Below are 63,998 nucleotides of genomic sequence, written 5' to 3' on the forward strand. Positions count from 1 at the left end.
AAATAAACACACAAATAAAACAGAAACAAACTTATAGATACAGAGGACATTTTGATAGTTGTCAGATGGGAGGGTGTTGGGGTGGGTGAAAAAATGAAGGGATTAAGAAATACAAATTAGTAGTTACAAAATAGTCATGGGGCATAAGAAATTCAGTCAATAAATTCGTAACAGCTATGTATGATGTCAGATGGGTACTAGACTTACCCGGGTGGTCACTTTGTAAGTTATATAAATGTTTAATCACTATGTTGTACATCTGAAACTCATATATTATTGTACGCCAACTGTAACTGAAAAATTAAAAAATTAAAAAGAAAAGAATCACACTTGCACTTATTTTTCATATCTCTTGATCTGGGATGCTTCTTTAACCTTTATTTGTCTTTTATGACACTGATATGTTTGGAGAGTACAATTATTGACTTTATGCCTATTAATTTGGGTTTGTCTGATGTTTTTTCGGTTTATGCATTGTCGTCAGGAATATAATGTAAGTGATGCTGTGTCCTCTAAGTACATCACATCAAGAGAGACAGTGTGTCAATCTGTCTCATTATTGATAATATTACCTTTATTATTTGGTTAAGTCCATATCTACTTTTTCTTTCTCATTCACTTTTTCACTCCTCATACCAACTAGCCTTTTGATGCTGTCAGTTCTGAAAATCTCCCAAATTAAGGTTTTCTCCTTCATTCTCATGGCCTTTGTTTAGATTGTTGCATTAGCTTCCCAATTCATCTCCTGACTCTATCTCTTCCAATTCTTCTCTAATTTGCCAAAGTTGCAGTTCTGAAATACAAATTTGGCCATGAATCTTCCTGACTTTCAACAATTAAGACCTTAATTCCACTCAATTGCTTACAGCAGCATTTCCAAATTACTTTATGTGAAGCACTGGTTTACTTGTTCAGAATAAAGTTCCTACAATCAATAAGTGTGGGAAAATCTACCCTAGTTACTATGTCTTTTCTAGCCATATAGATTAACATATTGAAGATTCCAAGAAGTTCTGTGAAATAAGTCCTGCATTTCTCAAACTTACTTGAACAAAAAACCTTTTGTTTGCCACAGTTCACTATATATAACTCAAGAAACAAGTGGTCTATAAGGTTAATATTTCATACAACACCATTGGGAAGATAGTGCTTTTAGTTCATACTCCTTAGCAAGCCTTACAAGAAAACTCACACCTTGCCTGTCTTCACTAGCTCAAAGTCTATCACTTTCCTCACCAATATTCCCTCTCTTTCGTCAATCAAAACTACTACGACGATCTCATGACACCACATACTAACATGTCTTGTTACTGCACAAACAGTAACTTCTGTCTACAATATCCTTTACTGTTTCATCTCTGATGGAAAAAAATACACCTGTTCTGTGTGTTTCTTTAAGAAGTACAGAAAACATTTCTGTGATCAGATGTGTTTCCTTACTTTCACATCACATTACTTCACTTCTGGCATTTCTGATCACTAAATGTGTGATTAGTTTTTTCCACACCAAACAATTCTGTGACATCAGCTGAGTGTCCTACAAGTTAACACTTTTCCTAAGCTATTTTTTGAAGCTAGCATAGGATCTGACAGGTTAAGGGCTCAGCCCTACAAGACTGCCTTCCCATCACTTCAGAGGCCAATTGCAAGTCCAGGTCGTAACCTGTCCTTCTGACAGACTGGCTATAAATCTGAGGTTCCCACAACTCTTGGGTTCAATTAATTTGCTAAAGCTGCTCATGGAATTCAGGAAAACAGTTTATTTACTTGATTACTGGTTTATTATAAAAGAATATAACTCAGGAACAGCCAGATGAAAGAGATGACTAGGGCAACGTACAGAAAAGGAATGAGGAGCTTTCGTGCCTTCTCCACGCACCCCACTTTCCTAGCATCTCCATGTGTTCGCCACCCCATAAGCTGCCCCTAAACCCTGTCCTTTTGGGTTTTTATGGAGGCTTTATTACCTAGGTGTGATTTATTAAATCATTGGCCATTGGCGATTAATCACAGTCCCCCTCCTCTCTCCAGAGATCAGGGAGTAGTGGTGAATGTTCTAACCCTCTAATGACATGGTTGGTTCCTCTGGCAAACTCAGGTATAGCTGAAAGAGGCTTGTTATGAATAACTTTCTCATCAGTTAGGAAATTACAAGGGTTTTAGCAGCTCTGTGTCATGAACGCTCACTGGAGTGTGTCACTCACACTTCCATTAATGACCCAGTCCAAATGCCACCTTCCTCCCTGAAGTCTGCTCTGCTCTCATCTCTACTCCCTTTGTGTACCCCTCTACTGAGGGCTTAACACACCTTATAATGACTCCTTTGCATGTGTGCCTCTCTCCCAACATGGTGAGCTTCTTGAGCCCATGGCTTCCTTGTACACCTCACGAATATCACAGTTTTTGCTAAACTCTGAGTGATTGATTGTTGATTAAGTAAATTAACACAGCCTTGATGTTTTCTATATGTTGATGGTGAATTTGCTGACATCAGCTATATCTAGCGACCCTATCAGATTATTGATGCTATAGGGACTTTTGTATAAAGCCAAATTTATAAGTATCCAAAATAGATTATTTATTTTTCATTTCCCTTTTCTTATGTCACTTGCCTATATTTGGAAATATATGTTACAAGGTATGTGAGGTAAATAACTTGACTCGTTTCTTTGAATGTTAATCAAAATCAGTAAGTGTCTTAATTTATTTAGTGAAATGTGTCTATTCCTGGTAAGAAAATTCATTTTCTTCAACTTATTGTAAACAAATGAAGAAACATGATGTTCTCACATCTGTTTCTACTTTTATAAAGACACATATAATATTCTTTAGCCACCTTCTTGCCATTAAAAGTGTGATCCGTCAGCTTTTACAGTTGTTCAACAGAATTGATAAAAGTCTTTGTCTACAGCAACTGTGTATTTTCAGCCACACACCTTTCCATTTCAACTTACCAAAGGAAAGACTACTTTTATTATCCAAATGGAAAAGCTGGGTCATCTGCAAGGGTCGTGAAACGGGCTTATTCCTAATCAGGGACCTCGGAACCCAAACGTGTGCACCGTGGCTCCTACCCCTTTGGAGACAATCTCATGGGAGTAACTTTTCCATAGCAGGAGAGACACCATGATTTTTCCATGTCACACTCCAACTTCTTGAGAACGTGCTCGAAGTCAGATGTTGAACAAAACTCTCAATTTCTATTTCAAATGCATGCCATACAGATTAAAGCACAAGTGTAGGGTCTACCACTCAGCCTTCCTACGCAGTATGATTCATAAGGAAACTCCTTTTACTGGCTGACAACAAATCAAGAGCTTGGGATAGCAGTATTTGAGAGCATGTACTCAGAGCGGGTTTGGGGTGGGCAGAAACACAGAGTGCATTCCAGGTTGGCAAAAGTGTACGGTTTACAATTACAAGGCAAGGTGAAGCTGCTGCTGCTGAGAGTCAAGGAGGCTATAAATACGTAGTAAATGAGGCCAAAAAGTAAGTGAAATCATAATTCTCTCCATCTCTGACTCTCTGTCTGTCTTCCTCTCACGTTCCCATTTCTCTAATGTGCTTTCAAAGCTGAGATATTAATTGTAAGTTTTCCAAAGTCTCTATTCATCCTGTAACTGGCAAACAACTGTTATACTTTTGTAGCTATTCTGCAGCTACACACTGATCCATCCCTAAAATCACCACTAAACTTGTAATGCTGAAGTATGTGCAAGTTTGAATCAGCATTACCATACAAGGCAGCTTTGAATTCCTCATGGTAACCTTTTATTACTCTTTTCAAGTTTTCAAACCACTGCCAAACTTCTTGAACTTTGTAGAATGATTATAAACTTTATAAACATAAACCTCTGATTCCACTTGGTAATCTGTTAAAGAATGCCAAAGTTATATTAACAATGCGCATTTCAAAATCAAAGGACTGGAATACCATTTTAATTACTTTGACCCTAGAAAACATTTGTTGGTATCATTGAACAATTGATAAACGGTATTGCAACAGCTGTGCTGGTTTTCAAGAAGAAGATTATACAACCCAGAAACAGAGCTTGGGCTGCAAATGTCCTGTATGTCTGGGTTGTTTACAAATGCCTCAGATATTCAGAAATGTACCCTTTTAAAATCTCTGAAACATTTGTTAGTAACACTTCATAATGTAAGTATGTTTCCTTTGGCACCTCAGTAGGGCAGTTCTTATTTTCAGCTCAAACTCTGAGGGATTAGGTTGAGAAACAGAAAGGGTTCTGTCTTTAGCAGGCTGACCCGGGGCTGCTGCTGGTTGCACAGCCCAGAATCAATGAGATATGGAGCAACTCCTTAACGAGGGAAGGCCTTTCTTTCTTTAAAGGACTGGCGAATGCTGTTGGAAGATGCAAAGGTGCACGGGAGGAATTACTGTGGAAGGGCAAATAAGCAAAAGAAAACTACTTTTATGTGATCCTGACATAATTTATATGAAAGGGAAGAGACTTGTACTCAATATGGCAGTATGGTGAGGTAAATAAGAATTCAGACTTTGGGGTCAGAGTTCGAATTCCAGTTCTTACACTTCTTAGCTTTGCGGTTTTGGTCTTACTTAATCCCACTGTCCTCGGTTTGCTATCTGTAAAATGATAAAATAAAAGTACCTACGTCCAAATGTTGTTGTGAAGATTAAGTGAGTGTATGTGTATAAAGCATTTAGAACAGCGACTTAGCTCTACTGATCAAAAGAATGTTAAGGCAATTAAAAAAATAAACTTAAAAAAATATTTCAGCCAAAATGTGCTCTCACATGATAATGCTTCTCCCAACACAAACTTAAGAAAGGTTATTTTAAAGCTATTAACTCTTCCTTTGGTGAAACCCACATTAAGTACTCTGAAAAGGGCTCTATGATTATCATCTAAAGATCTTTGGTGGGAGATACATAATGGGAATTCCTGTGTTTGTTTTACAGGTGAAGAAGCAAGAGTTACTCTAGGCCCTCGACGAGATACTGAATCATCCCTCTGGGGTGCAGCCCGCTGCGTGTGCATTTGCTCTGCCTCCTGCCACCAGAGCAGTGGGCAGAGGGGAATCCTTAATGAATATTCAATGGTGATGATGATTTCATAATAGTGCCTTACAATTATCTCACAGATTTTGCAATAACTGTACAGGGTATTTCCTGATATTGGAAAATACTGGGCGCAGTACCATTTGGCAGAAAATCAATTCAGAATAAAAGTACCGTTTGTCACTGTGGTCCTAAGTTGTCCCAGCTTCCCTCTTTCCTGCTTCTCTAGCCCCCATTTCAAGACTATTAGTAGAACTGCATTTGGAACAAGAAGAGAGGAAATGTGTGTGGACAAAAAATAAAGTACTACAAGCCTTTGTCAGGTAGGACTGCCAAAACTCACAAGCTCTTTTGCTATTCACTCTTACAAACATTTAATTATTTTGAAGGTATGATACCTAAATTATATAAATTTAAAAGGAGTAATTCATTTTTAAATTTCAGAAAAAATTGTTAGAATTGGGTAAGTCACTGATTATGAATAGTATCGCATGCCATTATTCTTTGGTAAACTGTAAGAATTGACAAACTTCTGGGCTAATCTCCAGATTTTCTATCTTCTGTTTGGTTTATCACAATGGATTGTTAGTTCATTTAAATACCTGTTTCCTTTATGGGATATGAGATTGTGAACTTCTTGAGGGCAAGGCCTATACTATATATAGTTTTATACCCACAGTACTTGAGAATTGTGGGTGATTAATAAATCCCCACTCAATTTTCATTAAATAAAATTTTATTTCATAGAATCTGGAGAATAAACATGGCCCAGTATTCTAAATTCTTTCCCATTGACTCATTAGTAGCACTAAAGGTGTTTCTCACCTTGGCAACTGGAGTGCTGAGGATTCCATTTGTCCAGCAAAGGAATTCAAGAACTGAAGATTCTCCATGGGAATATAAACCTCCTGCTTGCTTCCAGGTCATGACCTCAAACCTTGGAATGTACTGTGTTGAAAATAGTAGGTTTTCTAAGGTTTTCTAAGTCTAGATTATTATAAATGTTCCTGATATTATAAATGTTCCTGATATTTATAAATTCTACAGACAGTTTATGGACTTACATTTATTAAGACTGCACAACTGTATAAATCCTTAATTAAAGGGAGAGGAAAGGTGGATAAAAGAATAAAAGTTAATAACCTAAGTAGTGCATTTATACAAATAACATTTTGTAGTATGCAGAGTAAATTCACATATTTTTCAGGAATTCTCCTTTATTTAACAAATAATTCTGTTCAATAGATGTGACCGATAACATGGCTGCATAACAAATTACCCCAAAATTTGTGGCATAAAACAACCATTCATTTAAGTTCATGGAATCTATGGTTTGGGAATTTAGACAGGATACAGTGAGTTCAGCTTGTCTCTGCTCATGTCAGAGTCTTCAACTCAAAGCCTTGAGGCTGGGGAATAGAATCATTTGAAGAATCATCACCCACCTGTCTGGGATCAATGCTGGTATTGGGCTTGGAGCCTCAGTACCTCTTCATGTTGACCTCTCCGATGGACCCTCCAAGTAGGCTACTTTGGACTTCCTCATAGTGTAATAACTGGGCTTCATCATTCAAGATAGAGAGCCTGGAGGGGTCACGTCACTTGTTGGGACCTAGCATAGGAAGGCATACATGCCACATTCAGTTCATCCCGGTAGTCACAAAGTCCCACTTAGAAGGTGGTGGAGCCAAAAGATAAAGGAGGCCCTCCTTTCCACACTGTAGCATACTGGAACACACTATGAGCAAGAAGTAAGCATTTATTGTTTCAAGCCACTGAGATTAGGGTTGTTTATCATGAACATTAATCTTTCCTAACTAGTACAGAGAAATAAAGCACACCATTTATTCGTTCTACAAACATCTCTTGACTAGGTCATGTGTTGCATTGGGATGCTTGGAAACAGGGGATGAATAAGGTTAGCACTACTGCTCTAAATTCTTCATAGTCTCATGGAGGAGACAGATGAGTAAAGCTGCAAAAAGTTTTATTGTTTCAATTTGGTCCAAGGCATGGGAGAGGGCTCCAGGATGATTAGAAGGCTGCCTATTGGTTTCAGGAAGAAGTGCAGCACAAGGCCAGGGGTATGCAGAAGGGCCTCTCAAAAGCTTCCTGGCTCCAGAGGCTCTTAGTGATGCATGAGGGTGAACCTTTCAAAGAGATACTTGCCCAACCCAGTCTGGGGGCCGGCCAGCCTGTGGAGGTTAGTCAGGTGGTCACCCATCTTCTTGATGAGTTTCACCTCCTCGTCTAGGAAATGGCTCTCCAGGAAGTCACAGAGATGGGGGTCTGCATGGACAGAACCCAGGGCAAAAGGGCCTGGTTCAGGTTCTTCTGTATGACCATGCAGCTTCCTGAGTTTTACCCGACTCATCTTGAGAAGACTTCTGCAGGTCCTGGAAAAGGGTGCGGCTGCCACACTGGTTCTGTATCTTCAAGAGACACTTGGCACCCTCAAGTTTCTCCTCGGCTGACTCTGGGAAGAAGTGGCCAATGCCTTCCAGAGCCACATCAATTCCGTTGAAGTGGAAGTCCTGAGAGGTACGTGTAGGAGGCTTGCAGACACAGGTTGACCGGGCGGTTGATGCCGCCTCCACCTCGGTGGAATAATTCTGACAGATTTGAGAGCTCATGGTTGTTCGGCAATAAAGAATTAAGCTCAAAACACGATGTTGGCTGGTCTCAGAGGCCAAGGATGGCTGAGAAGGTTCCAAAGGTTGTGACTGGAAAAGAGGTTGGAGGGTGGTCAGAGGCTAGAAGAAAGAATGTCTCTGGGTCTGTTCCACCCAAACACTGTTGAAGCAAGAGACAGATCTGGGGGACTGCAGGGGGCACTGCCTGGGAATCTTGACTTTTAATGGTCAAGCCTAGAAGGGGATCACATTATATTCTCTTATGTTGTTGGGTAAAACTCAATCACAAAGCCCTACACAACTTCAGTGGATGCTGGGAAATATAGTCTCACTGGAAATAAGTTTGGTGATCACCTAGCCAATATCTGTCACCTATCCTTCTATCTACTTATTTACAATCATCATAGTCATCTTGTAGATGACCCTCTAAATTGCTCACCCTAAACCTCTTTATTCCCATTCTGTTTCCCCCTCAAACCTCATTTGAGGAGATTTGTAACTTTGGCTTAGGTTGCATGACTATGTCTCCTGGGCATAAACTGGCTTAAACAATATGAAACAATTGAGGTCAATCAGATTTTCTTTTTAGGGAATTTGGAATCAGAGCCTAGAGGCAGCCCATGACTAGATTTGTAACATAAAATCAGAAGTGTTAGGGCATCCATCTTTCACTAACCCTGTGGACTCAGGACCAGAAAGAACGTGTCCACAGAAAAGAAAAATAGAGCAGATATTCTGGGAATAACTTGGATGAGAGCAAGATGGGGAAGACATCTGATGGTTGCCCAACCCAGTTTCTATTCTTTCCTCAGCCTGACAAGTTCCTGCCTATACCCTTATAATGAATAACCCTTTTGGTTATTTGGAAAAGAAAAAAAAAAATGATGCTAACCGAAAAGACACCTTATCTAATTAAACAAAGAATTTGAAGCAGGTCAAATGAACTTACACAATAAAGTTGTCTGGAAAACTAAAAGATATTTAAGTGCTATGATAGTGAGGGTTAGATTTTGCTCAAAGTTTCCTGAAAGTCGAAGTGAAAGGGAGATGTAGTTATTTGTGTTACTCTCAATTTTAGAAATGAGAAAATGTACATCTTCCTTTGGAGAGTAAAGCTCTGTTAGCACTAAGATCTAATAGTAATTTCTTAGGCACTGGGCTATTAATAATTCATGTGGGTGAGTTCACAGACTTCTCTCAATCCATTCACACTGTCAAAGAGGACACCAGTTCTCACATGTAATGATAAAAGTGAATGCTTGGAATCTTAGAACAATTTGAACCTCATTATCGCTACAATGTAAGCCCTTATTAGCTAATATTTGAATGGCTTTGACTTCCTCTTGTTATTTATATATTCTCTGATCTTGAATCTTATTCTCCCCATTTGGCTACATTTCATTATATGTGTTAAAATTACTTCTATTTTCCCTAGAACATAAAGCACTGTGAGAGCAGGGATCTTGTTTGTCTTGTTCACTGCTTTGCTCCCAGTGCCTGCAACCAGTCCAGGCATATAGCAAATGCTCAATAAATATTGAGTGAGTGAATGAATAAATGAGTGAAGCAATGGAGAGAAGTGGAGATGGCAGAGTGCAAAAAAAGAAATTGGGAAAAATTGAGGTTTGGGGGACTTGGGGAGATAGAAGCTGGTGGTGTGAGAAAAGCAGGTAGGAGAGAAGATGAAATTTGGTAAGTATTGCTGAGAGCAATGTACTTTGATCCTTGTATTGGCATTTAAAAAATTCAATTAAACTTTTTTTTTTTAACTTAAAGCTACTGAACTATGTTTCTTCTACTACTTCGTTCTTTAGACCAAACGAATTACATCTCGACTAGTGAAACTTTTATATGGTTTTCATGGCTAACTCAGATGTTACTTAATTCATTTTGTTATTCACCATTTTGGGACTCCTGGGAAAGATTTTTCTCCTTATTAGGAGATTAAAACGCCCTTTTCCCCCTTCTTGGCTTTATACTTTGAGTGCTGTTTTTGAAGGCATAGTGCTTGAATAAAAGGACAGATCTGAAAATGGAAGGAATCACATACAAGATGGCAGAGCAGAGAGATTAAAAAGAGCTTATTCTAAGCCAAATTTGTGCTGGCCTATGTCTTGTATTTAAGCCAGTCTTAGCTGTGCTTTTCATTACTTACAGCCAAAGGCATTCATAACTGATTGTCATTCTTCTCTAGCAAACTATCAAAACTAACCTTGGTATGCCTCTCAGTCTTGCTTATCCCAGGCATCTATCTGTATGTTTTGGTCTCATTTGGAAACTTGATATCCATTCTGCTTTGTAAATCCCTTAACCTGGTCTTCCTATACTCCTTAACTTTACCTCTGTGCCCTCTGAAATGCAACTCCTGTGTACTATCAACTCCCTTCTACTGTCAACCTCTTCATCTCCTTGCTCTGATACCCAGTTATCCCTCAAAGTCTATATTTCTTCTGTAGTACTCTGAATAGAGGCCAGTTATTTTTTCTCCCATATGGGCATTTCACAATGCCTATGGGGTAGATGTCTTACTCATTCTCTATTGTTATTTCCACTAATTCCTGTATGTTTCCTAGCAATGAGCTCTTTGAAGTATAGTGCATGGCCTCAGATTTACTACTCATTTCATCTCTTAGTTCCCACTTCTGTCAAACTCCAGGATACTCCTGCATTTTTTTTTAATAACTTTTTTTTTTAATAACTGATAGCCTCTGGCTCACTGTTCTCTCTACTGTTTTCCCTTATTCTTGATGACTTCAACATTTTTAGAGATGTCCATCCCATACTTGGGCCTATTATTTCCTAGACTCCCCGAATCCAACAATCTGGTTCTCCATCCTACTTAGCTGTAACTCTGAGGAGAGAATCAATGGGACTTGGCTAGAAGGTCTCTAGACTCTTAAAACCAGCACTCCTCCTTTAAACTAGTATGATGCCTTCAGTCAGTATTTCTGGTGACATCAACTCTAATGTCTCTGTGTTTAATAATGGCTGACTCTAGTAAAGATAACTAGGTACAAGTTGTTTTCGTTATTGTCTGAAGATCAAGATATCCTGGGTAGAAGTATCATTGAAGAAAAATCAAGAGCAGCCTTCATAAATGTCAGCATGAAATGCCATTCAAAACAAGTATAAAAGATTAATTATATCTTGTTTTGAGTGTTTCAAAATACATTATCAAATTAAATAGAAGCTACAATGACATGTTTCCCAGGAAGAGACAAAATAATTAGCTAAAGCTATTTAAGCATCTAGTAAATACATTAAAAAAAAAAAAAAGATTCTGTTAAGCAAGAATGTGTTTCAGGTTGTATATTCAAAACAAACCCATGTGCTCCAGCACAATGAGTCCTTTTCACATATGTGAGTATTCAGTATAATCACCAAAGTTGTCATTGAGTACTTAAATCAGGAGACGTCAGGGAGGGGCAGAAAGAATATAGTACAGTTGGTGGTAAAATGCTATTTTATGGAGACATTACTGGAGTCATGAGTTTTCTGAAGAAATAAGTGAACACCCGAAAGACAAGTTCAGATATGCCAGGGCATCTTGAAACAAAGGCTTAATACTGATCTCGGGTGGTAGTGTCTCTCTGGTAACCATGGTGAAGTTGGATGAGCTTAAACACTGCCTGTTGGAAATTCCTTAAGAATGAGTCAATAATGAATCTTTTGCCTTCGGTGAAATAGGGCTGAAATACTTCAAAGTCAGATTTGTAAATCTATGCTTGAAGACTTCAGTCATAGAAGTTTCAGCTTAAGTTGATTAAAGAAAAAACAACTCTGTCTTTCATTTCCAAAAAAGTAAAAATAAAAAAAGATACAGCAAATATGAAGGCCAGTGAGTTCCTGAGTAACTGGCATTTCTAAATGGGATTAGATAACTCAAATCCACTGATTTCTCAAAACTATAACTGTATCCAAGGGTTACGAGCAAAATTCTGCTTAGGGATGAATAGGATATGAGCACATCTGTGAATGAGTTCATGATTAATCATTCTGTTCCAATACGATAATAAACGTGTCACCTCAATATACTTCAGCAACGAATGATGTGTCAAAATCTTTTGAACTTCCTGGGTCTCAGGAAAGAAATATCTCCCCTCTTTTTTTCTCTTCTAACTCCTTCTGTTCTCAGGTACCCACTGCTGTTTAGGGCATAGGAGGATCAGAAGTCATCATTATATCTTGTAATATCCCAGACAGTGGCTTCAGCAGAAGGGAAAACACATCTTTTCTTACTCTCTGTGGTGCCTTTATCGTGTTTCATATTCTGGTATGCTCTCCTTCCGAATCTAGTCCCTTTCAGGGTGAGTCTCTACATCTCACTGCACAGACGTAGTTGTTAAATGCCTACTATATTAAGTACAAAAATGACAAGCTATATCTCTGAAAAACAGAACATAAATGCGTTTGGGATGAAGAGATTTCCATTTATTGACCAATAAGTAGAACAAGAGGTTATTCTTCATTGTCCACTTTTGAAGAAAAAAAAAATACATGAATCAAGATTTAAAACTTTTATTGCTTCCCTATCTTTTCCCTATTGCAGGGGAAGGATTTAATCTAGCAACCACCTTATTTTCTTATTAAGTGTTTATAGGGCAAAGTAGTTGAAATTTTTTTTAATCTGATTAATAATTAAAAATGGCAGGGTACTTTGAAACCTCTCATACAGAGAGCTCATTCTCTTATATTACAAGACCAAACTAAATAAGAATAATGAGTCAAATCTAGTGGTTCTGTACTTCCCAGGCAAAGTAGTTTTTTCTTCTAGAAAATACCTAATATCCATGCAATTAGCACCTCTGGTAGTAAGTTATGGCTTTGGTCAAATTTCTTCAGCCTCTACATCTGATTCTACCTCAGCCCCAGAAGAATGGAGGCTTAACAGGCAGACATATGAGGAGCGGCCATGTCAGCAGGCAGGAGAATTATCTCAATCTATTCTCACTTAGCCATGTCTGGGGGTGAGTAGTAGTGGTAGAATTTAGGGAGAAGCACTATTAGTCAAACAAGCAGGAACTGAAAAAAAAAATCAAATTATTCTGGGTATGTGTCAGAGAAAACTGCTATTTCCACTATAATAGAAATACTTCACACAGAGGGGAAAAAGGGATATCTTATGATTTGCTAATAGGAAGAATGAATCTACTATTCCACATTTGCTTCCTTTTCACAATAGGCCTCCATAAAAAATAAAAAAAATTCTTAGAATACCAAATAGAGTTGTAATTTAAGTATGAGTAATACCTGTTAGATTTATTTCAAGAGAATATAAACTTTTCCCAAACTTCAATTAAAATGCCACTTTCTTCTTCTGAAAGGAAAAAAAAAGAAAACTCCCACATGACTTTAAAACTAACAACTTAAATGCTTTGATTTATTTTGAAGTTTCATAAAACTTATCTTTTCATCATAACGAAAAAGCCTAGTTATTGTTCTGTCTTGTCAGAGAAGCCTTTGTTTTAGGTTCAGTAATTTTTAACCCTTGGACACAGCGCCCCCTGCTGTAACAGCGCTTAATTGTAGAAGGATTGTTTTCTGCTCTCAAACAAAAAGGATATGAAGAACAAAGGTTCAGTTCTTAAAGTGAACGAGATTTTATTTTGAATAATAGTATACATATCATTCATTACACTTAATTTTCATAGTGCATAGTTTATGGAAGTATATAGTGGAAGTAAACATTAGGAATACCTAAGGATGAAAGTTATATAGGTGAAGAAGATATTCCATATACCTATGAACAGGCTTAGAAGCATCACAGGACAATATCCATTAGAAAAGAATAAAAACCATGCAAAAAAATCTATCTGCACCATGCCAGGCAAGTGCAATAGATGCAAGTTATATTTTCTTGGCTACAAAAAGTATACATGTTCTTTGGATTGAAAACATTACATAAATGAGTGCTTTGGTTTTAGTGTCCAAGCCAAAAATCTATAGAAGTAAAAAGTGTGGATGCCACATGTGACAATAAAATATTCAAGGCCACAGATGGAGGTCACCAGCTTATAAAGAGAATACTGAGAGGTAGGGTAAATAAAAAGAGAGAAATGCAATAAAGTCACCTCTGCCTAAATTAGGATATAGAGAATGCATAGGCATTAAAATAACAGCTCTCCATACTATGCTGCATTTCTATTTCCCTGTCAAAAGAATTCACTGTGTATTGCTACAACGTTCAGTGAATAAGATGAGGCAATAAATGTAGAGCCTTGACATTAGGAAAATTTTAATTGCCTTTTCATTTTACACTAGAGGGGAAAAAAGAATGCAGAGCTAGAAATGCTCATCCTTCCATTCAGCACACCAACTTTCAAGTGCTTCATATATACTTTTGCATATATACTTGGTTTGGCACAAGGGGGACAGGGATATAAAAATTAATTAATCCCAAGCCTCCCACTCAAAGATTTTACATCTGGAAAGCTAAAGAAAGATAAAATTCTTTACCATTTTTAAAATCAAATGCTTAAACCAGGTTTTAAATGTTGAGATGAAAAAAAATGGATAAGGAAAAACAGCAAAGAAAGATATTTAACAAAATCTTCTGGTTTCCTTTATAGTTTCTTTTTCCATTTATTTTTCCATATTGCATTTTACAGTAGAAATGCATACCACTTGGGATACCTATGGCTCAACACAGCCTGGTGCTTTCCTCTTAAGACATCATCTTCTTACACTCTACTGAACAGAACACCATCCCCTCCACTGGCATGAACTTCTGCCCAATGAGGCACTTGCTGCAGCAGGAGCACAGAAAGCACTCTGTGGACGCGTGCCAGCTGAAGTTGTTATAGGTCACTCTCTGCACTTCAGGATCAATGGCATTGTGGCATCCTTGACATACCTGTTAAGTTAATGATGCAAATAAGAATGAGAGTGACCTTCTAGTTAATCTTTTTAGCCAACAACTGTTAACAGGGGTCTATATGCTGAGCACTGTGAGAAATAACAGGTGAAGGCCAAACAGGTGATTTGATGCTTGTAAGATATCCCTATAATATTCAAGGCAGAAAGTTTTGATGACAAGTTCCAGGGCAGTGTTTTCGTTCTAGCATATTCTATTAAATTACACAGGAGTAACTATAAAAAGTTTATGATTTTTCCTACAACATGAAATTCTGAGAAGGACATGGAACAAAAGGAATTCCCATTCATTGGTGGTGGGAATGCAAAATAGTACAGCTAGTATAGAAGAGAGTTTGGCAGTTTCTTACAAAAGTAAGCATACTCTTTATCACACAATCCAATAATCATGTTCTTCGGTATTTATCCAAAAGGAGTTGAAAACTTATGTCTACTCAAAATCCCACACCTGGATGTTTATAGCATCTTTATTCATAATTGCTAAAACTTAAAAGCAACCAAGATGTCCTTCATAGGTGAATATATGGACTGTGGTATATCCAGACAATGAAATATTAATCAATGCTAAAAAGAAATGAGCTATCAAGACATGGAAACACATGGAGGGTATTTAAACACAAACTACTAAGTGGAAGAACTCCATATGAAAAGGCTATATACTGTATGATTCCAATCACAAATTCTAGCAAAGGCAAAACTATGAACACAATAAAAAGATCAGTGGTTGGCAGAAGTGGGGAGGGGGTAGGAGGGAGGTGGGAGAGATGAACAGGCAGAGGGCAGAGGACTTTTAGGGCAGTGAAAATACTCCATTTGATAATTTAGTAATGGGTATGTATATCATCTGTTCATTCTATACATTGTCCAAACCCATAGAGTGTACAAGACCAAGAGTGAACCCCAAGGTCAATATGGGCTTTGGGTGATTATGATGTGTCAGTGTAGGTTCCACCTTGGTAAAAATGTACCATTCTGGTGAGTGATGTTGATAATGGGTAAGGCTACGCATGTGCTGGGGTTGGGGGGTGGGTCTATGGGAAATCCCTATCTTCCTTTCAATTTTGTTGTAAACCTAAAACTGCTCTAAAAACACTTGTCATTAAAAAAAGACTTTCCTCACTCATGAAAGCTTTGAAGTGGTAATTTTATCAGTCTTACCTATGATACATGAAATTAACACTACTAATTTCTAGACAGTAGTAAATGAAAATCATGTTAAAGTAATTAAGGACTCATTAAATATACTGACAGTGAGAATAATTAATTTGCACTAAAAATACAACTTGTAGTTAATTGGCTTCTGTTCTGTCATAAGTCAAAATTTATGTAAAATCTAATATTGGAGAATATTAATACTTACATTCCCTATACTATTCAGTATATATGTATGTTATGTACAAATACATATGACATACACACATCCATAATTTTCTTCTTTAGTTGAACATATATATGAAGAAAATAACCCTCATAGAAGAAAGTAGTTAATTGAGACCTCCAAAACTCTGTATAGTCCATATGCCTTGTTTATATATGTTCTAAATGAATGTAAAAGTTTTTGTTTTAAATATTTTATAATAAGTGAAGAAACCAACAAGATTGTCCAGTATTACATGCACGTGACTAAACTTCATCACACTCGGTCTCTTATTGTGATTGTCAGGAACTGCTGAGAGATGAGGTGAAGGTGGGTTGAGGTTAGTTAGCCTGAGCCTTCTTACTTGAAAAGGTCTCAAATGTGGCTGCTACTCAGAGGATAAATTGGTTTAGGGTATTGTTACAAATATCCATTTCAGGCCTGTAATACAATTTCCGTATTTTTTAGAGTTACATGGCTTCTGATTGCAGATACTGTAGTTACTTAAGTCATACATCATGTCATCCCAGTCTTCCCTGAGAAGCAAAGGAGATATTCTATTTGCATAATCAGTACACTATTCCTGAATACAACAAAAATGAGTGTTATAATTACACACTCCTAATTTGTAGCTGTACCAGGCAAACAATTGCTCTTGCACATATTAATTTTTTATCTTTATAATTCATTTAGAATGTTCTCCTTCATGGCTTTTTATATTTTAATTTTTCAATATTTTTAAACTTGTTTGTGTAAAAGCACTTCACGTTCAACTTTTTATCCTCTTGCGTTTAGACCATTGTCTGCCTTCTTTGGCTCAGTCATATAATCAGATTTGTGGATCTTATAATCTTTTAAAACACACATTTTCATTTGTAATTTATAAAAGAGATAACCATTGTTCACCTATAAAATTAGAAAAATTATTTAGGTAAAAACATAACCAATGAACACACTGAATGGTATTAGAATTTAGGGTTTTTGGTTTCATAAAATTTAGTTTTATTAATAATTTGATTGCCATTCATCCCAAAGTATGACATATAATCCTAGGTAAAAACCTACTGATCTCTAACACTTCATAAATCTGGAAGCTGCCCAGGCCTCACTGAGGACCTGAGGACTACGGAACCCTTCGGCAAGACGACGATATGCTTCTGGTGTTCTTAAACTCCAACTATTTCAAAGTTCTTATTTCCCTCAAGCCCTCCTACTTCTTTTATTTTACTTATATACATAATGTGAAATAGCTAATGACACGTGCTCTCATGTGCTTTCTAGCAGCAAGGTCTCGTGAAATCTTGTAGATGTGAATTCTGGGGGTGGTCATTTGAAAATTGAATTGTAGAGACTGTGCAGACAAACTTAATGCATTTACCACTATCTTCCTCCCAAGTTAGTTTTTTTCCTCAGAAATGCCCTGTAGCTTTCTTTGCCATCACCTGGAGTTTGTTTAGGAGATAATAATATATGTTCATTTTGATATTAGGCAAAGAACAGTAGTACATTGTATACGACAGTAAACCTTTAAAAGAAATCATGCCCTATTATAAAGCTAAATAATTTATTAGAGATTCTCTCTTTTTAAAAAAATTGTGTCTACAGCCATACCACCCTGAACAAGCCTGATCCCATCTGATCTCAGAAGCTAAGCAGGGTCAGGCCTGGTTAGTACTTGGATGGAAGACCACCTATGAAGACCAGGTGTTGTAGATGTAAAAAATAAAAAAATAAGGGATTGTAAACTGACAAAGTCCTTGCAATCTGTGAGGTCGACCAAGGGTTGCCTCGCCTAAAAAAATAAAAAATAAAAAATGAATGAATGAATGAATGAATGAATTGTATCTGTGGTTGTAATCCTCTCCACTGATTAGATACAATGTAGATGCAATGTAACAGTTAAATAAAATGGCTTCATCTATTTAAAGCTTTATTCAATAAATATTTATTACCTACTGTGTTGTTATGGTGTTTAAAAAAACAGAAACAAAGCAGACAAAAATCTCTGCCCTCATGAAGTTTACATTCTAGCCCTGAGACCAAGGTCACACACCCTACAATAAAATACACATTATGATAACCCTCTTCTATAGAGAAATTGTTGCAACAACATTCAGAGAAGCAGGTTTTTGGCTAAATTGTGTATCAGGCCACATGGTGACTGAGCATCTTTTCCTCGGGTATAAGGAGGGTCCATGTTGACCCCTCCAAAATGAAAAATATCAGAACGCAAGTCAGTCACTTAAACATTTCCTAGGTACAGGCATTGAGGATATTAAAGATATGGAAATAAAAAGGCAAGTTCTATCCTCTGGCTGCTCATTGTTTAGTGGAGGAGACAGATGAGTAATATTAACAATTGCACACTTGGGCAAGCACACACGCCGGGCCCCATGGGAAGAAAGAGGGATAGAGATTGAGGTAGGGAATCAGGAAGGGTGTTCTGAAAAATGTTAAGCCTAAACTGAGTCTGGAGGAATGTGTAGGCATAGTCAGGTAAAACAGGAATAGGAGGGTATATCAGACAAAGGTTTAAGTGTGAGCAGACGACAAAGAGGAGTATAAACCAACAATACTGCTCACTTGTGGAAATGTAGCATATGGGTTGGATAACTAGTAGAAGCAGCTTAGATGGGCAAGAAGAGACTGGATCTATTAAGCATAGGCTTAAAGATCAGATTTGCATTTTAGAAAGAGTATCTTCCATCATTATGTAAGGTGGCTTTGAACATGATCAAGAATGGAAATGAAAAGACCAAATCTGAGGTCACTGCAATAATACAAATAAGAGAAAATAAAGATCTAAAGTAGAACATCTATAATTGTGAGGATCTGAGATATATTGATGAGGCATAGTTGATAGAAAATGACTAATAATCTCTGGGGACAATGGGTAAGGGCTGGAAATTGGCATTGACACCAAAACTTGTTACCTTGTTTTCACTGTATCATACTCCTAGAACTACACAAAAATGCCATTTTATTTGTCAGTCAGGAGTCTCTTCTACTTGATAGCTCAGGGGGATCTTTAACTAGTATCTGTTTTCCCGCATATAAGTAAATGTGTACCCTTTTAAATCTCCTGTGGCTTCAAGATTTATCATATATGGTCAACTTTTTAAATTTACCCTTTATCTAAATTATCTATCTCTTGGCCATCATACAACAGCAGGGTAAATCAAAGAAAAAATATATACTCTCACATTAAATACTTAAATGTTTGGCCCATGCAAATAAATCATTTATATTTTGTTAGTCCAACCCAATGGTAAATAGTAAATCATTAAGATTTACCAAAGTCAAACCAAAACTTGCAAGTCAAATCAATTTAATGAGTATTAATTGCTTTTGAATTATCTAAATATTAACACCCTATGGTAGGAATCACATGTTTCCTATTTGAGAGTAGCACTTTCTGTTTCTCATTTAAATAAAGGCATAGAGTCAAGTCACAAAGCCGAATGAGGCAATTATATCCCAGAATGCTTCTTACCACAGCGTGATTCTTCACATAGCAGGGCTTGCACACGGGCTTGTCATTGACCATCACGTATATTTCTCCAGCTAGGATGTTGTCACAGTCAAAGCAGCAGAAGTGTTTCAGATGCCAATTTTGGTTTTCTGCCTGAGTATACTCATTGCTGAATATCAGCTGGGAAGAAGACAAAATTTAGATGAAGCATGAATTTTTCTTTTTGCTACAAATAACAAATAATCACTTTTTGCTTAGACAATAAGGGATTTAAATCCACAAGTATATCAACTTACTTTCTTGAGTGAAGTTTGAAAATAACCTAAAGTTTGAACTTTGGTTATTATTTAATTTAGTCCAAATCAATCTTTTATGTTTCTGGACAAACTTTCATTAGGCAACACAATTAACATGGCTCTTGAAATGACTGAAATTAAAAGTTTTTTCATTCAACCTCTTTGAATGTAAATAAAGCACCTGATGCTTGGTTAATTCACGTTGCCTTCTCACTAAGGGTGGCTTTAGGACCGTAAGGGGGCCATACGGGGCTACAAAAATGAGCCTGCATGCAGGTGGCCCCAGAGAATATACCTCATCACAGCCAGCACATCGGGGTTTCTCACTGTCACAGTAATGTCTGCCACAGTACAGCTTCCCATTCTTCCAGAAATAAATCATGTCAACCAGGAGTTCATGGCAGCTACTGCAGACGAAACAAGCTGGGTGCCACAGTTTATCGTAGCCAGCCCTTTCAGCATAGATGGCCGGGTCACCTTCCTTCATAATCAGTTGGCAGCAGTAACAAGACTGAAAGAGAAACCACCCAAAACAATCTAGTCACCATAAGATGGACATTTCTCATCATCAACTTTAACAGAAATTCAGAGAAGCAAATGTCAACAGAAATAACTTCTTCTGAAATTAGTAGGTTGTCCATGTAGACAATTAAGGTTTTAGTACTTCTGTGAAACAGAATCTTCCAGGTGGTTCGAACATAATTCTTGCACCTTATCTGTAACAGAGTATTGTTTCCTGAATTAAAGCCACTTATGGAAAAAGACTAATATTAATTTTCACCTAAACTTTATGTAAGTGGGTCTCTTAAAAATGATTACTTTAGAGCTTATTAGTACTTAAAATTTTTTTTTTTTTTACAAGACTAAGCCTTATTGGTTGATGTGCTAAATGGATCTATAAGAAATATATTACAGTAAGCTGAGTTATTTTTTGTTCATGAGTGTCACAATTTTCTTCAAGGCATTAAAAAAGGCTTTAATTTCCCTCTCTAGGAGAGATTTAAAAACTATGATTGAACATATATCCACATAAATTTAGGTTTAAATTTCAGACACGGTCTCATAAGCAAAACTGAATTAACCTAACTATATATTATTTATGGGAGGAAATAAACAATTAATACCAAAAATAGATTCTAGATTAGTAATATACTATATTCCAGCATGAACCAATGCTAGCCGTTATGTATACATGAAACTCAAAGTTATCCATGGCAACAAGTAATCAGAAAACTTGGCTTTAGGTAGAGGTTTCAAACATGGTGATTCTCTAAAATCAGCTTAAAGTGAATTTTAATTCAATTTACTTCCCTCGCCTACTCCCTTTTGGAAACAGAGGAATGGCCCCCAAAAAGGTTGGAAGAAAAGAAAAGAACTTATAAAATACACCATTTGGGCCAACAGTGTGACCACTTTACTCACATACTGAGTTCTCTTGTGTTCAGCTGATTTGTCCTCCATGGCTCCCACTGCTGCCGGGGTGCTTCTGTCCCCGCCAGGGACATACATTCTGTTGGGGCCTTGAGGGTCCATCTCACGGGGAAGTTTGACATCTCCTACTCCCAGAGCCTCACTCTTGTACTTCTTCACAAACTGCTCCATCTCCTTCACCTCTTTGGGAGACAACTCGTGGCACTTTGAAGGGTCCTGGTCATGTGCAGGGAGCTGCTTTGCCAACTGCTTCTTCCGGTACTGCGCCCCTTCTGAGCCTGCCACTGGCTGCTTCTCTTTGGGTAGCATCTGCATGTATTGCCTAGCCTAAACCACAGAAGACCAGTGTTAACTGGGAGATGCCTTGGCCATCCAGGCAGGCAACAGTATTTAATAACATGCATCAGAAACAAGTTACTTAACAAAGAAGTTGGTTTTATCTATTACTAACAAATGATCAACATGTATCTTGAGATGTTAACACATTAAGAAATGGTACACTATATAGATTAAGTTCAGTAAAAATGAACACATTTTTCTTCATGAAACTAAATCTTTTTTTTTCAATTTGTAAAAAAAGAGTTGTGTTATTAATGTTTGCTTGTGCTAAATATACAAATGCACAATTGCAAAAGAACACAAATTTTTAGGCAGTATGTTTAGAATGGCCTATGGGTCAGCAGCATTTTCATTATAAATAATATCACAAGATTCGTTTTAATGATTTAATCTTCTTTAAAAACTTTCAGATGTCTCATCTAGTTGTTATGAGAAGCTTGATACAAAAATGCTTTTGCCTTATACCGTAAAAGAAATACAGTGCTGAACATTTTTTGAGTTTAAACAATGATAAAAATTTTATTCTTTAGATACTGTTTACTGTCTTAAGAGAAATATTCTCAAGAGTAAGCTGGAAGAGTCACTAGATTTGTATAAAACATCTGTTTTTTTCATCTAAATGATAAAAATTTCAGACCATTCTTTCAAAAAGGTTAATAAATTTGGTAGTCAGAAAAATTATATGAGGAATCTAATCTTACTTTCAAAAGTCTGTAATAGGAGTTGAAAATCAGAAGTAATGGGAACCCCAGAAAAACAATAAACCTAGGTTGAATAGGTCATTAAAGGAACTGCCCTAAATAAGTAGTCCAGGAACTTTTATAAAGGGACCCCCCCACACACCCTCTTATTTACCAATGCCTGATTCTGGACAGGAGGAGCCCATTCATAGGTAACTGTATTGATAGAGACATTCTTCTTGGCAGCAACTGGATTGGTCAATATCATAACATTGCGTTTATACATGGGAATTCCATCCGATTTTAGCTTTGCAATCAGGGTGGTATACTTGGTGTCTTCAAAAAGTTTCCCCACTTTTCGATCCTCTTCATTGCTTAATAGGACATCATGTTCTTCTTGGCCACACTTGCAGTTACGACATATTTTTCTATAATTTTGGAGAAAAGTAAGCAATGATTAATTATAATGTAATCAATAATAAAGTATGTACATACATTTAGAATTCATAAAATACTTCTATACATATTCTACTTAATGGTATGCAAAGACAAATCTTTTGGGGGGGAGTACTAAGTAGCTATCTATAAATTTAAGCAAAGGTGTGTGAAAATATACCTTCACTTTATAAGACTTTGAAAAAGTTAGGTTTTAATTTAAAAATACATGCTCAAGGAGGCATTCTGAGAGTAACTCCATCTGGCATTCCTCATTCTTTTAAATAAATTAAACAAACAAACAAACAAACAAAACCAGCAAACAACTAATATAGCAGGAGATTCTTATTTTATTGCATAATCACATTTCATAGCCATTATTCAAGTTTTTTGTTGTTTTTTTTTAGTGAGATATAGGGAAATTGATATAACTTTTCTCATCAATGACTATAATTCTAGATTTAGGTTAACCTTCTCTGTCCCCTTTCCAATTTCCTTTCCTCTCCTTTCTCATTTCCCATTTCCTTTCTCCTTTCTCTTCCCCTTCCCTTATTTCTTCGAACTTAGTGATCACCTATCATGTGCTCCACTATGTATACAAAAACAGATAAATGAAAGTCTCTGCTCTTATACTTAAAGAACACTGGCCTCTCCCCCGATCTGGTCTAGCATATAATCACTCATTCATTTATGCAACATATATGTGTCCAGGTGACAAGCAATGTACTTAATACTAGGACATACTGGTGAAAAAAAATAGGCCCAGTCTCTGACCTTCTAGAACTTACCACCTGACGGAGAGACAGACATTAAATACACATATGTCCCTATAACTGTATTTATGATAAGAAAAAAAAGTACAGGATACCTTGAAAGGGTATAAATTTGACTTGGAACTGATGAGTAAAGGATTCCTTAAGAACATTACTCAATAGGAAAGCGACATTTAGGTTGAGAGCTGAAGAATGTGGAAAACATAGGTGTGAACATGGTACATGTGTATATTTAGGAAGGGGGAAAGAAGGAGAAAAAAAGCCTCCAAACATTCTTGGTAGAAAGAGTAAAGAGATTGTTCCTTTAGGTTCCATGATTGGAGAAGGCTGGGATGGCTGCACTGAAGTAAGAAATGGGGCAGTGACAAGAATGGGGGAGGCAGCCATGAGATTTATGCAAGGACTTGTAGGATATATTAAGAAATCTGGCCTTCATTATAAGAGCAATGAGGAGGTACTAGAGGCTTTTAGGTAATGGAATTACATAATTAGATTCATCATTTTCAAAAACTGTAATACCTGCCATGTGGAAAGAAGACGAGAGAGACATAATTACAAGTAGGGAGACCAATTAACATGTCAATGGTACATCCAGTTTGCAATGGCATGATTCTAAGTAACAGAGATTCTATTTCTACTTCAAAGTGAAATGATTTTACATCTTGAATAGTTATTGCTGTCGTCCAGGTAAGATGCATTATAGCTTGAACTAGAGCATTTGACCATGGAGATGAAAAGAATGAAACAGATTTAAGATCTCTTTGAATGTAAAACTGACTAAACTTTGTGGCTGATTTGAATGTAGTGATGGTGAAGAGAAAGTCCAGTTTGTCAAAAACTAATGTCGCAAAACAAATTCCGGTTTCTGGGGTGAGTAAGTTGGTAGAAGGAATATAATTTATTACGATAGTAAATGCAAAAGAAGAACAGGTCTGAGGTATGCAGGGAAAAGGCTGATTAAAGTTCTCCAAAACCTAACTATTGATAAGTTTGAAATGTCTATGAGACAGGGTAAAGAACTCAAGTAGACTGTAAGATATATAGAGCTAGTGTTAAAAACTAGAAAATATTTTTAAATATTTTAAAATACTTTAAATATACATACAAGTTGAACAGATCACCTTCACTTTCTGGGGGAAGAACAGAAGGAAAGGCGAGGACTGAGGAAGAAGTCTGGCAGAGGAGCAGAAGCTGGAAAAGATAAGGGGAAACTGGAAGTAAAGAGACTGTGGTGTTAAAAAAAACCCCAAATTCAAGGCAACAACAGCATATAATTCAGAAGGGAGAATCTGAGAGTTTTAAAAAACATTCTAATATCCTTACATTGTCAGAAAGATATTAAAGACATAGATTAAAATTAGATGTTAATTACACGTGTTAAAAATATCTAGATAACTAAAGAGACAAATATTATATATAATTTCTAAATGAATAGAGAGAAAATGAAATGAATATACGAGATGCAAGTAGTCGAACAGAAGGAAATAAGGAGAAAAAAACAGGAAATTAGAACATGTAGAAAGCACTAATTATGATGCTGATATAATCCAAATATATCAACAGTCACAATAAATGGACTCAATTCTCCAGTTAAAAGCCAAAGTCTTTCACTGGATAATACAACTAAATGCTATTTGTGAAAGAGCATATACTTACAATTTAAGGAAACAGAAAAGATGAAGTATAAGGATGCAAGAAGATAACACAAGCAAATACCAGCAAAAAATAAGTTAGATACCTATGTTAATATCATATAACTTGGACTTTAATACTTTTTCTTTTAGTAAGTGTTATATAAAGTCACTACATAGTGATAAAAGTTTAAAAACACCTCTATGACATAACCATTCTAAACTTAATACAGCCTAATAACTAAATTCAAAACATATAAACAAAAATATTAGAACTATAAAAAATAAATGGAAAAACCCATCATTATGATGAGGCTAAAAAGATCAGAAAAACAGATTTGAATAACACAATTAATTAGCTTTATCTAACAGACATAGAAATACCACATCCGGTGATGAGAAAACACACATTCTTTTTATGATTCTTTGAAACATTTGGAAAAATTGAACACATACTATGCTATAGAACAATTCTCAAGGAATGCCCAAGTACTGATCATCAATCACAGTATCTGAACAGAATGCAATTACGTTAAAAATCAACAACAAAAAAGCAATTAGAAAATACTTCTTTTAAAAAAAGCTAAAAAATTTAATGTTGAAAGAAACAATCAAAATAGATGCAAAAAATATTTTAGGAAAAAACTGAAAACAAAACTTCTTGAAACCTGTAGAACATAACTAATGGGATGCTTAGGAGTAAATTTATAGCTTAAATGCTCAAATTAGAGAGAGTAGAGAGGATTAAAAAGCTAAGTGTTCAATTTCAGAAGTTAGGAAAAATACAGAATAAACCTAAATTATAAGCAAGGAAAACAAAAATAGCAGAAACTGATAAAGTAAATTTTTTGTTTTTCATTAGATGCAGAAAGAGTATTCAATATATTTCAAAATATCTTCTGATTATGTTTTGTTAATTTATTTTAGCCACAGAAGGGAACTACAAAGTTTTAGATATGTTTTCTGGGAAAAAACCCCACAAATACTCAGCATATATCATACTCTGTGCATTCATTTTAGGATCCGAAGTAAGAAAGCGACCTTCCTATCATCACTTCACTCATGCTGTCCTGTGGGTACTAATCAGAGCAGTAAAGAAAAATCAAGGAGTCATCAGAAAGAAAGAAACTAACCTGTTGTTATTCACAGGTGCTATGACTAATCACATAAAAATGCAATGTATTACCATCAGTAGGCGTTCAATAAGTTTTCTGAATTTGAAATTAATATAATTGGATTTCTCTACATTGGAAAATTAAAAGAAACAAACTAAAAATTCTTAAATGAATCTCTTTGTCAAATAACCAATTATTAAATAATTATAGATTTTTATGTTTTGAGTTTTCTTAAGGTGAGTTTTGAAAATATTAGATCTGATGTGTAGAATTTCACAAAGAGACAGATAGACAGAGAGTCAGAAATGCAGAGATATGAGGGGTGGGGAAGGTAAACTACTTGTACATAAACTGGTCAGAAATCTTTATTTGGTAAGAATTTGTTGAATAGTGCATATTCTGGTTTAGCAATAAAAGACTCTTACATCTGGTTATCTCATGCCCCATCTAGTGGAAAGGAGCATATTATTCTACAACAATATGTTCTCTTTATTTTTGTTCTTTGGTTAACAAAAACAACATAATTAGTCATAAAACTATCACACTGCTTTGGATCAAGTTTAAAATCATACCTTCCTGAAGGGAAAGAGGTGGGGTAGAAATTTAGTTCTTAATATAAAGAGATCCTTATGTTGTGAACTATGGCATGCATCCTAATAATTAGCAAAGTGATTAACTAAAGAAGGAAGTAGTTATGTTATAAGGATGTATGATGAAAACTAGACTTCCTTGGACATGTTGATTATACCATTCTACACCAGTACAACATGTACCCCACAAAATAAGGGGAGTTAGAGCTTTAGAATTTGAAAGATAAATAGTAAAAGAGTAAGTGAAATAAAGCCTGCTGGTTGTTAAAGCATAAACTATGACAAACTATAGAATGGTTATAAATTATATTTACTATGAAAGTGTTATACATAAAAAGGTATATTAACCAATGATATAAGAGCCACCTCTACACATTTTTTTACTGTTTTGGCTATTTTTGGAAGATTCACATTCTGAGAAAATCTGTTTTCTCTACCCACCCCTGCACTCACCCAACATACCTTTATTAAGCAAGTAAGCATCAGGTTAAAATAGTACACCAATAACAGCAGTGATGAGGGAAAAGTAGGAACTAAAGGAGTCATACTGTGCTCAATTATTAGTTTTCTGAATGGGGAAACCTATGATTGATTCATTATACTTTTTAAAATCACAGATATATTATAAGCCTTATCTGCATCCTTCCTCCCACAGGGTGACCTGCAGTCACACAGCACCTGGCAAGACTGTGACTCGAGAAAGGTGGAATGGTTCTTTCAGCTAGAGCTGTCAACACTGAAGCAGCTGGAATGACCACATACTCTCCAGACCCTTTACTTGGAGCGCCATTTATACAATATAAACAGACAGCTACAAACCACGACACAAGAAAGAAACCTGTAAAATCTGGGCCAGGAGCTAAGAGCTATCCATTGTGGAGATGTGTAGTATTTACTACTAATCTAGTGTAAAAAAAAAAAAAAATGTTTTAAATCCTTTTCAACAGTGCTTTATATTTAAACTGGAAAATTTTATTTGTAGAAATATCTTTTAAGAACTTTTAAAGTCATTTGGAAGACATCCGGTAAACTCATTAAAGGAAAACCTTATTGAGGAATTGGGGGATAAATGGATACTGCTATCTTGGTATCCAAAAGAAGGCATGAGAATGAGTGGGACATGTATCACGTATTTAATTTTAGTTTATAACTCAGATTCTATCCTTCTTAAGAAAATAAAGGACTTTAAAAAAGTGGTTTATGCTAAATAAAAACAAAAATAAAAACAGGACATGGGCGAGCACAGTACCCATGGGCTAGGGGCTACGTTTGTTAAGGTTGGTATAGTATCTTTCCTCAGATGATTCATAAATAATTTCTGATGATATATGTAGACTTGAATAGTTAATGCTAATTAAATTCATTTGAGTTAAACCAATTTGACAGCAGTTTTTCAGGAGTATATAAATCAATCCCCATACCTAAGCACAGTGGCCAAATCTTTAAATCTTCTGAACTGTCCTAAAGGGCAATTATTCCCAAATTCTACATGGGATGTTAATAAAAGTTATGTGGAGAAAAAAAGAAGGGGAGGATTCAGAATTTAGTTTAAAACAGTGTTTTTTTATGACTTTAAAAGTTGTGAAGGTAGATTGGTAGACTGGAAAACTCTAAGGTTTGGAGGAGAAGAGTTATTTGTACTAAAAAGTTTAGCATGTTAACACAGACACATATAAAGGTTAATATGCATGACAAATCAAAACTGTATACTCACAATTTTACATTACAACTTCAGAATTCTTGTGTTAATTCCAAGACAGCATCAAAATTTACCAAAAGCATTGCCTCAGAAAGACATACAAATTTACAGTTTTGAGCTGAGGGCAGTCAAAAAACCATCCTTTATCTTCCCAAAAGAGAAATGTTTTCTGTATCCTTGTTTGTAAAAACTGTTATTTTTCCAAGCAAGTAGTTGCAACTGGAGTGCTTTGACATGCTGCCAGCATTCGCAGTGATTTAAAGGCACGGTCACGGCGCTGCTACAAACCATAATTTTAAAAGGGTTGGAAGCTGTTCTTTTATTCCAGGGATACACAAATATGGACTCAAGCATGGTCCTCTGTTATAGAATTCAACACAGGCATTAATCCATTTATGGTAGGGAATTTTTAGTTTCAGCCAGCTCTAAACCAGTCAGAAATTCTCTGAACAAATGTATGCTATAACCGAGTAACACTTTTCTTGTAAAATACAACTGTTTTATTGGAAGGATTTATCAAAGATAAAATATTAATTCTATTATGTATACGATAAATGGTCCAATAATATTATTACACTTTCAATATGAAATAACTGGCTATAAACTTCTTGAAATCTTGGGTTTATGTGTTGCATTTCATAAATATTTGTTATCTCTAAATATTACTTGCATATATGCTCAGAAGGTAGAAGTTTTTATTTAGTAAATGTCAGGCATCCTCAATCTTTTACTCTTCTCGAGTCTTGTAATCATTGGTGCATTGAGGAAGGGGAATTCATAGTTAAAGGACCCCACCGTTCACAAAGATGTCTATGTCACAAAGACACCACACTTTAGAGAAGACAGCCTCGTACAGTCTGAAGGTCATGGGTCATGAGAGTGTAAGCATGGGCTCTAGTTTCTGCTCTGCCATGTAGAAAGGTAGTGGTGATAAAGAAAGTGGTGACAAGCTTTGTTCCAAATTCTAGCTCTGCCATCTTTAAACCATGCCTTTGGTAACTTACTTAACTTTTCCAAGTCTTTGATTTCTCATATATAAAATGAGAAAACTACCACTTATCTCAAAGTATTATGAGGATTAAGTACAATCAGGTACATAAAATGCTGTGGTAAGCAGAATTTTAAGACAGTCTCTATCGCCTTCATCCTCTGGTGTTACTTTCATGATTATATTACTTTATATGACACAGGGGAGATTATCCAAAATTGCCTCATCTAATCACACAAGCCCTTAAAAAGCAATGAGTTTTCTCTGGCTGGGAGCAGGAGAGTAAGTCAGAGAGATTTTATGTGCAGAAAAGATTCTAAGCACTATTGTTGGCTTTGAAGATGGAGGTGGCCATCTGTAAAGGAATGTGAGAGGCTTCTAGAAGCTGAGAGCAGCCCCTGGCTGACAGTCAGCAAGGAAACAGGGATTTCAGGCCTACGCCCACAAGGAAATCAATTCTACCAACATCAGGAGTGAGCCTGGAAGTAGATTCTCCCCAGAGTTTCAAGATAAGAGCCCAATCTGGCCAACACCTTGATTTCAGCCCTTTGAGACCCTAAGCAGAGAATGCAGATAAGCCTGCCCAAACTTCTGACCTAAAGCATAAATGGATGTTAAATTAATAGGTGTTCTTTTAGCCTGCTAAATCTGTAGTAATTTTTTAGGTAGCAATAAAAAACTATTACATGTGCTTATTGGTATGTAACACATAGAAAATGTTCATAAATCATATTTCTTATTAATAATTCATAAGCTCAAATGAGTCATTTTAACTTTCTTGGGTTTTACTCCTTTAATCTGTAAAATGAGGTGTGGCTAACTAAGTGACAAGTTCTTCTCTAAACTTCCATAAGCTAAGAATTCATTTTTAGCTTTTCCAACTGTTGTGACACACCTTGAAAGAACTCATGCCTGCTGGATCTCTTCCTTTCACTCTCCAGATCCATTAATGCCCTTCATTACCCTTTCTGCGCCCTAGGAGGCGGACCCCTAAGGACTGAGAAGTGGGCTACCTGCCCCCAGCAATGGAAGGTACCAGCAGGAGATCAAGTGATGACTAATCAGGTCTGACTATTTCCTGGCTTCCTACAAGTGTTCAAAGTATTAAGGGGAAAAATATGATCACTCAACTTTACTAGGGGGTATTGTGGACACAGAGGAAAAGGGTGCTATGGACTGAACTATGTTCCCCACCCCCAAATCTTATGTTGAAGTCCTAGCCCCCAATGTGACTATATTTGGAGACAGAGCTTTTAGGGGTTAATTAATATTACCTGAGGTCATAAGGATGGGTATTAATCTAATAGGACTGGTGGTCTTATAATGAGAGGGGGGGGGAGGCGGGGGAGAGAGAGGGAGGGAGAGAAAGAGAGAGAGGGAGAGGTATCTTGGTTTCCATGTGTGCGGACACAGTGAGGAAAGGCCATGTCAGCATGTAGCAAGAAGGCAGCCATCTACGAACCAGAAAGAGGTTCCTCACCCAACCATGCTGGCACCCAGATCTTGAACTTTTAGCTTCCATAATTGTAAGACAATAAACTTCTGTTGTTTAAGTCACACAGTCTATTGTATTTTGTTACAGAAGACTTAGTAGACTAATATCAGAGACAAGGACTTCTCTGAGGTAGTGCTTGAGCTGAGATGTGAAGAATAGGAAAGACTTTTTGTTTCATGGTGGTGAGATGTAGGGTCTTTCCAGGCAAAGAAACATGCAACAAGGCACAGAAATTTCAGGCAGCAGCATGCATCCAAGCTGTTTGGAGCACAAGCTGCTTGGAAGGGAACTGGAAGAGGAGGCTGGAGAAGAGGCTGAGGCCAGACACTGAGGTTTAACATAAAAGGCCAAAGATTTGGCCTAAAGGATCAAGTCTACCGGGATAGTACCGACAACTCTTAAGCTATTGGGAAGTATATAATAGTATCCACTTTCAGAAGACCATTCTTGTGGCCGTGTGTAAGGACAGACTGGTATAAAGTGGAGAATAATTTAGCTCTTTCACGTTGTACTTCATGAGGCCCTAGGCGTCCTAGAAGTCAAAGATCATCATGAAGATGGAAAAGGAGGCTGAGTGGGCAGGTTCCTGGGACCCCATGTTCATTTAAATCACAGCAGCTCTGTGGCCTTAGACTAAACTTTGAATCTTCGTTCCACTCAGGACAACCTGCCTAGAACATTTTACTTCAAAGACTACTGAAAAATGGCTCATCTAGAGGTCAAAGGCACCTGCCCTCAAAGCCTTCCAGTTATGGTAGAAAAGTTAGGGAATTATCAAGAATCCTTAGAAAAATGTGTCTGGACTCCTGCCAGGAAGACAGAACTACTAACTGATACCATGTGGATGGACACAAGCTGGATTGGAAGCCCTAGTCTTTCATGGCTCTTAACACATCCTCAGACTATACCCAGGCAAGTAAATGACTCTGTGTGAAAAAAAAATTTTTAAAAGTGTTTTTCATGCCTCAGAGATCTACTCTTGTCTGACATATTTTTATCTCAAAATATCAGATTATAGTGACCTGCAATAGAAAAATAATATACAGCAAACAAAAATTACTATACACTAGCCCTCTGCTTTAGGAAAAAGATGCTATCACTTAGGAATGAGCTTTAAAAATTTCATAGCAGTTTTTGGCAACTATTATTACCAACTAAAAAGACTTAATTAGGACTGTAAAGTAATAACTCTGGCCACCAGAGGGCAGTGCAGCTCTCCACAAAGCCCCTACGAGCAAAACAGAGAGTAGTGCACATAATAACTGCTGAAATATTCTAATCCATGAAAACTATTTTGTATCTAGTGACTTTAATTTTCTAAAACATGATAGATATATTGCCTAACTGCTATATCTATTGAAGATATAGCACAAGGAAGAGCTATAAAAGTCTTATAATTAAAAAAACTCCCTGGAAAATTTTAGCTCCCTACATCATCATTTTTGGGAGGGCTGAGGTTTCTAGTGCCTTCACTATTTAAAACAACTGTCTTTGTTTCCTAAAACTTACTAAATAAGCTAGCTTTAAAAGGACATAGGGGAATAAAAAAGGGCCTGATATTTCTCATCTTTTTTTTTTTTTTTTTAACATTCTCCTTTAACTTATCCTGGACACAAGCAATAGCTGATGAGATTTTCTTATTCTAGAGAGTTTCCTATGGAAAGAAGTACAGAAGAGGTTCTCAAGTGAGATTCATTCTAACAGGTATTTGCCATCCTAATAATGTACACTTGAGTAGCTTTATTTTTTCCTTCGAATGATTCTGTGCTGATTTTAGCTTTGAAAAGACTTATGAACTACATTATTGTGTTGACAGACATTAATGAACATTTATGTTCTTCCTAAGAACAGGTTTTAAATACCAATTTAGGTTTATATGATATACAATATTACTTTATAAAAAAGAAAACATTCAAATAAGATCTATACAAAATTCACATTTTTGATCCACTAACATTTGTCCTTCATATATAGGCGCTTAATTCAAATCAAGATACTGGCAACGAATTATTATTTTATCATTATTATTATTTTAAATTCCAGTGCTTCTAAATTTTTCAGCAGTAAATTTACAGCTGAAAATTTTAAAGAAACCCAGATGTTAGTCTATTTCCTGACAATTTGGACATGAATGCTCAATTCATCATTCATATTTATTTATTGCAAATATATAGAGAAGATGTGCAAAGTTAACAATTTTTAAGAAAAGACCTAATAATTAAATTAATAAAGTCCTAGAGATTACTGCAAACTTATTTGTCACTCAGAAAAGAGACATATTTAGTATTCTAGACTCAGGAAATCTATAGGATAGCATATAAATCAAACCATTCTAAATATAGTTACTGTAGCCTAGTTAGCTCAAATTTAATGACAGGAAGACATAATAGCTTTGTTTTTTATTTATTTCTTAGAAAAGAATGTAACACAGACCTGCAACCTAGCACCCAGGCTAGAGAAGCTGTAAGATGCCCACTGTGTGAGGAAGCACTGCTAAAGGGTAGAAATCACTAACATAGTTTTCAGAACATTACCTCCAGAAGTGCAGTTCAAATCCTTCACATTTTTCTTTGCATTTTAAACAGGGGGCTCCAAATCCTTGTTCATGACCTAAGCCCATCTGTTAAAAAAAAAAAAAAAAGTGGATTTATTATTACATATAAACATTTTTTTTAATTCAATAAATTGCACTTTTAATTCCACTTACCACTTCTGTTGATAAAACTTCCAAACAAATCTTTTACGAGTATCACATTGTTTAGTCAATGATGACACCAGGCATCATTGGTGACTACAAGTACATACATAACATATTTTGCATTCTTACTGTTTTTCATGAAAAGCATCAGAATACAACTACATAGAAGACTACAAACATAGCAATGCACAAAAAGTCATGAACTGATAGCTTTGGCTACTACATGCCCTGTATATACAGGTGCAAGGAGCTTAGAAAGCAAACCCAAATGACGTATTTTGCAGCAAACAAGAACATATGAAAGATTTTAGGCATTACAATGAAATTATTATTCCATATTATGATAAATTAAATAATAATAGCAACAACATATATCAAATGCCAGGAATTGAGGAAGGAACTTATTTCATGGAAATCTCACAGAACCTCATAAAACGCTTATAAAGTAGAATATTATTCTCCATTTTAGAGATGACAACTGAAATTCAGAGAAACTATAAAACATGCTTAAGATCAAAGTGTTAATAAATTGTAGAGAAGAGATTTGAGTTTAGATCTGTCTGATTCTGAGGTCTGTGCTCTTATGTATGGGGTGGGGGTTAGGGGATTACTACCGCCCTTATTATAGCAAACCAATGTTTTTCCTACCACATTGAATAATTACTTTTGGGAGCGTGCTAAGACATGACCTGATAAGCAAGGGGAAGAGGGCTGAGAAGGGTGTTGGGGGGACAGAGTGTACACAGGAAGGAGGAACATGAGAGGGCAATATAAGCTCTTACCCAACTACTGACATTACAGTAAAAACAACCAACCAGCTTCGCATCAGTACAATGACAAATCACCAGTGACCAGCTTATTTTGTGTGTTAAATATCACATCAGTGACTACAGACAAATTCATTATCTGCTAGTGCCTGGAGTAATAGTTCAAGCCAGACAAGCAGATTTTCCCAGTGGCACCTTCTGTAACCTCACCAAACTGTGTTCGCCACTAAGCATTCAAATCCACACTGTAACTTGCATCTTGAAAGATCAGCCTGACCATGCCCTAAAGTTTAAATGAAATCCTTCCTTTTTTCTGAAGATAATTACCATATCCTCTTACCCTAATGAAGGGCATATTCAGAATCAGTTAGTCCACTCAGCTGCTTAGAAGAAGCCGTGTTATTTTAAGTCAGACTATCTCAAGCATGCTTTCTAATGGTGATAAAAATCTGTCCAACATTAACTAAACATTATCGCCTTTACAATGTCTACATTACCAATTTTCAAAAGAATTATGACTCTCTAAATTGTAAATAATTTTAACACTAGACTACACTAGTTTTTTTTTTCCAAGGAAACAAGTTGTTTCCTTGTCACTGATGACCATAGTTCACAGTACAGAAATAAAGTGAGTTAAGCAAAAGACAGATAGAGATGGCTATTTGAGTTTTCTGGTCTTTTGTAAAGCTTTCTCCATTACGATATCTGTAGTAAGATGAACAGCAAATCTAAAACGATGTATTCTTTTTCGAGCTCTTTCTAGTTTTTCCATTAAGGAGAGTTAACAATCCTGAATCCTCCTGGTGTATGGATTTTCTTGATACTGTGTTCCATGCATCTCCTGCTAAACTCTGATCCTAAATGAAAATTAAGAGTATGTTATTAACCCATTTCCCATTTGCCCCAAGAATACTTGCTGGCAACACTTGCGGCTGCAGCCTTTACACCCTGAGATAATTCGCAGATTAGAGTTCTAACCTTACCCCCCAAAGTTTACCAAGAAATATCTTGCTTTTATTATTATTTTTGCATCACTCAGATATATCGAGTCTTTGGAAAGAAATGACATCATTCTATTTATAGCATTCTGTTTTTAGTAGTAGTATTTCCATTTACAAAATACAGTAATTCTTGATCGCTGAAAATGTCAAATCCTAGAAAACATTGCATTCCTAGGCATGATGCTAACATCATTCTCGAATAGTTGTTAGCCAGAAATTCATTTGATGAATCCAATTTCTGTATACATTTCTGTTACATTAGAATTAGAGACAAGTTCTGTTTAGACATAACTCCAAGAACAGTTTTTATTTATTTTCACATTAAAAACCAGTCATATTTGCTTTGGCCTCAAAGAGCTTGTTTATGTAAAATTAATGCTGGCAGCGACCTGCACTTTCTTTTCTAAACAGGAAATGGGTAAGGGTTAACCACGTAACTCAGCTTAAATCAACTGCTTTTAAAATCTCTTGTATATAATTTACAGTAAGAAATACATTTTATCTCATGACACAGAACACGTGGATACACATACAAACTTATACGTGTATAAGTATGTGTAATACCTGAAAAAAAGACTTGCTAGCTTAAATAATAACTAGGACTAACTGTGCTTCTGCCTCTAAGTTAAATGGCCACCTAAACAAATTCTTGCCTGCCTTCAAATTTGAATCACCTGGTCTGAGCAACATCGGGCTTAACAAAATACTACAAAAATACTGGAACAATATCATCTTGTTCTCCATTTCTAAATAAAACTTGGAAGCTCAGCTAATGTAACAAGAACTTCAATTAGTCAGCAGACGTTTTTCACTTAGGCCTTAGTGTAGCTCACTGCTGATTTACAGTCAGCCTTGGAAAGGGACAAGTTGTTTCTTTCCTACCTGCTTTTTATCTTCTTAAAATAGTTACCAGATTATTTATTAGAATTAAAACTGGTAGTATTCCATGAGCACCTACTCTTTTAAAGGGCCCCAGATATTCTTAGTGCTGGACAGGCCTAGGCATCCCCTAGAATAGGAGATTAGAAAACTAAAATCCAGAGGAGGTGATCTGCTTCTGGTCGCACAGCTAGCCAACAGCAAACTAACCTAAAACTCAGTGTCTGACTCATGTTCCACTGAGCTGCTGGGTTAGACCTCTGTAAGAATGTCCAATGGGAGCCTTCAGTCTTCCAAAAAGATTCTCTGGCTCACTTCAGCTCCAAGGAAAAGGACTCCTGCAACACCTTTAAATGTAGATGAGTTTTGGAGAGCTAAATTTATAAAGGGAAGATTTGAATCTGTCAGGAGGTTAGGAAAGCTCATTTGAACAAGTGATGTCTGAACTGTGATCAAAAGGATGAGCAGTACCTAACCCAGCCAAGGAGAGGGGGAAACACATTCAAGGCAGAGGAAAGACATCATATGTGAAGGCCTGTGGCAGCAGAAGGCATAACAGGAGATGAAGACATCTTAGAACATTTGAAGGGTGACAGGGCTAGCCTTATAGTAGGCAGAGTGGGGTTTTGCCCCGCTTTTCTTTTCCTTTTTTATTTCCTAAGAAATAAATCTCAAGCATTTTATACCATGTCTTTGGCCACCAGGTTTAACAGAAAATACATTTCCAGAGATAGGATGAGGCTGGTAAGGAGGAAATGCTACAAAAAAGCCAAGCAGGCAGCCTGACCATTAATCCCATCCGCTGATGTTCCAACAACAATAAAGGCTTGGCGACAACAGAAGATCACACACAACCCACACAAGATTATGTCCAGAGCCCCTGGCATAGGTGATCCAGGAGAGTGCGCCACTGGGCCACACAGGACACCTCCCACATTAGGCCACCCGGCCAAGGCTGAGAGACGAAACAAATATTCCTGACACATAGAAACAAACACAAAGAGGCTAATAAAATGAGAAAACAAAGAAACACACCACAAATGAAACAACAGGATAGAACTCCAAAAAATAAGCTAAATTAAATGGAGGCAAACAACCTACGAGAGAAGAGTTCATCATAATGGTTATAGGATGCTCAACGAACTTTTTGGGAAAATGGATGAGCACAATTAGAATATCAACAGAGAAATACTAAGCATAAAAAAGGACACAGAAACCATAAAAAAGAACCAGACAGAAATGAAGAATACAATAACTGAAATGAGGAATACACTAGAAGGATTCAACAATAGGATTGGAAAAAGCAGAAGATCAAATTAATGAACTGGAAAACAAGGTAACAGAATAGACTCAATCAGAACAACAAAAAGAAAAAAGAATTTAAAAAAATGAAGATAGTTTAAGAGACCTCTGGGACAACATGAAGCGTAACAATATCCAGGTCGAAGGGGTGCCTGAAGAAGAGAGCAAGGGATCGAGAATCTATTTGAAGAAATACTGACAGAAAACTTCCCTAATCTGGAAAAGGAATTAAACATACAAGTTCAGGAAGCACAAAGAGTCCCAAACAAGAGGAATTCAAACAGACCCACACCAGGATACATTAATTAAAATGCCAAAGGTCAAAGACAAAGAGAATCTTAAAAGCACCAAGAGAAAGGCAGCTAGTTACTTACAAAGGCACCCCCATAAGAATGTCTGCTGATTTTTCAATGGAAACTTTGCAGGCCAGAAGGGACTGGCAAGAAATATTCAAAATTATGAAAAACAAGAATCTAAAACTCGAATACTCTACCCATCAAGGCTTTTGATTAAAATGGAAGGTGAGATAAAGAGCTTCCCAAACAGGAAAAAGCTTAAGCAATTCATCACCAACAAGCCAGTATTACAAGAAATGTTAAAGGGACTTCTATGAAAAGAGAAAGGGTAAAAAAGAAAATAGAAATAACAAATATGAATGATAAAATGGCAGTAACTATGTACCTATCAGTAATCACTTTAAATGTAAACAAATTAAATGCTCCAATCAAAAGACATAGGGAAGCTAAATGGATAAGAAAACAAGACCTATGCATACGTTGTCTAAAAGAGACTCATTTCAGATCAAATAACACTAACAGACTAACAGTAAAGGGATGGGAAAAGATATTTCAACGTAAATGGAAATGAAAAAAAGCCGGAATAGTGATATATCAGATAAAATAGACTTTAAAACAAAGGCTATAATAAAAGACAAATAAAAGGATATTACATAATGATAAAGGGATCAATAAACCAAGAGGACAGAAACCTAGTAAACATATGTGCACCCAACTTAGGAACACCTACATATATAAAGCAATTATTGACATAAAAGGAGAGATCAATAGTAATACACTCATAGTAGGAGATTTTAACACCCCATTGACACCAATGGACAGATCTTCCAGGCAAAGAATCAACAAGGAAATAATGGGCCTAAAAGACACACTAGACCAGATAGATTTAACAGCTATTTTCAGAGCATTTAATCCAAAGCAGCAAACTATACATTATTCTCAATTGCACATGGAACATTTTCCAGGATAGACCACAGGTTAGGACACAAAACAAATCTCAATAAATTTAAGAAGACTGAAATCATATCAACCATCTTCTCTTATCACAATGATATGAAACTAGAAATCAACTACTAGAAAAAAAAAGTAGAAAATACACAAATACATTGGAGCTAAATAACGTGCTACTAAACAATAAATGGGTTATTAATGAGATCAAGGAAGAAATCAAAGATACCTAGAGACAAATGAAAATAAAAACACGACAACTCAAAATCTATGGGAGACAGCAAAAGCAATCCTAAGATTGAAATTCATAGCAATATAGGCCTACTTCAAGATATAAGAAAAACCTCAAATAAACGATCTAAACTTACACTTAAAAAAAACTAGAAAAAGAACAGCAAACAAAGCCCAAAGTGAATAGAGAGAAGGAAATAATAAAGATTAGAGCGGAAATACAAAATAGAGTATAAAAAACAAAACAAAAGATTAATGAAACCATGAGCTGGTTCTTTAAAAGGATAAACAAAATTGACAGACCTTTAGCCAGACTCATCAAGGAAAAAAGAGAAAGAATTCAAATAAATAAAATCAGAAATGAAAGAGGAGAAATAAACATGGACTCCACAGACATACAAAGGATCATAAGAAAACACTACGAGCAATTATATGCCAACAAATGGGACAACTGGAAGAAATAGACACATTCCTGGAAACACACAATCTCCTAAAACTGAGTTAAGAAGAAACAGAAAATCTGAACTGGCTGATTACAACCTAGGAAACAGAATCAGTAATTAAAAACTTCCCACAAAACAAAAGTCCTGGACCAGATGGTTTCATAGGCAAATTTTACCAAACATTCAAAGAAGAATTAACACTTATTCTTCTCAAACTATTCCAAAAAATTCAAGAAGGAAGCTCCCTAACTCCTTTTATGAGGCCACCATTACCTTGATTCCAAAATCAGACAAAGACATTCCAAAACAAACAAAGGAACAAACAAAAACTATCAGCCGATATCTCCTATGAACATTTATGTAAATATCCTCAACAAAATATTAGCAAATCGAATTCAGCATTACATTAAAAATATCATACGCCATGATCAAGTTGGATTTATTCTTGGGATGCAAGGTTGGTATAATATCTGCAAATCAATTAATATGATACACCGCATTAACAAATCGAAAGATAAAAACCACACGATCATATCTATAGATGCAGAAAAAGCATTCAACAAAATCCAGTATCCATTTATAACAAAAACTCTCAGCAAAGTGGGAATAAAGAGAACATACCTCAACATACTAAAGGCCAAATATGACAAACCTAAAGCCAACATCATACTCAATGGGGAAAGGCTAAAGTGTTTTCCTTAAGATCAGGAACAAGACAAGATTGCCCACTTTCACCATTCCTCTTCAACACTGTATTGGAAGTCTTAGCCACAGCAATAAGACAAGAGAAATAAAAGGCATCTGAATTGAAAAAGAAGTAAAACTCTCGTTATTTGCCAATGACATGATACTATATATAGAGAACCATAAAGATTCTACCAAAAAGCTGCTAGATCTGATCAATGAATTCAGTAAAGTAGCAGGTTACAAAATAAATGTTCAGAAGCCAGTGGCATTCTTATACACCGGTGATGAACTTTCAGAAAGGGAAATTAAGAAAACAATCCCATTTACAATTGTATCTAAAACTATAAAATGCCTGGGAATCAAATTAACCAAGGAGATAAAAGACATATTCTCAGAAATTTGTAAGTCATGGAAAAAAGGAATTGAAGAAGATACAAGTAAATGAAGCATATACCATGCTCAATGGTAGGAATAATCAATATCATTCAAATGGCCATACTACCCAAAGCAATCTATAGATTCAGTGCAATCCCAATCATAATACCAATGGCGTTTTTCAGAGCTAGAATAATCCTAAAATTTTTATGGAACCATAAAAGACCCTGAATAGTGGCGACAATCTTGAGAAAGAACAAAGTTGGAAGTATCACACTACCTGATATCAAACTATACTGCAAGGCTTCAATAATCAGAACAATGTGGTACTGGCATAAAAACAGATACATTTATCAATGGAACAGAAAAGAGAGCCAAGAAATAAATCCACGCCTATATCTCACTTAATATATGACAAAGGAGGTAAGAATATACAATGAGGTAAAGACAGTCTCTTCAATAAATAGTGTTGGAAAAATTGGACAAATATATGCAAAAATAAAAGAAAGAAAGAAAAAAGAAAGAAACTAGACCACCTTCTTACACTGTATAGAAGAATAGACTCAAAATGGATTAAAGACTTAAATGTAAGACCCAAAACCATAAAACTTCTAGAAGAAAACATAGGTGGTAAACTCTCTAATATTACTAACAGTAATTTGTTTTCAGATATATCTCCCCAGGCAAGGGAAACACGAGAAAAAATAAACAAATGGGACTATGTTAAACTAAAATGTTTTTCGCTTATGATACATTTGGTAAGAGGTTAATATCCAAAATAAATAAAGAACTCACACAACTCAACAACAACAAAAAACAAACAATCCAATTAAAAAATGGACAGAACACCTGAACAGATACTTCTCCAAAGAAGAAATACAGATGGCCAATAGACATATGAAAAGATGCTCAAGGTCACTAATCATCAGAGAAATGCAAATTAAAACCACAATGAGATATCACCTCACTTCTGTCAGAATGGCTATCGTCAATAAATCAAAGAACAAGTGTTGGCGAAGATGTGGAGAAAAAAGAATCCTCATACATTGTTGGTAGGATAGCAAATTGGTACAGCCACTATGTAAAACGGTCTGGAGGTTTCTCAAAAAATTAAAAATGGATATACCTTTTGACCCAGCAATTGCACTTCTGGGTATTTATCCAAAGAAAACCAAAACAATAATTCATAAAGATCTATGTACCCCAATATTCATGGCAGCACAATTTACAATAGCCAAGATATGGAAGCAACCTAAATGCCCATCAACAGACGATTGGATAAAGTTATGGTTCATATATACAATGGAGTATTACTCAGCCAATAAAAAAAATGAAATCCTACCATTTGCAATGACGTGGATGGACGTAGAGATTATTATGCTGAGTGAAATAAGATAAAGATAAATACCATATGGTTTCACTCATATGTGGAATCTAAGGAACAAAAAGAACAAACTAATCAAAAACAGACTCACAAATATAGTGGACAATTTGGGGGTGGGCAGAGGGGACTGGGGGTTGCGGAGCTGGGAAAATAGGATAAAGGATTAAAGAAGTACAAATTAGATAGATGGTAACAGGGATAGGGAGTATGGCATAGGGAATGCAGCTAGCATTAATATATTGGCTAGGTGGAGAGCCAGAGGCGAGAAGGAGCAATTAGGGGGGTCGTTTTATAAACTGTATAAATGGCTAATCAGTGTACTGTATACTTGAAACTAATTAAAATAAATAAATAGAGAGAGAGAGAGAGAGAGAGAGAGAGAGAAGAAAGAAAGAAAGAAAGAAAGAAAGAAAGAAAGAAAGAAAGAAAGAAAGAAAGAAAGAAAGAAAAGAAAGAAAGAAAGAAAGAAAGAAAGAAAGAAAGAAAGAAAGAAAGAAAGAAAGAAAGAAAGAAAGAAAGAAAGAAAGAAAGAAAAAGAAAGAAAGAAAAGAAAAGAAATCAGCCAGCCAGCCAGGCAGTGGGGGTGGGGTGAGGAGACAAGAGCCCTTGTCATCCATGCTACCCAAACCTTAGAGGGGAAAACCTTCAGGGAGAGCAGGAGATCTGACTGAGAAAAGTGGTAATTTGAAAAAATGGCTCTATAGCCTGCTGTGGAAAGCTCTGAAAGCACTTCCCCTCTACTCCTCCACCCCCTGGCTTGCCTGGAAGGCCAACTCAACCTCCATATAGGTTTCATCCAGCACAGTTGTGACTATCTAAAAAAAGGGTACCTCCCCGCCTTTACAAACACACATACTTTCATCTTCAAATGCTCAGACACAACGAGTGGGGGCTCTGAAAATATCTCAGAGAGAGCAAGTAAATAAAACAGGGTGGAATGAGGTCATGGCAATATGATACACACTCTCCTGCTACAACCTAATGGAAACAGTTCTAATTAAAAATAAACATCCAAGCAAAAAAGAGACCTAGTTTTCAAAATCTTTGTTACCAGCTAAAGTGATTAGAGAGTTTCAGATGGCAATATACTTATTTTCCTTGGGAAATTCATTTAGAGAAATTATTTTACAGCTATAAGTATTTGTTATAAAACTTTAATTGATACTCTGCATTGAGGATCTCTAACTTATGCCACATTATTGGATGGGAATTTCTTCCACATTCTTAGCCTCTTTATCAATCTGTTAGGATAAAAAAGCACAATGCCACTCGAACAAAGATATGTGGTTCACAGGCTACTATTTTCATTGTTTAGTATATTGCCTTGTTCCAGACTGAATTATAATCTAGGTACTATTGTGTTCTCTAATCCTGTTAAAGCCAATTTATATGATAAAACCTCACCAGCACAGACGTATCTCTACTAGTAGGCAAATGTCCTCTGCTTCTTTCCACCCCAATTTAGGCCTCTAGGCATGTGGTAGTCTCCTGGTCACAACTCAAACATATACCAGATTAAGGAAAACATACTCATTCGACTCTACAATGTTCCAGAGCCAGAGCTGCCCCAGGCATGGTTTCTCAAGGCCTATTCCCAGACCTTTTGGGGCAGAGGTCACAGAAGCTGGATTCCCCAACGCTTTCTAGCCTCAGTTCAAGATCTGGAACTCCATCTGTCCCAAGGGCTCAGCCAGTTTCTCTCCCTCCTTCACTTTGTGTTCAGGATTTCCAGAAGTCCAGGACCCAGAATTCCTGTGACTATACCTCCTCCCTTCTCTTTGCCCTCATCACAAACCACACCCTGTGGTCAGTCAGGGTCCTTTCTCCTTTGCTCAAGAGCAAAGACTATTCCTTTTGGACACCTAGATCTCCTAGGTTAGTTTCTGCCCAGATGTCTGGGCCCAAGAATTGTTGGTGAGGGGTAAGAACAGGAAAGGTGTTAAAGAGACCCAGGGTGTGTGCAGGGCTGCTGGAGAGGAAGGGGAGCCCAGAAAGCTTCTCCGCTAAGGCAACCTGGATATTTAGAAAGTAAAATGATCAAGACTTACACAGCAATATGTCAATTACACCCCTTCCCCAATTAAAAAAAGAATTACATGGTTATAGATACTAGGGAACTAACAAAACAGAGAACTGTGAAAATGTAGGATTATTGAAGGAGAGTCAGGAAAATTGTGATCTAGTATCAAGGTGTCATTGCCAAGTTCAGTGATTTTAGAAGTAATTTTTTTTCTTCTCTGGGCTTCATCTAGATAATGAAGGAATTGAACAACTCTAAGATACATCTTAATTCTATATCATGACTGCAAATCGTGTTTCAGGTTTTCGCCTTAGTTTGTTAATCAACATGGTCATCTGCTCAGTGTTTTAAACACCGAATAGGAAATAATTATTAGAGAAAGATAATATATTATTGGTTCTTATAAGTCAGTATCATCTGAATCCAGTTTGCAAGAGTAATTTATAAAGTATACATAGGAAACAAATTTAAGTTTTGAGGGAAAATATTCAGTTCTGTTGCATGTAATTATTTCGACAGCAAATGTGATATGGTATTCTTTGCAGAGACAACACTTGGTGCCTAAAAGCACATGTTTTTCATAAGCCCACAAGTCCCAAAACTGTCTACTTTGTATAATTTTAGTAACACATGCTGGTCAGCATCAATACACGGATATGACAGATTAATTTTTCTTCTTCAGTATCCAAGAAAACAGGTCCTCTGGCTAGACTATATTCGGAAAAAATATAGACAGGCTTTGGGAATACCTATCAAGGTTCTTTGAAAAAATAAACATGACCATAAAAATTTTTCCTGAAACATTAGTCATAGAAAAATAAGACTTTAAAAATATCCTTAACTATAGGCTTCAGATACTGAAGTTATATCCCTATGACCTGTGCCTCCAAACATCTTCTTATCCTGGCTTATTTTGGAGTAAGAAATGGGAATGAAATCAATTTCTCCATATTTGTAATTTCAGAAAACAAGATAGGTTGGCAACATTTCAGGTGACCTTTCTGACCCAGAAAAGGGTATTGAATGTCAGAACTTTAAAGAAAAAGAAAGGTAGGAGACATATGGTATTTCAAGTATGGTCTGAGTTGATTTGCAGATAATTTGGATCTGGAAGATATTATGCAATATTCAGGGTGAGATCATTTGATCATGCTGTTTTCATAACTAAATTTCCCTCTGGAGCAAGGAATCATATGCAGTTACTAAACAAGCAAGTGTTACTGAGACTTCTTTAATCATCTTGGAATGAAGCTGACCAAGGTAGATTATATGAAATATACATATATATTCTCTCTCAGTACATGTACATGTCTATTTATCTACCTATATGTATATATTCACACAAATATGTATGAATATATATTCATATTATACTCTTAAAGAGCTTTTTTAGATCTTGTTCATACAAATTAATATTCTAGACAAAAACTACATTTCTCAATAAATTCTCAGCGCATGGCTCTTAGAAGCCTAGTGTAATCTGTGAATCTAATCCCATGAAAAATTATATTTTGATTAATTTCTGATTCAAGATTTTAAATTGTTTTAAATTTTTAGTTCACTGCCTATTTTCCAACCTCTACCAAGACTTGCAGTACCAAAAAAGGGGGGAGGGGGAGTAAACTGGAAACCAAACTTGAATGTAAAAACAGAGACACCCTTCAACTTTTATACAGTTTGCCAACTTTCTTAGGCAAGAATATAATTTACTGTGATTAAAGAGCTCCTATTAATCATTCTTAATAAAATTGCTTTTATCTTTTCCTTTGCTTATGAAAACAAAATTCCCCATCTCTCATATACTCAAGTCTGAAATACATGATAGGAAGAATGAAGAAAATGTCTGGGGCCCAGAGGCCTCCTTATCCTTGTCTAGCCATGATGACTTTGCTCCCAGTGTTGCTGGTCTCTGCTGTTAGAATGACACGTTCGTTCCCTCATCTCTACTCCACTATTCATGTTCAAACTTTTGTCTGTCAACCTGGGAGCATTCTCTCCTGATTGCTCCCTTTGCATGCTGTCATATTGTTGCTCCCAATTTTAATAAAACCTAAAGATGATCATAACAATCCCCGTTAGATCTTTTAATGAGTTCAATGAATTTCGCATGTCTCAGCATGGCAGCGAAAGGCCTTTTTAACACGGCACCTGCCACAATCCTACCACCTCCTTCCTCACACACCTCCCCTCCAGCTGTGCTCGACTTCTAGGGGAAGCTTCTCTCTTTGCCTGGCAGAATGTCTATTCTTAACCACAGGTGCCTAAACACAGGTCACAAACATGGAAAGACCCTGGGTTATATAGATATTTAGTAAATCAGTTTTTTAAAAAAATAGAAACAGAATTAAGACTGAAGAACTACAGCTCATGAGCAGAATAATCAATTAAAGATTTTTAGTTGTCAATACCATATATCCAGAAGCAAATGAGAATAAAACTCTTTATTGCAGAATCTAGGATTCATTTCCACATTCCTTCAGCGTTTCAGTGCATGAAATACAAAGTCAGAGTCCTATATGAATCTCTATCATAAAATTCACTGAGTCAAATGGATTGACAACTTTTTGTTCACATGCAGTAGTAAATAAGCACATAGACTATTCTGTTAGGAAAGAAAAGGAAATAAGTGATCTTTCAGCCTAAATAGTTTCTATTTAGGGGTACTGGGTCAGTATCCCTGAAATGAATGAAATAGATGACTCCCACTCAATCTGCCCCTAGCGGACAGTGACACAGATCATTACAAAGGCAATTTGTCTATACAAATTATAGTCTGAGATGTGATCAGGTTGTAGCAGATTACCCAAATCATCCCTACAATTTCAATAACTATGGTAACACATTTCAGAAGTAGATCCTGGTATTTTTTTTTTCTAGGAAACCATAATTAATTTTAATTTTAGTAGGATACCTTAAAACATTTTTAATTACACTTTTTCTTGATAAGTACTGGTGGTATGTGATGGTGGAGGTGGTAGTAAAAATACCTCAACCACCATTTGTTAAGATGTTACTACCTGCCAAGCACAATACACACATCATCTCGTTTATTTCTCAAAACGACCTATGAAAAAGTGTAATCATCCTTATTTCACAAATAAGAAAATAGGTGTGGAGAAATTGATTTGTGTAAGATTGCCCAGTTTGAAAAGTGCATAGTCGAGATTTGAATCTTGGCATTTCTAACTCCAAATCCTGAGCTCTTAGCTACAAAGTCATCATGTTTTTTTCTCCAAAATGAGACTCTGAAGATAAGTAATAACTTAAATGAGTAATATTCCTCTCATCTGTAACTTCTCTAGAACAATAGGTTTTGATCTGAAAGACTGCCTATTCGTCACTAGCCAGAAGCTCCTCCTTCCGAGACAAATGTGAAATCGATTATAAGGAACCTGAAGGTCTGCACACCAGCTGCACTATCATTACAGGCCCTGAGGTGATTAATTCACACACACAAGAAGGCCCTCAAAAGAATAGGGTGTGAGTCAAAGAAAATCTCCAGGGTCCTGATGTAAAATATCTTCTTCCAATGTTATAGCAAGAGAGAAATGTTGTAAAAGAATACAAATGAACAAATTAAATCTCATAGTTGAAAGATCTTTCTTCAAGATGTGTAGACTTACCACTAGTACTGAAAATAACTTGCTATATTATAAAGAAGATTTCATACATTATTATTGCAGTGGCCTGGGGTAAAGTAAGGAGGCAAAAACTGAAATACTGTTCTTTCCATTTTTTTTAATCATTAAATTTCTAGATTTATAATGTGAAACCTCTGTATTAGTTGCAATTATCCCAAAACTTGGTGACTAAAATAACAAACATTTGTCATCTCAGTTGCTGAGGGTCAGGCAGCTGGGAGTGGCATACCTGGGTGGGCTGGCTCTGGGTCTCTTTCAAGGTTGAAATCAGGGGTTGCTAGGGCTGCAATCATCTCAAGGCTCAACTGGCAGGGAGACCTGCTTTTAAGCTCTCTCAGAGGGGAGTCTCATGACAAGGCAACTGGTTCCCCCAGGGTAAGTGATCCCAGAGAGAATGAGAGCACCTAAGGTGGAAACCGAAGTCTTTAATCTCGGAAGTGATACACCATCACTTCTGCCACATTATTACTCTGTGGCAGCAATTGCCCAGGTCCAGCACACCTTCAAGGGGCAGGGGAACACACAAGTATGAATTCTAGGAGATGGGAATCAATGGGGCCATCTTAGAGTCCACCTACCACAACTTCTTTTCTGTTTTGACTTTAAATCCAAAGACTAAGTGATTTGTGATGAGACAGACATCTTACAAAGGGAGGAGCTGATACAAGGGGGTGCTTATCTACTACCCTTTCCTTTATTTTTCCCATTTCAAATATTTTTCCCATATCTCTTCATCTAAATGGGCATAGTAAAATAGAACTTTGCTCCTTTCTTATAAATATTCATATTCTCCTCAATTTGTTAGCTATTCACTCAGTCAGGATCAGGGAACAGTATTCCAGAAGACAGGGTAGAATATAAGCCTTATTCTCTATCCATCTCAACATATATACATGCACACATGCTTGTGTTATATATGTTGTGAACCCAGTCAAAAATGAGAATACAAAATATCAGGTTTAATTAGCAAGAAATTTCCAGAATTATACTTAAGAGAAAAATTTCACAATTTCTATATGTCATAGTCCTCCTAAATGAACATAGAATAAAAGTAAAAAGAAAAAGGATTTATATAAACGTTATGCTATTACATATTTGGTGATGGAATTAAGCAAAAATATATATATATATGGCATTACTTTGTGATATCAGGATGCAAATAACTTGATTCAAATTAGATAGTTTTACAGTCTGTTCATAACTACTTTTCCAATATTGCTTACTTATTCAAATCCTAATGTATCTTCACTGTATTATCAGGGACAAAATAATTTAGATTTTTTTTTAAAGATCTGTACTTACTTTAGGTAAGCAAATGATAAAAAGAAATGTATTCTGTCTGTTTAGTTTATGCTGGTTCCTTATAAACATTTTCCAAACTGACGACTATCAAATTATTTTTATACTACTGCTCAAAGGAAGTTGCTTGAAACGTTCAACAGAATAGCTCTTCTGTGGACTCTATTCAAAAAAGGTCTCCTCTCGAATCCGTGACTTTGAGAAAAACAACACAGTCTATAAAAATGTCACCATTAATAGGCTATGATTGCTGCTGGAATGGCTTTTAAATTAGAATTGGCTGAAATCTGGCTCCACGAAAGGACTCTACAATAGCATGTGCTTTTACACACAGCCCTCAAAGCCTCCCAACTATTAGTTATAAAAGGGATTTTAAAAACTTGATTTCAAAAGGCATCTTTAGGAGTTCTTTAAAAAAATTTAGATCATGACGAACACTCCTAATTTGGTCTTGTGTCACTACCTCTCACTGGTTCCAAAGAGGAGATTCTCACAGCTGAATATTGAGAGGCCTATGTTAAGATTCTGTATATCCCTAAACTGGAATGTTGCCATCATTGGTGCCATGCCTAAGGGCTACAGTATTATTTCTTTAGGAGTAACCTGTTATAAAGATGGGTGAGGGCATGGGGAAGGTGATTACACAATTAAGTGACTCATTGCCACTAATTTCCTAACCATCTAATCAAAGCACGTGCAAGAAAAGAGGACAGTACAGGTGTGTTTGTCACAGAGCAGAGTGAAGGGAAAGGCTGTGGCACCGGCTGAGATCCATCCCAGGAGACTGCCTAGGGCACTAGGAGGATTCAAGGGAACCTGGAGAGTAAATCCCAATGGAGAGAAGGCACAGAAAATCGAGATAGGGGTGTGCAAAAAAGACAATCTCATTTTCCACTTTTGCCTAGGATTGGCATTAGAACAACAACAAAGTTGTTACAGCACAAAGAGGGATCTTGCAAATGGAGAGAGGAGTGGAGAGATGCTGGAACCCTCCTGCCAGATGCCTTAAGCTTATTTACTTATTGCCTGGCCTTTTCACACCATCCCTTACTCTGGAAAAAAAGTGAATTATGTTTATGTGGTGTGGTGTGCAAACATAAGAACCTTAACTAATTTCAAACTATCTTTTGATTTGTCATCTATTAGAGAAATGCTTTGATTTCCCATGTTTTTTGTTCTATATTTAGACTATAGCCCAAGGACTTCCCCACTACAAAAGGTACACAGACATCACTTTAGATTTGTCTAGTGGTTCAGGGTAAATAGATGACCTTCAAAACATGCATACACCACCTTTCTATAACTAGGATCAAATTTCAGTTGCATATTAGTTTAATTTTCCTTAATCTTGATGGAATAACAAAGCAATCAAAATTGGGTTTGTCTAGATTAGAAAGAGGGCCTATTCTCAAGTGGCCAATGATGTCAAGGAAACTACAGTGTCCTGATTCCTTATTTTTTCATGTGTACAGAGGGTTATGAGGGTAATTCAGAGTGAGAAAAGCCTGTTCTAACCCCTCTCCATAGCTTTCACTGAGAGAGTCTGAGACGACTTATATCCTAGTAATAGAGGGGGTGCAAGTTATGATTTGTTGTCTAAAAAACCATCCTTAAACATAGTGGTTTAAAACAACAACCATTTTATTCTGTAGTTTTTGTTCATGATATTCCACTTATACTTCTGAAGTTTGGCACCTTGGGCTGGGTTCAGCTGAATGGTGCTTCTGACCCAGCGGGGCTCACTGGATCTGTAGTCACCTTAGGAAAGTTGGTTTAGAGGAACCTCAGGCTGAGATGCTTCATCTGTTCTATGTGGTCTGTCATCCTTGCATGCTGGGCTAGGCTAGTTCACATGGTAGCAGACTTCCAAGACAGTAATTAGAAGCAAAAAAGGTCTCCTGAGGTCCAAGCTTGGGGTACACATAACATTATTTCCACCAGTCTACTGGCAGTCCAGAATCGAAGGGCAGGAAAATAGACACTGTTTCTCAATGGGAGGTGCTGTAAAGAATTGGGGGCCGTTTTTTTTGCAATTTACCACAAAAACTCTGAGGAAGATTCTGTCCAGGAAAACATACCTGTTCCCTGTACTGGACCAGAATATCTGGTGATGTTAAATCCAATGCCCCCTAGAGAACTCAATTAATATGGCTTTGGTACATACTCAACAAATACTAGAAATGATTATTTAAGTTTACTTTCTTCATAAAAAATTAAAATCGAAATAATTTGCAAACTATAAAAAGGAAAAAATTAAATCCAATAATTCAATGCATCCAAAGTATTATATTTTAAATGAACATTTCTTTGTGCTCAAGAAAGTACCAAGTATCGATAATTTTCTGAAAACGTGTCAATATATCTTGATGATATATTCAGGTGCCTATTAAATGGTCTGAAGATCTATGCAGGATTTTCCTCCCTCTACACAGATAATGATTACGATAATCTGTTTATTGTTTATGTGCAGGCACCGTACTTTGTGCTTGAAAATGTTCATCTCCATTATCCTTATACTCCTGTAAGACAGCTGGCTGTAACCCATTTTCAGATAAGGATCCCGAGGTTTACACAGTTGAGTAACTTTCACAAATTCACAGCTAGTAAGTGCCAGTGCTAAGAACTGAACCCAGGATTCTACAGTTGAACCCAGGATCAACCTTGCTGCAATGCCCTGTAGTGCTCCAACCTTTTGCTTAAGATATCCAATGACCTAAGAAGTATAGAAGATAAGTAGAGTCAACATGGTCCCAACCCATAGCTTGGAGCCAAGCCCAGCCTACATCAGCTAGACCCCAGTGTGACATTTTCTCCTCTAGCTCAAAAGATGACACAGCATATTAAATAAAAATCAAGATTAGGATAGAGGTATAGATCCTCAGCCACAGGCTAGGCTTCTGTACTAGCTCAGTGACATACTTCTTTAAGTCTAACCTGTAACTTGGGAAAATGACAAATTACTGCTGAATATATACCTTGGCTTTATTTTAAAAGAGTCAAAACTGAAAATGTAATGGTGTAAATACCAAGAGTTTACTGACTTTTAGCACCCATGTTCGTTTTGTTCATGCTATTTTTATTCTTCCTGGAATGCCTTCTTTGTCTAATGAAACCAAATTTTATCCTTTCGAATAAAAAGAATAAATGTCGTTTTGAATGTCGTTTCTGCCATAAAATACGCCCAATCCACTCAATCAAAATTAATTACTTCTGCTTCTGAGACTTAATACTGGTGGTTTGTATTCCTATTATTGCAGCACTACTCAAAGTGTAGCAGTCTGTGATGAGACATAAAGAAACTGAGAGTAAGCAATTAAGAATTAAGCAATTTGATAGTAATTTTGTCTGATATACTTAATAATTTTTTTTAAAAAATTGGCCTTGTATTTGTCTTTTTTTAGTAATTCATTTTTATTGGGTGTTTAAAAATATTGGCCTATGACAGATTCAGAGTTTTTTAATATGGTTCTGTACCACACATATTTTGAGAAACACTGTTTTATAGCATTTATTTTATTCTATCTAGCATTGCAGTTAATTTACATATCTGTCTTGCCTGCCAACCTGTCTTTATCTATGTTGCCTGCCAACCTACCTTTTTTTTTCTGTCAAAGCTGATATCACAGTGTTTTGAGGGCTACAAGCTCAACAGGTGATATTGATAGAAATGGAGTTGAGATTCTGTAGTCTTACTTTAAACTACCCTTTTAATATTCTTTATGAAAAACAAAGGGTAACTTTCTTTTATTCAGCCCCCAATTATTTTTATTATAGGAATAACCAGAAAGGAATAAAGCAGATTCCTTATCTTTGTGAATCATTCTATCAAAGCTTTCATGATGTTACTCATATAAAGATAAAATCCACCTAACATTGGCATAATTGTTTTGCAATGAAACATGACATCACTTTATCTTCAAAGAAAACAAGGGCAAGTTCACTGTGGCTACAGACTTACTAATGAACTTTGTACCATGGCACTGGTGCTAGGCTTTCAGCCTCTTCTTTGCTAGGCTCACTGTTCATATAAAAAGTTATGCAACTAATAAGTGGAAATACGTTTTTACAGTTTTGCATGGTGGTCAGAATGTCACTATAATAAACAGAGGCTGAATCATTCACAATTTGCAGATGATACAGCATTTCAGAGGTTAAATATATGTGTACAGGAGTAGCCTTGTTGTCATTTAGCAGATGAGATAGCAATCCTCATTGCCTGGCTTCTCACACAGCTTCTCACTTGAAGCTTTGCTCAAACCTGAGCAGTCCTCCATTCTGAGCAGACAACCTAAGGGTAAGAGAAACTGGTAATCTCACACTGTGCTCTTCTCTTTTTTTTTTTTTTTTTAATATGACCAAAATAAAGCCAGTGATACCTGGAATAAACCAATTTTTATAGCTATGTACTCAGTGTGACAGGAGCATGAAATACTTCCACAGCACTTTTCTGTTATACCTTGTGAGTTTCTTGTCATTCTTTACCACATTCTGTTCTTTCCTAATATTTTCTGCAATGAATAGTGATTATACTGGCTGGTTAAGAAGGAAGAAAGAGAAAAGCAATGACTTCATTTTAGGGTCACAGCATGAACTTGCATTAAAAAATTAAAGTCATGCATACCCTTCTCTCTCTAAATCCCCATTATTTAAGTAGGAAGTTAGGTAGATCGGTGCTCAGAAAAACAAACAAGTGAAACTACTCTAAATTTTATTGAAGCTCTTTTATAGGAGTGTCAAAGATTAGAGCTGGATAGCTGAAAAGCATAACATCTAAATTTAACTCTCTAATAACAGTGTTTAAGGCAAATTTTAATACCTGATTATTTACTCAAAGAACAAGAATGAACTTATTACCAAACTATTTTTCTTAAAAACCTTGAAAGTCTGAGTTTTTGATACCTATTTTCAATTTAGTTAGTCTTTTTTTCTATTTTCCTCTTCTTGAAAAAGTTAATTTCCTAATTCATTATTTGCATAATATTCTCTGAACATCACCACTTACAAAACGCAAAGTAATTTCCTGTATGTATTGTATATTAATGATCTAATAAACAGATTTTTAAAAATTATAGTTTCAGTTACCATGGCAGTAGTTACCAAACAAAAACTAGTAATGACTGCAAACAGGAAACACAACCCAAGAATGACTGTTTTGTGAGGCATCTGTAATCAGGAAGACTTAGTTTGTGTACTTACAGATGTAAGGTTGTAATTATAGCCTTATCCTTTTACGAGCTTTTTCACAATGTAACTGCTTTTTCACGTAAAAGTTGCTTTCTCATTTCTTTTCCATTTGTCATTACTTAATATAAATAAGAATCCGTAATCACAAAGTTTGCAAAACCAGGGACCAATGTGAAGAATTACCATTAAAACTGCCCACTCTGTGTGAGAAGTCTAGTGTACTGCTGACCTGTAAACAGTGCACTGATGGGTGTAATCCTAGTGCATTTACTCTTTATCATTTACTTTGTCGTTTACTTTCATTCACTTTTTTGCTCTATCATTGTTCTCAAAAGTGTAAGTTCTGTTACAAGGTATCTCCAGAGTCTAGTCTCTATGTGCTTTGCACATAAAGTACACAGTTTTTAAATAAATCATTGTATTCTGGGAGAGATAACTTTTAAAGATAAAAAAAGCTCCATTATTTTTCATTTCCCTATAATTACATACCAAGGAAAGTAATATATCACTCCTAGACTTATTTGAAGGTTCATACTACAGATTTAAATTAAACTTATTATCTTCAAATACCCAACAAATATTACAAAGGTGAACTAATTAAGTAAAAACAAGTTCATAAATAGCTGAGATTTATGAAAAATATTCACTATAAAATTATTTATTATTCAGTAAAAAATTAGTATACTATGCCATTTAATTAAAATCACATATTATTTATATATTCTTGGCTCGTGTGATTTTTAAGCACTGTGGAACATTATTATACTTGTAGACTATTGATTATATTTCCAACAGTCAAAGAAAAGTAACAGTGTTTGGAGAAATCTTAGAAATCACCTGGTTCTCCTACAGATTTTTATAGATATGAAAACATATCCAAAGTATCCTACATTACAGAAACTAGAGTGGACCAGATCAACTAACTCTCAGCTCAGAGTGATTTTAACCATATCATATTGATAAACAGAAGTGGGAAAGCTGATATACTACAGAAGATCTTTCTATACACTATAGCTCGTCACACATACTGTGTACTTACTGATCTTTTTTTAATTTCTGAACACACTGGGCTGATCTGGTTTGTAAAAACTTACATTCAAATTAACATGCCCACAAACTGGTGATATAATCTTGGAGCCTAATGAGATCCTCATGAAACAGATGATCATTTTGGTGTTTCTCACTGCTTCTTAATAGATCTTTTTGTATGAAAAATGGGAAATTTAAAACAATGACAACAACCAAAAATATTTCTCCTCTCAGAATTGAGTTTTTTTAACTCTTCTATTCTTAGGTGTCTGGTCTGTCATTCCAGTGGCACTTTGAGCACTACCATGGTACGTGTAAGGCTTTCTATCAACTCTGGAGTTTAGCAGATAGAACAGATTCTTCTATAGTTCAACCCTAAGTGTCTCTATCCAGTTTCAGATGTCACTGGTTGAAATCTCAAAGGAGAGAGCCAAATGCAAGGTCGCTGCTGTTCAGGACCATATTAAGTAGGTTAAGAGGCATTACCACAGCTCCCAACAAAAGCTGTGAACTTGGAAGAATCCTATAATATGCAGTCCAGAAAATTATTGGAGATAATGAAATTTTTTTGCCTGTGAAAGTCTCCCAAAAGTTCCTATTTATTTTTGCTTCATTTAGACTGTTTCTATCCAAAGAAGGTCAATGGCAACTTACAATAAAGGACATAAATACAACATGAATAACGTATAAATAAAATATAAAAAACCAATAGGGAAGTAACTTTATTGGAATATAAAGCACTTCCTCCAATATAGTTACTTTAAAGAAATAAAAATGTTGAAATGTACCTTCTGGTATTTCTCTTTTTACAGTAAGGTAATTCATTCACCAGATATTTAGTGAGCTGGGCAGGGATATAAGAGGACTCAAAGGCTAAGTGGTATGATGGAAGGAACATAATTATGAAGACTATGCCTCAAGATCATAGTTAGGTTCTGCTAGTTTCGGATTAACCTACCTAAGCCTCAGTTTCTTTATCATTAAAATGAGGCTAAAGTCTACTTCATAAGATTGCTTTGAACAGCAAATGAAATATATGCAAATATAAATAGGATATGAATACATCTCTCAATAAGATTTCAATCTAAGAAGAAAACTATAATCTAAAGGGAGAAAGTGATGAGTGTCCTAAGAGTTACAGATAACATGATTGGGACTTCAGAAGAAAGAGAATTTGCGTCTAGCTTAGGAACAAGATTTCATGAAGGACAGTCCATGGTGGAGGGCAGGTCTCTTGAAGGATGACTAAGATTCAGTATTGCAGATGGGCAAGCAAAGTCAAGGGAGGAGGCGATGGCACATAGCTAATGGCCAGTTGAGATAAAAATCCCCAATTCTACTCCATAGTATAGCATAATGGAACAAAATCAATAGAAAATCTACTATAGTTCTATTCAAAGCAATATTCAGGACAAGTTAGAGAAAATGACTTTTCATATCCAATTAATGTAATGAATCACACCATGGTTTGGTTGGCAGAGATAAAAGCACAGCTGAGGACTACTTTACTTTCTTCTGCACTTGTTTTGAGAGACACAGTAACTGCTCTAAAACAAAGTCCTGTAAGTGCCTTGCCCTGCCCTTCCATTGCCACCAGGCTTGCCAATGATTCTTGCAGCAAGAATGGCTTCAAACAGAAATTCAACTATAGATTTGTGCATCGAGGTCACTATTTACTTGCCTTTTCCACTTCAGAGGCCACCTAAGAGAAAAGGCTCATTTTAATTTCTAACAGAAATAATATTTGCGGTTCAGTACTTTTTCCAACTGCAATCACTTTGTTTCACCATGTGTTTTGGCCAGTGACAGAAGCTTTTAATACAAGTTTAGATGCTAAGAAGGAGATTTGCAGTGACCTGTATTGTTTAAAATGCATCTCATCTTTTAAAAACAAAATTAAACAAAGAAAAGAGTACTTGAAAAAAAATGCAAGATGTTAGGAAAGATCAAAAGGCAGAAGTTAGAAAGAAGGCAAAAATGAAAAAGGTATAAAATTAAAAGCCCTGCAGCAATTCCAGGCAGCAAACGGAAATTACTGAAGTTCTCTTTCTCTCTGGTATGTTTTTAAAGAAAAAAAAGAAAGTGATTCTCATGGGAGAGTAACACAGAAAGAAAAGAGGAAAACAGCTGGCTGTAGGCCATGATTTACCATTCACCACAAAATGAGATTCTGTTTCTGCTTCTCAAAGGCTATTGTTTTTTTTCCAAGCAGACATAGGCTCTACTTACACAAAGTCAATTCTAATGAAGAGACTGAAGACATAAGAGCTATAGATGCATAACTTAGAAGACAGGGTAAAGACATAAAAGTCAAATTCTATTCTAAAATATTACTAAAACAAAAACTCTACATAACCAAACTAGCTATCACATCCTAGCAACAACTAACTTCAAACAAAGCAAAATACAGCAAAATCTAATTTAAAAAATCCCTTGTCTTTGTGATGGTGACTTTTCGCTGGTAATTAATCCAAATGTGTGCAAATGATGTGGACACCAACTTCTTTTATAAACGAAGAATCCTGAAATAGGATCATCCACCTAGGTTGTTGTGGAATAAGGACAACCTGCTTTAATTCTCCTTATACAAAATGAAAATGAAAAAAATAAATAACATTTTTCATCTGCTTGGGGAAAATTACTTATGAAATCAACAGTATACGGGTTTTAGAAGGGAAAAAAACATGCCACATATCTTAAAACAGAAGTTAAATTTAGTTTTATTTAAATGGTTGGTTGTGTCTTTGTTTCAAATTCCAACCTGGCTTTTTTAAAGTTACATTCAAACTATTACTTTTCTTGTATACTCAAGTCAAAAAGAAGGGAGACCTGAAAAGTATCTAGGTACCAAAATAGGGTATGAAGGCTCTGCCAGTAGATTAGAGATAATCTTGTAATGTTTCTTTCTTTCTGTGTTAGAAAACAATTCCTGAAGGGAATACAAGGGTTGTTTGTTTTGGTTTTTTTTGGTCTGTTTTTGTTTTTTAGATTATGGCTAAGACAATGAAATGCTTTCCTGGGCTCTCCAAACTCTGTACTGGGAAACTTTTTGTGGAATCCAAAGAACATGGAGTCTGTTAAGGGTCCAACAAAGGCACAGAGAGGGTATGGTGGGCAGTCAAACTGGACATCTTTGGGGTCTTCCAGTAGTTTTCAATTTACTGGTTGAGGACTCTGCCTTAACTAACAGCAATGACAAGGTAGTAAAACAAGGATCTGTTATTGTCATGGGATTATCCGTAAAAGCTTTAAATTTATGGAACCCTCCTTCTCCCGGATAGGGAAGGAAAGGAGGATTAGAGAGAAGGGTAAGAAACTCAGTTGAAAAGAAAACATTTTAAAGTAAAAGGAAGATAGAGGAGAAAAATTACAACATGTATCAAGGGCATTATTTACCACACTGCACATTTTGAAACTAAGGAAATTGTTTACAAATATGCCTGGATTTTCCCTTGCCAGCACACATAATTCTTAACTTTGGACTTTCTCCCTCAGAATTACTTCTTCCTCATCTTCTCAGCTGCTTTCAAAATCAGTTTTGGATGCTGACTTTTTTTTTTTTTTAAGTAGACTATCTTTGAGAGCACTGTTAGGTTTATGGTAAAATTAAGCAAAAGGCAGAATTCCCATATATCTGTGCCCTTCTCCAACCCCCGCCCAGTTCCCCCAGTGGCAACATTCCCCACCAGAGTGGTATTATTTGTTACAAAAGATGAACCTACACTGACACATCATTATCCTCCAAAGTCCACAGTTTTTATTAGGGTTCACTCACTATTGGTGGTGTTTTTCTATGGATTTTGACAAATATGTAGTGATATACGTATCCGCTATTAATAGTATCAGAGAGAACAGTTTCACTGCCCTAAAAAAATTCTCTGCTTCGCTTATTCAGCCCTCCCCCACAAAGAATGTTGACTTTTAATAGTAGTTTTTTAATCAAAATTTATAAGCACAGACAAGACCCCCAAATTTTAGAAAAGTACTAAATTAAGTAGTTGTTACTCACTTGAAAAAAAAAATTAACAGTATTCATCAACGGAAGTTTAATTAAGCAGCAACCAAATGCTTTCTTAGTGGTAAGCAAGATTAACAAAAAGTATTAGTGTTATTTAAAAGCAAATAAAAGAATTAAGAAGCTAAATGGGAAGAGAATAGAACACAATCAAGCTACTTTTAAAAGTTACATTATCTTTTCCTGTCCTTAGATTCCCTTTTGAATGCTTATTTTGTTATAAGAAATGTTTTCCCACTGCAAGTTATTATTTTTCAACAGCTTCCTAACCTAACATTTTGCATTTTCAAAAATCCAATTCTGGGCATGAACAGAATTAATGCTCAAGTCAGGAATTTTAGAAGATTAACTAATCGCAATATTGGCAACCATGATAGGCAAAAGAAGAAAAGTAGGTTCTACTCTCTCTCTGCAAAATTTCCTTCCCTATTTGATAAGGCACAGCTAGCTGAAATTTACCGCAAAGTAAATATGAACAATTCAATGGAATGAATCTTTTCTCGCAGAACGTTACACTGGAATGTGACATCAGTATTCCTTCTGAGTCACAGTTTGGTCCCCATCCCTTTCTCCCAGGAGACCTGAGGTCCCTAGAACCAGGGAGCGGCTCAGGTACGATCGTGAGTCCTGACGCCCGGGGCCAGACAGGCGGGAACCGTCTCCGAGCACTAAAAGCACTGGTGAGAGTCGCCGTTTCAGGCTAGCCGCCAACAAGGGAGAACGTTTCTTTGAGAGAGAACTTGTAAGAGGGAGGCTGTGCTTTGGAAGGCAAGAAATGAATGACCAAAAACAAACAAAACATCACCTTTCACGTTATCACCAGCCGCGGGTGCGAAGGAAGTACATTAATTAACTCAGCACTCACTTTAGAGAGTCTGTCAGCCAAGCGGGGAGGGGAGGAGCTGTCAGTCACACCAGTGCTCCTAAACAGAGGCTTAATAAAGTTGAACTTCCTGAGACAGGAAGAAGTGGTATCATGGTCTCGCCCGAACTTGCCCTAACCTCATCCATTTCTTTTTGGGAGGAACAAGCGCAACTGAAACATTTTAAGTAAAGTTTCAAACACTTCCAACCGTTGGACAGGATTAGACAAGTGAGAATGCCCCGCGGCCGCTCTCGCTCGCGCGCCCGATTCTCCGTCGCTTTCGGGTTTCAGGAGTTAACCGGGCTGCAGGGCACCCCCTCTACCCGGAGGCGCAGGTACATAGGCCCGGGGCACCGGAGGCCTGGGGCACCGGAGATCCGGAGCCCGCTCGCGCCAGGAGGCCCGTGCGCCCCACCCACAGCCCGCAGCAAGGGGGCGGCACTCCGCGCAGGTGAAGCGGCCGTCACCCGCGCCCCCCTACCTTCTTCACTCTGGCCTCCAGGTCCATGTTTGTGTATCGGAGGAGTTCTCTCTCCTGTCCCGGATCTCACTCTCAGGCTCGCCTGGATTCCACCTCCGCCGCGGGTACTGTGGGGGATCTGCGAGGTGTCCGGCGCCGCTGCCGCAGCCACACGCCCGGCGCCGTCAAACTTCCGCCGCCCAGTCAGCTGCAGCCGGCCTGCGGCGGGGACCGGGAACAAAGAGGCCCGGGCAGCCAATGGCAGCGGGGCAGCGCCGCGCAGCCGCCAATCAACGAGCGCCTCACGCACCTTAGCGGCTCGAGTGCTGCGCAGGCAAGGTGAGGGGCGGGGCCGCGTTCCCGGCAGTGCCCCGAGGAGTGAGCTCGGGAAATTTGGACTCAGCGGATGCCCTGGGCGTCTGCCCACCCGCTTGTAAAGAATAAGCGTCCAGCCTTCCTCCAGCTGAAGATGAGGAAGAGACCTTTCCATTTTGGCAGCTTGTACCTGTGTTTGCTTTGGACCTTAGATGTGTGTCTTGGGGAGTACTTACTCCCACTGCTAGCTTCTTGGTTTATTTGCAGGACAAGGAGAAGGACAAGATATTGAGAAGATTGTTAGGGACCCCTGTATGGGCATTGCACCCTAATTTCACTATTGAGTTGTGGAGATGTCTTTTCCGAATGCTTTTCTCCACAGTCCAAGAAATGGCAAAGAACCCATCTCATAGTCTTAATGACAATGAAGATTATCATGCATATTTTCTGAGCATTCAATTATTCAAAAATTAAGACAATGTAAGTCACTTTAGAAACATGTTGTGTCATTCCTTTGGAAGTAGAGGCTCATTCTTTGTCCCTGCTATTGAGATGGTGTGAAGCTGCTCCTGTCTCATGCTTCGATGAAGCCAGAGTTTGATACGTCTGGATCTCACTGGAGAAACAGCCGTGGGATCCATTTCGTGATCTAATTAAGGAGCAACTGCAATGAATACCATCGGATTGTTGGATCTGAAAGGAACGTATGGATTATTTAGTCTAGTTTTCTAATTTTGCAGGAAACTTGGGACACCAGAGGTGCAGGGACCTGCCTAATTTTTAGCCTCTTGGGGCAGAGCCAGTGCTCATGAGTCTTTAAGCAAAGTCTCCAGTATGTTTGGGACTGTAAACACAACATTTTAACTAAGTAAAATAGTCCTTTTTTTTTTTTTGCAGTTTGTTGAGACAAAAGATTATAATGGGTATAGAGCAGGTGATTTCCTAATCTGGCATCTACTTTTAAAATAATAGTAATAAAAAAGGGTCCCAAATAAAGTAAATATTTGGGTCCAAATGTCCCTCCCCTTTGCCTCTGGAAATTTGGTAACTGAAAATATCCAAAATTTATTTTAGTCAGCACTTCGACTTTTTTGCTTACTTGGCTATTTGTTAACATTATTCAACAGATCATTGATTTATAATGCACATGCTTTCCTTATCCTATTAATAAACTAAGAATGAAATCACCAAAACGGATCATGAAGTTAAACTTCCCCATCCTATTTTCCCAATTCATCCTAAAACTTTGGGCCCCTATGTAGTTTACCCAGTGTAAGTGCCAGTGAACATGAAGTTTATGACAAGGCAATTTGGTCTCTTTCAGGGAGATTAACAGATGGAAAATGTCCAATAAAACAGTTTAAATAAGGCATCAAACAATTGTAACATAAATTTGGGGCTTATTTTGTGGGATTTCAGAAATGACACTAAGAAAAATATCTGGAAACATTTTTTTTAACTATCAAATTCTGCTCTTTCTCTTTCCTGCCAACCCTCCTGGCATCACTTTGTATGTGTATCATTGACAAAGATGGAAATTGAAATTCAGCGATTTCTATCTGGACTCATTACTGTGCCAATTATATGGAAAATAAAATTGAGGTAGGTAAGTGCTAAGTTAGGAGGCTTAGATGTGAGTCATTTAGCTATTAAAGTGTTTAGCTAGATTTTAAGAAGTTGGAACTGGTACTACTTGGTAGTCGACGACAGAAGAATGAATAGAGGATGGCACACTGTTTCTAGCTTGATCACCTACGCAGATATTTCAGGAAAAGAGAAAATAAAGGATGAGAGGCAGAATTTTGTTTAGTTTCGCTTCCTTTGCGGGGGGTGGTAGAGATAAAGGGTAGGGTTTTGAATATATTGAGTTTGCGGTTGGAATATTGAAGTGAGGTATCTAAAGATAAATCTTAGAAGTGAGACCTGGACTGGAATGGTGATTTAGGAGTCAATATCCTACATAGATAAATAATTGAAAGCCATGGGTGGAATAAGATCAGCATGGGAGATTGCAAAATAAGAGTATCAGTGACTATAATTGAACAAAGCTGAGCAAGAGAAGCACAGAAAGGAAATGAGTCAGAGGGTGAGGAAAAGAAAAATGGAGTAGAGTCTTAGAAACCGAGAGAGGGAAGTTAGGAAGTAATTAGTCAACAATGTCAAATGGTAGAGGAGGGTCAAATGCCTATTTGATTTAACAAAAAAGAAATCATTGGTAAACTTGGGAAATGCTAGCTATATCCCACGTGAAATATGGTGGCCAAAGTAAAGTAGTAGCAATGGGTATGGAGAGTTAGAAAGAGTAACCAGTGATATTAAAGAGATAGAAAATATTGGAATTGATTGATTTGAAGGGAGGGAAGATAAGGAGTCTAGAAAGACTCTCAGGAATCTATTTTGGGTGACTGGTATGGTAGATGTACCTCACTCCCTAAGGTAAGAAACAAAAAAGAAGAAAGACTAAAAAAGATAATGGGTTTAGTTTGGTATATATTGGTTTTGCAAGGGCAATTTGGATCGAGTCTGGTGATCAAAAGAAAGATCAGGGCTAAAGATACAGATGACTGATTATAAATACATAGACACAAATAAATGTATACACAAATACATATGTGCATATAAACACACACACAGCAAACCTACTATAAGCTCTAGGGAAAGAAAACACCAATGGAAAATGGTTTTCTATACAGCTGAAGTCAATTTGCAAGATAGAGATGACTACACCTGTTTCCTCAATTATTAATGCAGTCCCAGGAGTCCTCTTTAGAGTGGTTAATCATTTATTAACATCTGTTAGAAGAACTCCTGTGCTACTGATATAGCTGTTGTTGCTCATTAGCAGCTTGTATAGGATTACACATTGTTCTACATCTCAGAGCAAAGTATTAACTGTAAAAAAGAAGTTTTTAATGACCAAACATTAGAGATGTAGTAAATAATACTGAACAATAATACTTAAGAATTTTTGTAATAGTAAACACTTACAATGTAATGGCGACAAAATAGAATATAGAATTATATATACATTATGCTCACCACTCTGCAAAATACCATGCACAGAAAAGGAACATAAGGAAAATACACTAAAATGTCAGCAGTGGTTTGCCTTTGATTGGTGGGTCCATGGGGATTCCTGTCTTCCTTTAAAAAAAGAAATTCCATGATGAGCATGACATATTTCTTAATGGAAAAAATCTTATTTATATTATTTAAATATGTTATTCAAAGCATTGTAGAAAGATGTGGTTATAGCAGCATAAATTTCAATCTCTCTCAAAACCCAAATTAAAAAACAAAGCACACAAAAA

The 63,998-nt window shown here is 36.5% G+C and overlaps 1 protein-coding gene, 1 long non-coding RNA gene and 2 pseudogenes across 2 annotated transcripts; 2 read left to right on the forward strand and 2 right to left on the reverse strand.

Annotated features, from left to right (window-relative positions):
• Positions 1-3,295: 3,295 nt before the first annotated feature.
• On the forward strand, positions 3,296-6,710 carry LOC105300274. The gene is made up of 4 exons (XR_896586.2): positions 3,296-3,489; positions 4,352-4,500; positions 4,943-5,364; positions 6,427-6,710. It is a non-coding gene; the product is annotated as an uncharacterized LOC105300274 (long non-coding RNA).
• Positions 6,711-7,029: 319 nt separating this feature from the next.
• LOC111746953 lies at positions 7,030-10,371 on the reverse strand (annotated as a pseudogene).
• Positions 10,372-13,250: 2,879 nt separating this feature from the next.
• TES (testin LIM domain protein) lies at positions 13,251-60,598 on the reverse strand. The gene is made up of 7 exons (XM_011372398.2): positions 60,394-60,598; positions 33,383-33,468; positions 22,298-22,550; positions 21,095-21,430; positions 19,968-20,183; positions 19,398-19,556; positions 13,251-14,527 (listed from the first exon to the last, which is right to left on the reverse strand). The coding sequence occupies exons 1-7, from the start codon at positions 60,418-60,420 to the stop codon at positions 14,339-14,341; spliced, it is 1,266 nt and encodes a 421-aa protein (XP_011370700.1). The 5' UTR covers positions 60,421-60,598; the 3' UTR covers positions 13,251-14,338.
• On the forward strand, positions 17,502-17,620 carry LOC111746955 (annotated as a pseudogene).
• Positions 60,599-63,998: the final 3,400 nt, after the last annotated feature.

The sequence above is a fragment of the Pteropus vampyrus genome, unplaced genomic scaffold (assembly GCF_000151845.1).
Source record: "Pteropus vampyrus isolate Shadow unplaced genomic scaffold, Pvam_2.0 Scaffold206, whole genome shotgun sequence".
Lineage (NCBI taxonomy): Eukaryota > Metazoa > Chordata > Mammalia > Chiroptera > Pteropodidae > Pteropus > Pteropus vampyrus.

Coding starts and splice junctions, on each gene's coding strand:
- TES (XM_011372398.2), bottom strand. CDS start 60,420: ATGGACCTGGAGGCCAGAGTGAAGAAG. Junction 33,469..60,393: donor TGGAGGCCAGAGTGAAGAAG/GTAGGGGGGCGC, acceptor TTTTTTTAACAG/ATGGGCTTAGGTCATGAACA. Junction 21,431..22,297: donor CTGTCCAGAATCAGGCATTG/GTAAATAAGAGG, acceptor TCTGTGGTTTAG/GCTAGGCAATACATGCAGAT.